Below are 72,089 nucleotides of genomic sequence, written 5' to 3'. Positions count from 1 at the left end.
CTTGCTGACATACGGTCCACTGACCCACTCATAAATCTTGACCCATTTGACCCACCGACCAACTCAATCTCTGATTTTACATTTAGTATATCATCTAAAAGACGTAACATACATCTACACAATTTTTTCTCGATTGCAAAGGCTAGCTTGATACATATACTAGTTGAGATGGTAATTTCTTCTTAAGGTGAGAAATTGATATGATTAAAGAGCCCATCTTGAGGTGGTTACAAACTACATTCCAAAGTTATTAGAAACGCTTTCGCGACCCCAGAAAACTATTACTTCGACAAATATTTAAGTAAGTTTTTACATTTTATTAATCATATCTCCAAGCCCCTCATCCTGTAAAGATGGGGATGAATTTGGATATAACGCCATTGAGTGCCTCACTACTCATCTCAACGACCGAGCAAACAATGGATAACACTCTACAATCAGTCATTTTACACTATTTTTACATGCCACTCTTTCCAACTTCAATCCCTTGAGGTATCTGAATTCCACAATATTTTTTTCCTTAGATTGAAAGTAATATGTCTCCCATGTTAGGTAAAAGTTGCTCCAGACATTCCGGAGTTTCGCTGGAATATAGACGTATACATACATCAAAACATTTAGAGCTGTGTGAGCAATGCTTTTGATGTTGCTCCTGTAAATTCAAAATCCAGGAGGCATAGTTGCTCATACCAAAACGTGGCATTAAATGACATTGTGTTTGTAACAGTGTCACGAACTCAAACTATGGATTTGACACTAATCTCAGTCACTTGAGACATTTTATTTTTCATCCTTTATCGACCGCCATAATAATGGGTTTTGAATCAATTGAATTGTTTTTGAGTTTAACGTCCCGTCAGCAGTGAGGCTATATGAGACGTAGACCTACTAATTAACGCGAATTACATGAGCTCTCGCTGGGGCCGAATCTGGGTCTCCCACACCGAAAGCGTGTACGCTATACGCTTAACCACAAAGGAGCTTTACGATGAGAGTTAAATTTGGACTTTAACGCTTTCGGAGTTGTAATTATTAATTTCTGCAACAACGAGAACTATAGATTCGGCACTAATATCGATCGCTTTTACCTTATATATATTGGCGGAGAGAAAGGGACCACATCCATTTGCAAAAGCCTTGCAGATTATTGAACTGAAATCCTTTGGAAAGAAATCCTATTCTGCCTTCTTTCTCGAGTATAAATAAGTCTCTTAGACATGACTTCGTGTTCGTAAATTTCCGGTTTACATAGTTTTGGGGATCGGGAGTTTTGTGTCTCTAACGAAGATTGGAGTTTGTATAATAATTTCTGTTTATACTCGAATAGTCTCTTTACCTTTCAGAAAACGTAAATCACTTGCTGTAATAAGAAAATTCAGAAGTAACTTCCGGTGACAAATAGCTCCAAATAAATACACTACATAATTTATTCATTGCGATGATATTATTTTCTTAATTTGTATTTAACATTCACATATATCATAGAATACCAACGTACTGTGAACACTTGTTTATTTTAAACATAATAATCACTATGTTCTGCAATGATTATATGTTATATATATACAACTGACGTATTTTAATGTAATTATTTTATATAATTTTTCATGCATTGCGGAAAATAGAATTTCATAAAAAAAACATTGACTCAGATGGGAATCGAACCTAGACGTCACGATTTGAAATCCAACGGCGTACCACTGAGCTAACACAAGCGCTCCACTAACAATACTTCTAGCGATATATAACGGGATTGAAGATAATAATTACATTCATATCCACTGCAAAAGCTGTTTTTGTTCTACTTTGACTTTTATTTTAGTACTCAGGAGAGAATAATGTTCTATGTCTTAATTTTCATCATTCTTTTACATATGGAAAGATTCGTTTACATATCTAAATATTCCATTAAGTATGGAGAGCAAAATGACAAACAAGCATGTGCTGGCATTAATACAGTTTCGAAATATTGTATCATTAAGTATTTCAATCAATGTTGCTTTTTTATATATAATTGGTAACAAGTCTTATTATATTTAAAAGAAGAAATACACATCTGCAAGATTTTTCCCGATTGCAAAGGTTGGCTTCGAGGTTCGAACCTGGTTTACTTTTTCCCGAAGATACCCGAAGTTGGACTTAGAAAATTTTTGCCTCGAAACAGCAATAAAGAATGCGCTCAGCCTTTTTGAGACAAGGTGTACATGATAACAGTCAGTAATTGTCCTTCTTCGAAAGCTGAACTTTTAACTGCTTGAAACGTAATTACATCACCATTTTTAACGTCTAAAGGAAAAGTTCCAACAAGAGTACCGTTCAAAAATATATGTAGATAGTATTTATCCCAACTTAATTCCATATGGATTATTTTTCCATTAGAAAGAAATTTATAACAATTAGATAGATTAAATATTCCAAAGATTGGGTCTTTAACATTCTTACTTCACAATGGACATAATAGATTTATTTCTTCATAATGAACATATTTGCTTCTTTCTTTGATGTTGGGAAATCATCTTTTGAACAAATTTATCTATATCATTCTTTCTAACAATGTCCTCTAGCTGCGATCATATTTCCGCTTTGTATTTATTGAATTCTGATATAGGAACCTTTACATTAAACAAAAGAACTACATTATTATTACTCTTTTTATTTCTTACATCTATTCTTTCCTCAAAGCATTAACATCATCTGTTTTTATGTATGTGTCTTGTAACGTTTTTAACACATTTTAAATTGTTTTCTGTCGTTCTCTAATTGACTATTAATACCGGCTTCTAATGATTTAAGTTGTTTTACGTTAACAGCATTATTAAAATTCTCTAATAGTTTTAATTTTTCTTCACTAATACTAATACCATTTACCCCACTTTTAACATTACCAAACATATCCATTATTTATTATATACAAAATTTATATCTATTTAACAGCGAGAAGAACAGTAATACGAGCTCTGTTATACAAGAACAGTTATCAATCAAATTACCTTTCTCGTCTCGATTTGAAACTGAAATTATTTAATTGGTTGTGATGAATTGGAAAAATATCTTTTCTCTAGGCTCATATATAATTGGTTTCCTAAATTCTGCATTTGTTCTGAACGTTGTGATTAAATCTGTTTCGTTATGTATTGTGTCATTATGTTTTAAAATCATACCTTCTGCTAAATCACAGTGAATATTTATAGTATCAAATGGATAAAATTTGGTGCCTTATCTCCATGTTCTATGTTTTGGGACAAGTTTTTGTTACTAAAACCTAATACAGTATTAAGGGTATCTAAAATTGTTTTTTTTTGTTTTTTTAAGTTTTACGTCCCACGGTTATATCTAAAATTGTGTGTCAATGTCCGTTATATATTATAACTCTATTTTTCTCTCTGTCCTCAGTAAATTTAATTTTTTAAAAACATCGGTGGCGTATGGAAAATTTGATTTAATATATGACTAGAAAAACGAATAATGGTAAATATAGAAATACAATTAAAAAAAAACTTTTTATAATTATAGTGAATCAAAAGAGTGTGAAATGCTCCCCTTGTCAAACATACATCCTCACACAGTATTTGTTAACGGACTCTTCACGTACTATATCATTATAATGTCAAATCAAATCAAACCGGAGTAAACTTTAAACGTAAACAAACTCAAACGAACATTCTTGAAACGAGATTGAACGTACTTGAACGTGATTGAACCTACCTAAACGTAGATGAACGTAGGTGAACGTAGATGAACGGGTATGCTGTGTTACGTTAGGTTACTTTATGACGTGTTATGTTACGTTTTTATTTTCTTCTTTATATAATAAATGAGTCAGTTAGATGCTGCTGAAGCTAAGACATATATAAAGAAAAACAAGATTTAAGGATATTAAACAGGTTAGTCGAGGTAAATATGAGAAATATTAAGAACAAGAATAACCTGTTGTAGATGCAATTGAAGGCTTAGGACAACCTATAACAAAAGTAGCAGAACAAAATAAAAATCTAATTCAAGAGTTAGTTCCAGTTATAAATAAAAGTGCAAGACTAGATTCTGATTTATTTCAAACACCTCCAAGAACAAGTGATGATGATTTGCCTGTGACTAAAGACATTAAACACATGAGAAAACAAATTAAAGATAAAGTAGAAGGTATAGAACCAATTGAGAAAGGAACACAATATGGTAAAGTTGTCACAAGATATTTTACAACAAAGGACAATAAGGTTCTTGGAACACAAGCATATAATAAGGATGGGAAATAATAAATATGATGGGAGCCACAGAACTTAAAATAAATGGTGATCATTTAATAAAAAAGCAATCGACATTATACAGGAACAGAAGGCTTATGGAAACTGTTAACAAGAAGCAATCCAAAAAATTATGATAAAGATGATTCACAAAAATATACATAGGTTGTTATTGATTTTAACGTCGCATTTAAAAATAGCAATCCAAGTAGAAGAAAACAAACACCTAAGAAAGGTAAAAAATCTTGAAATAATTAAATCCATTTGGGATGAATATATAAAACCAACCCTAGAACAAACACCGCCAAGAAAGAAAACACCAGTCTGGAGAAGGAATAAAACTATACAACGAATTATCTAAAGAATATATATATTTGGTCTAGGAATTAATTCGTGCGGTTGGTACGCACACATTGAAGCTGTAGTACAAACACAAAATACACAAATACCTTAAGAAAAATATTGTCCATCGCTAGCCACCACTTTCGCCCATCTGTAAGGCAATGTACGGATTCCGTGGCGAAAGAAGTCCTCATCCTTGGAAGCGATCCAGTCAGAGACCCATGTTTCGATATCTTCTGAAGAAGTAAACCGCTGTCCAATCAAATCGTTGTTCATGCAACCGAACAAGTAGTAGTCCGAAGGAGCAACGTCTGGTGAATACGGCGGGTGGGGTAAAACTTCAATCCGACATTTTCTAAATAGGTTTTCACCGGTTTTGCGACATGTGGGCGAGCGTTATCATGTTGAACAAGAAGTTTATCATGTCTGTTCTCCCATTCTGGTCGTGTTCTGGCCAGAGCTTGCTTCAAACGCATTAATTGTCGTCGATAACGTTCCCCATTCATAGTTTCACCCGGTTGCAGCAGCTCATAGTACACCACACCTTTCATATCCCACCATATGCACAGCATAACCTTTGCACAGTGAATATCTCGTTTTGGTTGTGATGGACCTGGTTCACCTGATTTCACCCAGGCCTTTTTTTCGTTTAGGGTTCTCGTAATGGATCCACTTCTCATCACCCGTAATAATTCGATGCAGAAACCCCTTTCTGCTCTGTCGTTAAAGCAGCAATTCGCAAATGGTTTTTCGTCTTTCAACGTCTCTGTCTTTCAATTCATGTGGAACCCAATGTGACATCTTTTGAATCATTCCCATGGCTTTCAAGCGTTTGGAGACTGTTGTTTGATCAACGCCTAATGCTGCTGCAAGTTGTTCCTGCGTTTGACACGAATCCTGTTCGAGCAATGCTGTCAATTCTTCGTCTTGAATTTTTTTTGGCTGTCCAGCTCGCTCTTGGTCTGCCAAGCCGAAATCACCACTTCTAAACCGTGCAAACCACTTCTGACACGTTCGCTCAGCTAGAGCATGGTCACCATACACTTCCACCAAAATACGATGACTTTCAGTCGCACTTTTCTGCATGTTAAAGTAATGCAGCAGGACACCCCGCAAAAACACTTTATCAGGCACAAATTGCGCCATGTTCACTTAACTACAAACTGGTGTTGTTGACGCTTTAATCCACTGCCCTATACTACGAACGATACGCGATGACAGGGGTTTGCAACACATGTGTGGATACACGGAACTGTGGGACGCTCCGTTCGTTGCGCCATCTCTTGTCCAACCGCACGAATTAATTCCTAGACCAAATAGCTTTAATAGGTGCTCTTCGTTTTCCTTTTGGAGGTGCAGCTGCTATTGCAGAAGCTGGAAATGATGCAAAAAAGAACAGAGATGAATTAGAAGAACAAAAGAGATATAACTTAGCAATGGAAAGGAAACAAGGTGGTGAGTTTCCAGAAAACGTAAAGCCCAAAAGGTAAAGACGAATAAATTAACTCTTTAAGTAATTTAAACCTAATACATCTTGTTAAGCAACTTAAGATAAGCAACTTTAGAGGTTTATTAGAGATGAATTTCCTAAACAACCAAAGAAATATGAGTGTGGTATTGTTAGCTTAGATGAATCTAAAAATATACGAACACATTAGATTTGTTATTGGAAAGAAGGAAATAAAGAGTATGTGTTTGATTCATTCGGAGAATATCCGGCAAAAGCACTCATAACATATCTCGACAGTAACAACATAGAATATAATAGCGTACGTATACATTTCAACGAGGAAATCTGTGGGCATTTATGTATTTTAATATTAAAAATGTTTACAGATGGATATATTTTATCAGAAATCATTAGTCAGGTGAATAGGAATAAGGATATTTGGAGAAGTTATATTTAAGTTTTATGGGATTAATTAATAAAACGATAACAATGTTTTGCTTTATAATAAATATGGATAAAATAGAGTCATATGAATTACAATCCTTTAAACCTAATCAAAAGACGTTCGAAAATTTAAACAAACCAAAATGATCTATTTAGTTTGATATAGATGTTGGGGAGGGGTTTGTTCATCCTTATTATGCTGATATTTATGTAACTTTTGAAGTTAGAGGTAGAGATGCAGATGACGAATATACTACTGGTCAAAATATTAGACTTATTAGTAACTTCTCCCACATCTGTTTTCTCAAATATAAGTTAGTAAGCATGGAAGATATTGGATATTGTATATTATCCTGGTTTAACTTTGACAGATGTAAACATATGTACGATTTAAAAACCAGAAGCAAATCATTATGATGAATGTGCATGGGAAGGAATTACATTGCGAAGAACAGATGAAGAATTAGTATTTTCACTAAGACTTTTACCTGGAATTTGTTCTGATTATAAAGATATTATGTGGAAAGTAGGATTGAAATATACATTTAAAAGCAGTAGCTATTTGGAAAACAAAAAAGAGGATGCAGCATATGAGAATGATAAACCAAATCCAGGTAAAGTTAAGATCACAAATATGGAGTTGAGAATGCTTATTGTTAATTATGAACCAAACTATGCCGTCTTGCTAAGAACTAACATGTTAAATGAGGGTAAAATTCCTAGTTCTTTCAACACATATCAATGTTACATAAATCAGTTACAGTAAAATATTTGGAATTCGATCTAACCGCACAATTTAACTCAAGTTAATTGTATATACCTAATATCGTGATTGCATTTTTGCAAAATGATAGGAATGATAATCAAGAAAGAAATTCAAGCTATTTTGATTATTGTAAAGTTCACAATATCCATTTCCGCAATTCTAGAAATGAGTCTTTTCCTTTTGAATTTTTAACTTTGATTTTGAAATGAATAAATATCTCAAAGCTTACAAAATGTATACGATATACAAGAGAGATACAATTGGAAACACTGAGATGTTTTATTATCCTAAAGAGTTTTTAGAAAATAGACCAATGTTTGTAATTAATACAAGCAAGCATAAATAAGTAATTTTAAATGATAGAACTAATTTGAAATTGACTGTTAATTTTGAAAGCGATGTACCAGACAAAACAATTTGTTATGTTGTAGTGATTGGTAAGAAAAGCTTCGAATATGATGTGCAAAAAGAAAAAAATAAATGAGAAGATATAAATCAATTATGCGTTTATTAGTTTTGTTTAGTTTCTGAATCTTTTATGGTAATATCATAAAAAATAATTAATAAAAGTGAATATTCCAGATAACATTCCACGAGAGAATCTAATTGTGTTAAATGAGGATACTATATTAACACTCCAAAACTTACTAGCGAAAAATAGGAGATAATTTAAGAGATTAAAATGTATTTATGTTACCCTTGTTGCATTTTAAACACTGCTTTCTGCTTCAACAGGGTTTATAAGTATATTTGTTCCTGTTACAGTTTATTTGATTATTACAACAGCATTTGCATCTACTTCTGCCGTTATCACTGATCTTTCAACACGATTTAATATAGCTTCGAAGAAAGAGTATTATAAACATATAGTTACTCAAATTGTTATATTTAAGGATGAGCTCAATGTTATTAAAGTAATGAATAGGAAATTAATAGAGGAATATTGACAGAATTAATAGAAAAATTGATAGAAGATATTGTTGATAGAATTAATTATATATATAACGAGAAAAGGTCATTACAAAAATCAACGTTTTTTTTTTAAATTTTTGTACAATGCACAGGAAATGTCATCACAATTAAACAAGAAAAACAATATAACCATTTTAAAACTTGTTAAATTGCAAGATGTGGAGGAAGAAAAATCATACGAAATAACCTTATGGAAATTGATACAACAGAATACACTGTTGAAAGAGTATTAGTATATTTATATGAAAATACAAAACCATAATACCCCAGAGATATAATGAAGATACTGATCAAGTTTTAAAGGAGAAGAAAACTAAGAAACTGCCTATGAGGTATGATAGAATGAAAAATCTTTCTAATTGTTATTAAATGCACCAACCGTTCTTCAAAAATGAATCTAAAAAGTAACAAAAATTATTTATTTTTTTTAAAAAAAACTAATAAATTGAATAGTTAGTATTGAACCTCAAAAGAAATTCATTCTTACTAATAATTTCAATGTAATTGTAAAAAGATGCAAAACGAAACGCAAGTTTTATTTGAAATCAATTGTCGTTTATTCAGCTTGAACTATGACCAATGTACTGAGTTTAAGGAATCATTGTTTCCCACAGAGAACGAATTTAGCAGAAGATTCCATTACCAGTATTCAAACTTGTAATTTTAAGTACGTTTTAATTGTTTCTATGGTCATAAACTCATAAAAACTGAGACTTGGACATTCTCAATGAATAACAAAGAGCAGTACTTTTTTGAATTTTAATGATCTATATATAGATAAGAGAGTTATTTGAGTTCTTGTAACAATATCCTTAGAGTTATGCAATCTATAAGACCGTCGAAAGGTAGTAAATTTATTTCTCTATAGATTTGCGTTTGAATTTTTGAAATCGATGAATATTTGGCGCAGATATAACTAATTCAAAGTTTCGGAATTTTTTTACGTGTTTGTTTTGAGTTCTCTGTAAAATGTTATTTTTTTTAAAAAAACTATTACAATTTTATATAGATTATGCTAGTATTTTTTGTTTTCCCAATATCTCAATTTTATAATGTTGCAGTGTTGCAAACTTAGGATTAAATTTCTTACTATACTTAGTGATTTTTTTAATTTTATGAGTTGGTAACACTTATTTGGTAGCCAAGGACTACTTGCCAAAATTTAAATATCAGCCCTCTATCTCTTATAGGAACCAATATATATACAATTTTCATATTTTCTGTTTTGCATTTGCCGGCTAGGCGAACTTATTTAACCAGTTACTTATTTACTCAATAGATGGTGTTACGTATGATCTTAGTTTATCATTTTGCTAATAGATGGCACTTGCTGTTGCCAAACTCTTCTAATAGTTAAACGCTTCACAACAGATGGCTCTGTCTTTATGCATCAGTTTCGATGACGTAACATATCATTTATTTTATCGCTTTGCTAATAGATGGTTCTTGCTGTTGTCAAACCCTTCAAACAGTTAAATGCTTATCTAATAGATGGCTCTGTCTTTATGCATCAGTTTCTTCCTGTGTGAATAAGAGAGTGAATTTTCTCTCCATTATACAGCGCTAGCTAGTACCTCAATTTGTTAGCGCGCGGTTCCGTAAAGCTTGTGGTTTGTAACTGACAACGTAGGTTTAAATCCTTGCCGAGGACTTGCGAATTTATATCTGCGGCCGAGGTATAAATTTGTAATCTCTCAAGGAACTCTAAAGCGAATTGAGCTATACCGCTGTTTTCCATCACATATGGCTACAGTGTCCTCACCTCTGACTCAAGTGGGGATGTGGCTGGGCGTCTCTGCTACTGGGAAAGAGCAAAAAATAAAAAGGAAAGGGAAAACCTGGTGCCAGGGGTAGGATTTGTACAATAACATGTGAGTTGTGTGGGTGAATGTTGTGACTCATATTCAGATAGGGAAAACTGAGGCTGAATGGAAAGCCACAAGTCCAATTGCAGACTTCAAAGGAAGGAAGGAAGGTACAGAGAAATTGAACAAAAAATCCTAGGATCCAGCTGGGGGGAAACAACAACAAACATCAGTGCTGACTTCTCAGATGGATCCTGGATTTCCACGATGGCAATTTTGCTGAAACAAACTCTATTTTTTTAAGATATTTATTTAATCAATTTCTTATGATCTTGTGTTAGGGTGTTCCAGCGGTGGTACTGGAATCGTTCAAATGAATCAGTGACAGATCACCTATTCTAGTAAATGCTGCATTTATTATACATTCGTTCTAATTGAATTTTTAAAGTTAATTTTTAACCGATTTTAATGATCCAAGAGTCAAACGAAAGCTTATCAACTGGGGATTAAAATGCAGTAAATATAATTTGTGTAGGATTCTATTGTGTGTAATTAGATATATTTTGTATGATTTTAAATGTCATAAAAGCCTGTGTGCAAAGCACCCTGCCCAATCTCACCCTACTCAAACTGTGCTGGTCAAAGATGTTTCAAAATGGGTTGGCCAAGAGTTTTTGCCCAAAAGTTAGGTTATTACACTACTAGTATTTACAAGTAGAATATTACCTTCCAGAACACATACTGTCTTTCCAATCGGTATGGACTGTAGTTATTAATCATATTCTCATTAAATAGTGAACATGATATCTTTTCCCAACATACTGAAACATCTAATATTGAAAACAGAATATATTAATATGGTTAATTTCCTCTTCTCTTTATGTTTTCACAGATAGCAGTATTTCGTTGATAACATTGTGTGTTTTTTAAGTTGTGTTCACTTCACAGTTAAGACAGAGATAAGACAGGCAGTTGAAAGCGAATCAGGTTATATTTCCTTTGCTCATGTCAAGTTGTGACTCACCAGCTTGCTACTTTTATTTGAATTACTTGTAAACTCAGTTTCGGATGTAAGCTTATTTTTATATTTTATTAATCCAAAAAGAACTAAAACACCATTACTTTTGATCTACCTACTTGTAGGTGAAATCATATTTTCAGACTTATAGTATCATCTTAGACAGTAATAAGAAAAAAATTAAAAAATTCAAACCACATACAAACTCGAATACTACAAGTAATGGCTGTTCCTTTGACGAAAAGAAAAAAGTAAATACTACAGGAAATGGCTGTATTTTCGACGAAAAGAAAAAAATGTGCGCGTGACGAAGATTCGAACATGGATCAATAGAATGCTAGGTTGGAACATTGCCCACTACACCACAAACCCACTTTCTTACTATACACTTTAACCCTTATCCGGGCGAGACATTTTTGTAACGTAAACGGGCAACCGGGGCCTGTGAGGCCCAGTATATATTTTAAGTGCAGAATACACAAAATCAATGCATATTGTCACTTACTGTCTAGACTAGTCTAGAATGTACCGGTATATATTTTTTGTCAAGTAGCGCTCTCTCTTTTGTAAGCCGCCAAGCAGAATAGCAAATCTGGTCCAGACATTTTTGTAACGTAAACGGGCAACCGGGGCCTGTCAGGCCCAGTATATATTATAAGTGCAGAACATTCAAAATTCAATGTTTGTTGCCGCATACTGTTCCGACTAAAGGTTACAGTAGTCACGTGTTCAATATATAATTATGTGACAATTTGATCTAATATTTGACAGGAATTTGGCTAAAGTTATACGGGCCTCCTAGGCCCCGGTTGCCCGGTTACGTCAGGAAAAGATTTTCAAATTAAAAAAAAAACATTAGCTTTACCAACTCGATATGTTCATGATTTTAACTTCTACGAAAGATAGAAGAATTCAGTATTTTATGCCTTTGAAATATGTATGGTTATTGAGAAATTTTAGAAAAATGAAGCTACTGGGTCTGGGAGGCCCCGGTTACCCGGATAATGGTTAAACATTCAGCATGCAATTTTCGTTTCTGTCGTCTCGCTATTTAACAGATTCTCTGCTTTCTCGGCTTGGTACACTATTCCTGTTATTTGCTGTGTAAATTACATTTACAAACGTAATGTTTTGCCAGGATCCAGAGCTTTAAAAGATTTAAAGGTCAACTACTTAAGCGAAATGATTTTTTCATATCTTGCAAAGCTTCAAGGGGCAAGAGACATTGTTTCCTGTTTTTCATCTACAGTCACTTACAGAATAACTACAACACCTGCTAAAATTTCAATATTTTAATTTCGCTTTGAAAATTGTTAATTAATTTTGTCTCTAAAGAGGCTAAACATATCATACAATTGCTATCCATTGCAGAGTGATATGTTTTTATTATTACCGCTCATGGATAGTGTGTCCTCTTTGCTCAAGAGGTGTCAGTGCATTAACTATGCAAATGGCTGCCTCAGGCAAGCACAAGTGAGCGGTGATCCATTGATCGCTGTTAAAGAACATTTGTTGCGTAAGTGACCCTTTGTGCTTGCGAGGTGTTGTTTATGATCTGTATATGACATTTAGTGCTTAGTGATTGTTCTTGAATAGTTAGTGTGATTACGTACTAAAACAGGCACAATACTGAACGACACATTCCCTCGTAAACAAGGGAAGATACTGGTGTTGTACCATTGTGGCATTTCGCAAGGTCATATTGTAAACTACTTGAACTGCATGACACAACGGTTGGTAGATTTATTAAAAAGCAAATAATTTATATTAAGTCCCCATTTGAGAGACAAATGTATCGGAAGGAGAAACAAAAGCTCTCGGATAGACGCCCTAGCTCTGACAAGCAGAGCATCGTCTTCACGACAAATTCGTCAAACTGTGTTCTATGATACTGTTATTAGTGTGAGCTACGCTATGGTTGTTAGACGGCTAATGGGAGAAGGAAGTCGGAAGAAAACACCTAGAAAGAAGCCGATACTTAACGCAAACCACACAAGATAAAGGAAACACTTTCTTAGCATGTACGAAGCATGAGGTATTGAAGAATGGGAACATGTGATTTTCTCCAATGAAAAATAATATAGTGCTTGGGAATGATAGTGGCTTCCGATTATTGATGAGAAGTGGGAAATAACTTAATAGCGACTGTATGTCACCGACAAAAATGTTTGGTGAGAATGTAATGGTATGGGGCTGTTTCACGTCTAAAAGTGTAGGAAAACTAGAAATTTGGAACAAGCCAGTTTATGCACAGTATTACATGGATATTTAAGGCTTACACTACTATCAACAGCAAAGTGATCATTTCACACACACACACAAAAAAACTAAATTACTGCATATTTCAAGATGATAATGTGCCATGTTACAGAGCCGCTGTGGTTAAGATGTGGTTATCAGACATGCATATACAAAGGGTGTGATGGCCAAATAACGCTCCAAACATGAATATTTATGGCATTTCATGTGAAAGAAGCTTTGAGGAAAGTGTTTCCAAACAAAGAAGGAGATTATTGAAGCTGTGGTGCAAGTTTGGTTCCATGAGTTACACGTATCCTTGTGCCAGTCGTTCGTACACAGCATGCCAAGTAGTTTGGTAGCACTGAAAGCGGCGCATGGGAAACATACAAAGTACTGAATCTGGTATATACACAGTTATGACTTTTATACACTTAACAACACTGTTCAAAAAAAAGCACGCATTAATTTCTTATTCATTAATGAGATGTTAACATGCGTTCTTACAAATTGCATGAAAATAAATATGTTCATAATTTTTATAATAATGAATATTTATAGCTTATTGTTATGTAATATATCGTATTTAAATCTTTCGACTATATATGTAGTAGATAAAACACTATAAGATGTACGAGAAATAACTTGAAAATATTGCGATTAATATCCTTAGTAATATATATAACATTTTGCAAAATATATCGATTTTTCTTAGGTGGTACAGTTATTTTGTAACAGGCTGTACATTTATTTCGAGCATTCCACAAACTCTGTTGAAACTTATATGTCAATTTGATACCATATCTTACAACGTTAATCCCACTCATTCTCCTACGTCAGATTATAATGAAATTTTGCTCAGCGGCGACAGTTGTGTGGTAACACAATACTCCAATTTTACTGTAATATGTTTAAATATTGTGCGGAATGGTAGCTAAGAAGAAAAATACTTTGGTCTCTCGTTCGATAGTCACATACCCCTGGAAGAATTTCATACAAATTTACCATACGTATATATTACCAACGGAAAACAAATACTGTAGTGGTAAGACACTAAAAGCATCTTTGGAAGCAGGGGATAGCCAAGGGAATTGTTCAGGGCGTGTGGGTCTCAAACTTTGTAAAAATATTTATAAAAATAGAGGCACGGGTTTATTGCACTCTCTGTCCTGGGAATAGTTCCGAGACAAGTGGATTAAACATAAACAAATTCCGACAGGCACGTTTATAACAAATACCCCAAAGAGTCAAATTATTATTGAATTAATATAATAACCTATAAAAATGGTCCGTGAAAAAACAACTCATGAAGAGGTTGTGCCTACCTACGGAATCCACAGTCTGGATTTGTAAAACAATCTCGCTTCTTCCAAATACGTATCAAAATACATTATACGAGGGCCAGTCCAAAATTATGTTTTTCTTATATTGCACACTTTGTCTTCTGTCCTCGAAAATTTTATTGTATACTGTTGTAGTAATGCTGTGAAAGTGTGATCTTAATTCCTCCATTTTCTTCCTTCTGTTGGAGATATATCATGGCTGCTCCATTAAAAGTTTACACCAAAGAGAAACAACGAGCAGTGATCTGATTCCTCTGGTCGAAGGGTATCAAAAAGTTAGACATCCATCGCAGACTATCATCGCAATATGGGAAAAGTGCACTAACACGTAAAACTGTGTTTTTGCCGCTCGAAAAGTTTAGAAATGTTCGAACAAGTGTAAGGCATAAAGAGGGAGCAGGACGACTATTAACCTCCATTACAGATTACAACATTCAGCAAGCTCGAAAAATGGTTCTGGCGAATAGGCATACCACTATCGATGATGTAAGAGCTGCCTTGAACATCAGTTAAGGACGCTTTCCGTGGTCGCTGATTTGCCTCAGATTTAGATGTGCAGAATGCGGTGCAAATGTGGCTTCACGACCGAATGAAAACCGTTTATTTGGAAGCAATATGTAAAATCGATTACCGTTGTGCCAAGTGCATTGATAAAGAGGGAGATTACGTAGAAAAGTGCTGTGCACAGAAAAACCAAGCATCATGTAAATAAACTGTAGAATGAAAAGTTTAGATAATTTTTGACTTGCCTAGTATTTACTTACGCACTATAGTATTTAACGAATTTACTATAGTTATTCAATGTTCATAATAACTGTTTTATATTAGGTACTGCGGACCCTCTGTGGCTCAAGGAGAGAGCGATCACCATGTGTAAGTTGGGTCCCTAATGCGATCCCATTTCGATCCCAAGTGGACTCTGTAGAAGACAAACACCGTATGGTGGGTTTCCTAGAGGTTCTCCCGTTTACTCTCAGACTTTGGTTTCACCATTTGATTATTTTCATCATCACGGTCTTCTTTAGAATAATTGGCATAATCGTGGGTTAAACCTCAAGGATTTCATTTTATATTAAATATTATGTGATTCAAGGTGTGTGTATTCGCGACATAGCTTATGTGTAGGTCTTTTATCCCATCTTTGGAAATCGCGTCTGAACTTGTATTATATTTCGACTCCCCTTGGTAACACTCCTGCGATCGCTCCTGAGTTGGTCTAATGGAAAATGAAATGTGAACAGTGTTTAGAAAATAATTAAATTAAATTTCATTTCCTTAGCATACTATGTTTGTAGCATAATTAAACACGACAGTTCCTTGACGTAGCAACATTGAGCCCTTATCTACCCCATTCTTAAAGAACAACAGATTACGTCTCACAATATAGAATACATTTTCATCTGAATAATATTCATCCATATTTCTTTTGTTATTCCTACAAATCTCCTACCATCAGTCTTACATAGAAAAGTACGTAAACGCTTTCCTAGACTGTACGCCTAAATATATGCTCATTAACCCTTTATTTGGCACTGTTACATTCAAAGAACATCGCGTTCTGTTTCATTATCCCCAAGAATTGAAACTTCAGTGTTAATATAATTGGCATTATTGTTTTCATACAATATTCATATACATAATTTACTGATGGCTTGTTTAGATATTTCTATTGTTCGTCAAAAGGGGCAGTCAAATTCAGTATTGTAGAAGCTCTTTCTCCTACGTTCCGCGAAAGTTTTTTTTTTAATTTTTATATTTGTAATTTCTTGCTCGGTAGGAGAGTATGCTTGGTAATCAAAGGGTTAATTATTCTAACAATAACAAGACTAGAATAGATTTTATACAAGTCTTGTTTTTAAAATCAACTCAACTCAACAATCTCTTCATCTCGCTTCCCTAATAATCCTTACAAGGGTTTTTCCAATACGCCATTACAAAACGCTGCCACACATTTGATTTATATTCATCACAAGTTGATACATTTAACGTATTATATGCCTACAAACATAATCACATGACTCTTGCCTCTAAATTGCAATTCACGCGGAATCGTGTAATATTTTTCTCTCGTATGAACATGAACAGCGTCAAAAACCTCTAACTAAAAGTAAATTAAAAAGTCCAGCCTTAGAATAAAACCAAGCGTCGCCATATCTTGAAACCAGCACTGTAAACGCATGGCCACAAACAACTATTTCAAAATGTTCTCGTTCAATTATTTACATTGAGCTGAACATTTTGTTTGACCAGCATATTCACTATTTATAAGCTTCTTCTCGATCCCAACTTTTCTTTTTACATGCAGTGAATTTCCACACTATTATATAGCATGCAAAAATAAAAACAGGGGGAATAATTTTATGTGTATTGGACACTATTACGCATAACGTGTTATGCATTGACCTTGTTACCCACTTTATGGAAACAGAGCAGTCTATCCTACCACATACGCGTTGAGGTAAGACACTTGAAATTTTCCGTCTACAAATGATGCGGATACACCAAGCACAAGAAAACTAATAATATGATGAAAAAGTTTCATGATTTCAGGGGAAACAACGACCTTCTCTTATCATACACTCATGTCCAAAATGATTGTCGCATATCTATAACTATATTCGTGTAAGAATATAATATGAAAATGATTTTGCAGGGTACTTTTAATACTGATACTATGAGTATAATCGGGAAACACATATTTGTCGTAAATTTCATAGGAAAATAATTATAAATACGAAAATTAGAATGAGTGAAACAAAATGTTGCTAAATGGACAAGAAAGTTTTATTTTCGTTTTGTTGTTCTTATTTACTGCTCTTTTGACATGAAATTTGCTACATACATGTCTTTGCCGATTATACACATACTAACATTATTAGACATACTAGGCGAATTCATTATCAAACTATATTCCTACAGTAACATACTTATATACATGGGACAATAATTTTGGACATGACTGTACCTCTTGATTCTGCATGTTTTTGCCAAGGTGGGAATAGCGTAGTGGTCAATAAATATGGATTCTTTTCGGTAGATCGGGGTTCAAATCTGAAGATTTGTGTTCATATTTTTTTCCAAACTAGGAAGTAATCACATTTGAAAAAAAAATTTGCTTTCCAATGTAGACATTACAACAAGAGTCCATAGCTACCCCATTCCACAATGTAGAACATAATGCAATTGCCTTCCCCTCTTCTCTCACATACGCGTTACTTTGTGGAATTTGCAATGCGTATATTAGAAACCATCCATGTGACATATGCAAAACAGCCCCTAGAATTATGAAACTAAGAATTAAGCTTTCATCACAAAGCAGTGCGAAATGGCCGCAGTAATTGTGATTACTCGTGACCGCATCGTAAAGCAGTGGGAAGGGGAAAATCAACAAGACAAATTGCAAGTCAACTTTGTTTCAATTTGAAAACAGTAGTCTTGTGGATTCGGAAATTTCAAGAAGAAGGAGGGGATGGATTGAAATCGCTACGGGAAATTACAAGGACAAAAGCTGCAAGCCAAGATCACGACGGACAAATATTTGAAGAGAACAGGATGAATCCTTTCTCGACCAGGCACTGGAATCCAATGAGATCTGGAGTTGGGATGTAGAGCTATGACGGTTAGAAGAAGATTACAGGCTGCTGGCATATGTCATCGTAGAGCTGCTCAAAATATAAATTCTATCCCGAAAAAGTTGTATTTTTGGTGTTTGTTGACCAATTATGTGCTGGGTATAACGGTACGCTATTATTGCATTTATATGTACATAATTGATAGAGTTACTGGCAGCTAAGTCTTTAAGCCTGTAACGACTGATGATGACGTCCCACGGCAAGCACATAATCCGGACAAAGGACAGGAAGAAAGGAATGGGGAAGGGAGAAAGCGTCCTGGGGTATGTGTGTTAAATACCATCCCGGCATTTGCATCATGTGAGTGAGGAAAACCTCAGTCACAAAGGTTGGCCTAAAAGGCTGTTACATCTTTTCGACCTAATGACCATACTGGGAATCGAAAGCTGAATCTCTCGAACAAAAAGCGAGATCGTACACCCCGCGGGGCCACCTGAATACATTTTACAATGCTTGAGAAAAGATTCTACACAGGGAAACATGGATAATGTTTATCTTTCATTTTTACTACCGAATCAGCCGCGCAGCTGCACATCTTTGGAAACGTGGTAAAGTTAACTTTGCTTACCTAAAATCTATGAGTCGTAGAACTGACACGACATTAAGTCTTAGAGGAAGTAATTTGTGGGGTAGCATATTTTCGCTCCCACCCCATCCCAAAATAAAAAGAATTGATCCTAGTGGAAGTAAGGATGAAATTTTACATGTTGAAATATTATTTGTCGTAAAACTTTGCGCCCTACGCATTGCGGGGATTGTAGAAGTTGCTACTACGCCACGGAAAACAATAATGCTCTATCGAAATATAAAATTCCAAATAAGGAAATCGCCACGTTAAGCGGGTTTACATATCCAGACTCCTAAATATGAAAACATTTACGCTCACTCCAACCTCAATTATTTCAACAGGTTTTGCATATGCTATTACGAAGTGAAATCAAATGTGATTTATTCTGAAAACACTTTTATACATTGCAATTGCAGTAAGGTCCATATATTCACTGTGAACTCAAGAGTCACATCAGAATAAAGAAAAGCTAGTATGGAACAGTAAACTACTTTCAGAAATGTCAAATAAGCTTTGAACAGGCATATGAAATGGTTGAGTGGTTGACCTCTCCGCTGGTCTAATGGCTTGCACGTTCACCTTTCCTGTACGGGGTCCCGGGTTCGATTCCCGGAATGAGACCCATTGTGATTTTGACTTCCTCGATGTTTCTGTGTTTGTGTCCTATCGTTCTAGGACATTGGAGAAGACCTTAAACGTGTAAAACAACACTGTTAAAAATGATTTATTCAAAAATGAATACATTTTACTACTCAAAAAAAAATGAGTAAATTAGTCTCAATTTTCAGGAGAAAATAACTCAAAAAATGAGAATGAGGAAATTTAGTTGCATATTTGAGTCAGAGACTGGTTCTCAAAAACGAGTAATAATGTAGTCTTAAAAAATATTGTTTTATGATATAGATATATCATGGAATATCGTGAGATATAAAAGACAGCTTGCAAATGCAAGATTATGGAAAACAAGTACGAACAAGCTAACATAAGTGCACAAAAGTCCTTTATAATCCTGAACTATATGTTCTCATTTTGGCTGATGGAGGAACTACTTAGCGGATGGATAAAGAGAAAGTTAAGAAGGAAATATGGACGAAAAGTGTTGTTTACTAACAGCACATAGGATTTCGCAGGTAAGTACTGCTAGCAACATGAATTTAGTTTTAAGTGTGAATGCAACATTGCTTGTGTGCGGTCATTGTAATCGATTGACGGTTAATCACGACAATCCATTATTTTCCTTCGAAAATCATGAGTAATGCTTCTAGGTACTGGTTCCCAGATAGAATGCCCGGAAGCCTCACTCTATGCTTCTGGGCATTCTATATCTTAGACAAAGTTGTTGTGTTAATGATATGCGACTTTCCAATATATTCAGTAAATGGTTTACTTCTTTTTTTTTTTTTTTGGGTGAATTGGGGCGTGCAGGTTTACTTTTGGCGCTGCACTCTAAATAACTGTTGTTAAAATACAATTCTTTTAATAATTTCCTTCTTATTGTCCCCTAAAATATTTGTGGCGGGTGACATGAAAAAACTCCCTTGCGGGAAGGTTCTAGATTACTGGTCCCCCATGTAGGTTAGTAGCTGGGTTGGTTTCTTTCTCTACTAAAGTTTATACATTTAATCTACACAGTATTCCCGAGCGAGCGTTAGCGAGTGAAGGCGGTTTAGAGCCCCGCAGGGCACGTTGTTTTCTGTCTTTATTATTGCTCAATGGGAAGGGGGACCAGTAATCTAGAACCTTGCCATCACTTGCAGGCCCGTATACACGCGGGGGGTCTAGGGGGTCGGGCTCCTAAATTTTTACTGCCTGCCTAAAATGTTCACGGTAGGCTTGCAAATGAACTATAATATGGTTGGATTCCCCCCCCCCTACATTTTTGGGCTGGCTACCGGCCTGCTCACTTGCACAGATAAAATTTCAAGGGACCACCAGAAGTATTAGTTGAAAAATTGCAATTCCTTTACGATTGCCATATAAATACGGATTCCGTATCTGTTGCATAAAAGCTACAATGTAAAAACAAACAAACAAAAAAAAAACAAACAAAAATAAAAGCAGGCATTACTCGAGCAGACTGTTTTATCAAGTTTTGACACATTTCTTACATTCTCAGGTTAGGTTAAAGTTTTTTTTTTTTTTTTAGCAGCACTAAATAACAACCTCCAGTACTACATACAGATTAACTTAAGAAGGGCTCGATGTAAATACAGTGTGGACGTATGGCATAAACACGAACAAACTTGTGCTAGGTGGCAATAAAAGCATGAATACTATCTAACCGTGTCAGTGCAGGACGAACCTGGTGGCACTGTTCGTAGGTTTCTTTAAGAAAATTTCCCTCGACTGACACAAACTTTTCACTTTATCAAATTGTCCGTTGTTTGTTGAGTGTCCAATACTTATGACAGAAGTTATGTAATAATTTTAATTTAGCTATATTAAGGGAACTACCACCAGTGGCGTCATTTAGGGGGCAGGGAGGGGTAATTGCACCCCCTGAGATTGAGGTTTATATAGATTTTTTGAGTAGAATAGTAGTCAGTGAAAAACGCAAAATTTTCTTATATCAAGGGCTCTTGCCCTCCCACAAGCAAAATCTGAAATGACGCTTCTGCTACCAACCACATTTGTTTATTCATTTAATTTTTCCTTCTATTTTTACGTTTACGTTTTTTTTTTTTTTTTTTTTTTTTTGCAAAAGTATACACACAGCCAACAAAATGAAATATAGTGAAATCTTTCAGTTTAACATCCCATGATTATGGCTTTAGGTTTAAGGGAGACGATGATTAAAGCAAGTGAATGATGATGGAAGAATGAGAAAGTGGGAGGAAACGGGAGTACCTCGACAAAATCCACGAACACAATGTTGTTTATTACAAGCTTGCTTGGGTGAAAATCGTACCAAGGAAACCATGCACCTGAGGTAAGCGCTCCCCACTGAGCCACCGTGCACCCCACTAGCTAACAATGGGTGCAAATTATGCTACTTGCAGCACACACAAACTATTGCAATTGTATTGGTTTATTTCTGAATAACAAAGAACAATTTAAGTAGTGATGTTCGTTAACAAGAGTCTAATTGCTACTTCACATTATTCATGTATGCGCATTTCTAACATTGCAGTAAAACATTATGACAATGAACTACTTTTGAACTTCATGACTAGAAAAAGGTAAAATATATTATTTAATAGATTATATTTGTATAACAATTAAATCTTTATATTTCAGATGGATGCTGAATTTAAAAATTTGTTCGGCGCGACAGAGTCTGTTTTCAATGTCATCTGTTTGGCAGTGATAATTTTATTTAAGGTTTCGCTAGAGAAAGTTCTTGGTGAGTAAGATCAAGTTTTCGTGTATATTTATCATATTTCAGGTTGCATGTATAAATATGTACACAAGAGTCTATTTGTCATCAACACAACCCTACTTCTGGCAAAGCACCCATTTGTTTTTTTTTTTCTTTACATTATCTTTTTATAGTGTCTATTCACAAACATTATTTTATTGTTATAATTCAATCGCAGCAAATAGTAGCTTTTATATGCTTTACTTTGAAAAGTAAAAATAAGTCAGTATTTTGAAACACGTAATACCTTTTAAATAAACGTACATGAACTCAAAATTGCACATCTTTGGCTTATTATCTTCACGTCTTAAGACAGTGATGGGCAAAGCATGGCCCGCGGATTAGATGTAGCTCCTTAAACGTTTCCACCCAGCCCACGACGTGATTCATTACCTGACGAATATAACTTCACTTCTGAGAATCAGTGGATTATACTTCCAGCCAAATTATGAGAAATGTTTAAAAATGCATTCACAATACCATTTATCACATTCCCCTTCATGGACTTTCGAGTATTAATAGAGCTTGGTTTTACAAGTGATACAATCACTGTTTTTTTTTTTAATTATATTGGCCCACCTATATTTTTTTTCCGTTTTTCTTTAGCCTGCGGCCCAAAATGTTTTCCCATCATTGTGCTAAGGAATATAACAATTGTCTAGGGCTTTAGAAAGCAGTACACTTTAAGTAAAACCTTATTTCAACTCATGGGAGTAGTTTTTGAATAATTTAGTGTGATTTACGTTGTACTTAAAAAATATTTTGGCAGACAATAGCAATATCTACTAATTCCAAACATTATTATATACTGACTTAGTCATATTTTCTCTCTATAGATCAATTGCGCACTACATTTGCTTCCATTTCTACTACCACAAGGTGTAATCATACGTAAGAAAGGAGCTAAAATAGTAAGGAGAAGGCCGGCACCTTACAGGAGCCACGAATATGTCATTGCAGAGCTACCGGTAAGTCCTGTCAGGCGTTTCATTGGACACATAACTTTTGTATACCTTCCTGATTAGGAATATGTCAATTATCGTTCAATTGTAGTCATAGTTTCATAATTACAGAGTTAATACATTTACTTTCCAGGTTATACGTTTTGGAAATATCTTAATAGAAGGATGGTTTTATAAATAATTTAATTTGCATACTAATGGATGGTTCTAACGTCATCTGTATATGTAGCAGGGTTGGCAAAAACCATGGCTTTTATTGAAAAAACAAAAAAAAACGGTTTTTTTTGGTTTAAACCAGTTTTATTTGGTTTAAATAATTTGCTCTATATATTCATATCATATATGGACAGAAATAAGTTTGTTTCGCCGTGATGTTATTATGCAACAGCCGGGTTATGCTGGAAGGGGTCACATAAGCTTAAAGCGGAGTAAAAACTGCTTCTCGAGTTACATCCGAGAAAAATTGTCCTCCATTTGAACTCGGAACCAGGACTAATTGGCCACAAATGCGATACGTCTGCCGACTCACTCACGAAGGAATCCTGATAAAAATACGTTGTACTGATCTTTGCATGCTTCTTAATATAGCTCTCAAGAGTCATTTCAGAAGGACAAAAAGATAAACAGTGCACAAGTGAAACCATTATACTGAATTACATATGGACAATTTCAAACTACTACGGAGTACAGAAGAACTAATTTAATTCAAGTTAGTTAACAACGACTTTTATTGGTCCAAATTAAAGAAATACAACGACTTAATTTGCATATCACAAAGATACGAATTATTTGAGTCCACTTTGGCTCAGACTCATTTATACATAAATAGATATCGAAGATACTTCTCATTTCACTAAATGCCTCTCGTAAGGTCTGTATGACCCTCCTTCCCCCCCCCCACACACAAAGTACGGCATTTCGATGTATTTTATCAATAGTAAACAAAACAATTTTTAGAATGTTTCTTTGATTGCAATTACATAACAATAATAACTACAAAAAAAATCACAAAACAAACATTTATAAACTTACATAAAAAAAGTTGCTTTTGTAGTATAATCTGTTTGAGTAATGAATGGGGAATTTAGGTCTGAATATAATACGAATAATATACGGGAGTGAAACGTGATAACCCACAAATGTGTGTTCATCAAGATTTTACAAACACTTACACTTTTACGAACATTTTCGTTATTTGGTTTAAACCAGTTGTTTTTTTTTTTTTAAAAAAAACAGCTGCTTTAAACATTGGTTTAAACCAGCCAACCCTGATATGTAGTCATTAAGTTTCCTTTCTATGAATAAAGAATCTGTATTCTCAAGCAGTGGCGTAACTAACAGGCTCCCGGTATTTAAGTTTCGGAGTATAACTTTATAATGTTTGGATGTTAAAAGCCCTTTACAGAGTTCCTCCGTGGCTAAGCGGTTAGCGTACGCGCTCTTGGCGCGGGAGACCCGGGTTCGATTCCCGGCGGGAGCTAATGTGGTTCGGATTCCACGTTAATCAGTAGGTCCACGTCTCACATAGCCTCGCTGCTGAAAGGGACGCTAAACTGAAATTCAACTCCATTCAAAAGCACTTTGCAGGTTTCATATTACTGCAAGAGTACTCTACTTAGAGGAAAAAGAAATCACGGAACCAGCTATAATAGATTTAGTGAATTCTACTCGGAAAATGTATCGCCTTTTGTTGGAACAACTAACAAGCTTCAGATGAGTAGTGAAGAAACAATTTAGTGAAATTTTAACTTGGAATTAATTAGCCAATTATTTAGTCGTAGATAACTTCCTATGTTAGTAGTGTTCTGGATGTGTGTACTTCTTTGCAACTGTATCTCACTGTGCCTCTGACGAAGCCAATCCTGAGCGATCATTCAGTATACTAAAAGCCATCAAACTTTATATTCGTAGAACAAGGTCGAAGATGAAATTGAGCTCAGCCCCGTAACTTGGGCTTTTTCTTGGAAGACCAAACATTAATTAGACCTCCTAAAATATGTCAAGTTGAGGCCCCCTAGAATAATGATGGCATTTGAAGTGAAATCCTTACTAAACGTGTTCGATACTTCTTGGGGCGCCAGTTGATGGTTTACTAAAGTAAGATCCAGATTACATATATGCTACATCTTAAAGGAATGTATTTCGTTCAGATAGTGGGGCAGCAGCAACATCTTAAATTATTTGCAATGCTTTTGAAAATAGTACGGTGCTTCACAAGTTACCTAAATGAGACAATATGTTGAAAGTCTTACTAAATATATATTTTGTCTGGGGCTCTAATAGGACACATTTTACTGAATGAGGCTCTTAACACATTTTCGTTTCATTTTTTTTTCTGTTATGTGGTAAACCTTTTCCAAGCTTTATTTATAAGTTCCTGTTCATATCACATCATACAAAGCAACAAAGTTTTAACTCAAATGAATCCTATCAAACAACTGGAAGCTTAATTGGGGGGGGGCAGTTTCCCCATTGAAAGCGGAGAATGGCACCACGTTGATATTGAGAAAGTAGTCAGCGAATTACTCTCCGGAAAAAAAAATACGTTCATTCATACCATTCAAATGCCGGGATGGAGGTACCTAATATAATTGTCCCAGGCTGCTTCCTTCCTTTCTCAATCCTTTCTTCCTTCCCTTTCATCGTACAGTGGGCTCGCTGAGGGACGTCATCCTTTATACGGGATGGGCTAACGTGGCCTTAGATGCCGACAGCCCAGAAATCTAATTCCTAATCCCTAGAAATTATTTCTTTTAAGAAACTTTTTAGTCCCATGTAATTGCTTAATAATAATAATAATAATAATAATAATAATAATAATAATGTGCAATTTTTGTATATTAGCAAGTAGTGTCTGACTAGATGGAAAAATAACTCTACTACTGTATAAATTGTACGTGTGCCATGAACGTAGAAACAGGAAGAGCCCTTTTGACCTTTTCGCGGATGGAGGGGGGCATGCATTCTTAGTTACGCTACTATTCTCAAAACATTCTAGTAATTTGTTTAACAATTGCTAAAAAAAAGTAGAAATCGAATAACGGCGAAATTTTATATAACTTAGAATTTGTGGTGTGATTCATCGTTTCTTTCTTTCTTTTTTTTTTTTTCGTCACACATAAGCAGAAATGACTAATTTTCAGGTTTATTGTTTCCTTGTCTTGCATAGATGAAACAGATCGAAATGTTTTTGGTTACCTTTCAATTTCCTTATTTTTATAATCTTATTTCAATTGATATTAATCCTTCCAGAACGTGACAACCCTACTATTATTGAGCTGAGCGAAGCGAAGCTCTTTTACTCGGGTTAGCCGTTTGGTTGTCCGCGAACTCCTCCTAGACCGTTTGGCCGATCTCAACCAAACTTAGCACGCTGATAGAGTATGTCGTGCTGAGTGAGAACATAGGTCGAAATAAAAAATCCGATGTATCACCGAGGAATAATGACCGAAAAACGCTTCCTCCTAGACCGTTTGTCTGATCTCAACCAAACTTAGCACGCTGATAGAGTATGTCGTGCTGAGTGAGAACATAGGTCGAAATAAAAAAATCCGATGTACCATCGAGGAATAATGACCGAAAAACGGTTCCTCCTAGACCGTTTGGCCGATCTCAACCAAACTTAGCACGCTGATAGAGTATGTCGTGCTGAGTGACAACATAGGTCGAAATAAAAAATCCGATGTACCATCGAGGAATAATGACCGAAAAACGCTTGCATAGACTTAACATGGGGAAAAAGTTTTCACGCGATTTTTTTGTCAACAATTAAAATTGATATTTATTATTGCATAATGGCCAGGAATGATTACGTAGTTTAAGCTCGCTCAGCTCATTTCATTGCAATCGGGTACATCCATTGCATTCCTAGTTATAAAGATCGCCATAGACGAGTCAGGTCTTAAGTCTTTCATTTGATGTTTATTAGGATCACGCAAGTGGGATATATATAATATTGTAATGTTAGTACCATAGGTGTTCATTTTACTCCGACCTCACTCACCTTCATTCTCACAGTGAATTTTCCCTCGCCCTCACCTTCGAAGAGAGTTGACCATCGCTCTCGCCTTCGTGTTGGGAATTTGTCCTCGCTCTAGCCCTGACAGTGACAGTTGGCCCTCGCCCTCGCTGTCCAAGCTTGTCATCGCCCTCGCGTCATTATGGTTGAGAGAGAATTTGAGGGTGAGGATGCCCTCGAGAGGGCCATCCTCGCAAGGGTAAACACCTCTGGCTTAGTACGTCCGTTACACCGCTCAATAACTCTTCAACAAAAGATGATTTTAAAATTGTTTTCTGCAATCAACAGCTAGATAATTATCTCGGAGGAGTTCGTTAATGGATGTGATCCACCCACTTGTAGTGATAGAAATAAACCATTTCCGGTTAGCGTTGATCACTATAGAGTATAGACAGTAATCTCACATTGTATATTTTTTAATCGATTAAGTGTCCCTAGAATATATTCCATTTCTACTCTAATCACTCTGCTAAAACACTAAATGGTAGATCTACTACAACTTCTGGTTTCAATATTAATTGAAGAAATATTGCGTAATTCTCTTTACTGTCTTTACCAGAGTCTATATTATCGTATTTCAATTGATACTAATTCAAATTAGAACGTAGCAACACTAATATTATTCGAGATATCGCCATACACGAATAAGATTTATAAGTATTTCATTTTATTTTTATTTCTATTGTCACTAATTACACAATCTCTTTGTTTCCAGGGAGATGAAGGCATAGACACATTTATAGCAAATGAAAAACTTCTGGGAGGATCTCGTGTCCATTGGCAGTCGACACAGACTGTTTTCCAACGAATGCATACATCTGTCATAGTACTTTGTAGGCCTATTCAGAGGGTTCATGTATCCTCATTGTCTTGTGTAAGTTGTTATAAAAATTGTGCTCATGTATAGACTTAGTTTATTATTTGACAAATAAAAAATACAATGTACAAACATATTTTCCTTTAATCAAAATGAAACAAATATATATACATTTAAGTTGGTTTGTTTGTTTGTTTGTTTGTTTGTTTGTTTGTGTGTGTGTGTGTGTGTGTGTGTGTGTGTGTGTGTGTGTGTGTGTGTGTGTAACGTCGCATGATTATGTTTCAAGACTAAAGGAGAAGAAAATGATAATGAAGTGATGCAATGAAGAAAGTAGGAGGAAACGAGAATACATCGAGAAAACCAGTGCACATAAAATTTGTCCACCATATCAGGTTTACTTGTTTCAAACTACGCAAACCGACATAATAAGTTACAAGGAGCTTGTGTGTTGATTAAATTAAAATTCTCATCTATGCTATTTATGGAAACAACAGGTCTCAGCATAAAAATGTAACTTGCAGATTCAAAATTGAGTAAAAACGTACTTTAACAATTAGATTATATTAGTATTCAAAAATAGGAATGGGAGTATATATTCTGCTGCGTTGCAGGCACAGGGAAAATTCCCCAAAATTACAAAGGTAGATGAATTTCACACTGCACTAAAAAATTTATAGTAAGTACGCCTTCTACACATTAATATTGATTTTGGACATTTTCATCTTCAAAGCTGGGAAATAGAAGTAATTTTTGAAGTACTCGTATTTTTTCAAAAACTGATTTCTATTTTCCAACTTTTAAGAGGAAAATGTTTTAACTTCAATATTAATGTGTAGAAGGCGTACTTACTATAAATTGTCCAGTGCAGTGTGAGAGTAATCTTCCTTTCTAGTTCCAGGAAACCTTCCCTGTGTCAGCAAGGCAGCAGAATAAGTACTTTTTTCTCATTTTTGAATACTAATAAAATCTCATTTTTGAGTACTTTTTTACTCATTTTTTTTTAAAAAAAAAAACTCATTTTTGAGAATAGTTTTTCCTAAATTTGAGAGGAAATATTCTCAATTTTTGAGAACGTGTGTTTCTCAGTTTTGCGGCTATCTGAGTATTTCGAATACTTTTCTACTCACTTTTGAGTATACATGTTCTCAATTGTGAGGAGAGCATTACTAGTTTTTGAACAAAGAATTTCTCAATGTTGATTACATTCATCTCATTTTACGGTTAACTTCCTCATTTTTGAGAAAATACGTTCTCGTTATTTTTGAGAAATAGCAGTTTCTCATTTTATTTAAGAATATTTTATCTCGCTTTTAAGAGAACTTTTACTCAAAAGTGAGTAAAATTTACTCAAATTTGAGTACATATTGTTCTTATATTTTGAACACCCACACATTTTCACTTTTGAGAACAATGTATTCGGAGCTATTCTGAGAACACAATGTTCTCAAATTTTAGTCAATTTTACTCGTTTTTGAGTAAGTATTTTTAACAGTGAAGTAAAATTAGTAATAAGTAGTTCAAGTAAGCTACTGAAACACATTCGTTGAGACAGTTACATATATATAAATATGGTTTGGGGTGACAGTTACATATATATATATATATATATATATATATATATATATATATATATAAGTGGTTTGGGGTGATATTCTATCAATCAATATGTGTGTTCAAACCCAGTAGAGAGTGGTTTCTTTTCTTAAGTGTCTTAATAATTTCACGTGAAGGCTGAAAACATTTCTTTGAGTAAATCATTGTAAACTTCTTTTCTTTTTAAATTCGATTAAAACTGAACATTGTATCAATTGTAAGTCTAACATCCATAGTTCAAAAAAATATTAAGTATGTTCACTATTCCATTATTATCATGTGATTTGAAAGAAAGAAAAAAAAACTATTTATAAACAGTGGTGATTACAGAAAATTATCTTCGGGGGATCTTCAATATGTAGGTGAAGGTCATAACAAACTAGTAGTTCGCATTGAGTACATTCGAAGATATGGTCCCGAAGGCTGAAATTTCTTAGCCCGCGAAGGATCTCAAATTCTCCATTAGATCACACCCTGAAATCATCACTGCCATAAAAGCTTTTCGCAACAAATAAAATGTTACACTTGTTTCTCGTTCTACATTTTGAAATGGTAAAATCATAGCTTATAGATAATTATAATATAAGTATAAAAAATTATAATAGTAATCACGTAAAAATTATCCTCTAAGTTACCGACATTTGACTGCACTATTATATTTTTTTTCGGATTGCACTTAAAAGTATCTCTTCTCTATATAATCCTGGCCGGAAAGAATGTTCAACTCCAATTAATTAATCAATATTTGTACGAATATATTTTTATTTTACTATATTTACTATTCAATATTACTAGCATATACACTTCATTTCCAAAATCAAAATCTCAAAAATATATATTGGATGAGTGCAGACTCGGAAATAAATTATCATTTATCATATCTATTGGCCTCTATTCGAAATTCTATTTAATCGAATCCAGCAGCAACACAGACAGAAATGTCGAGAACAAGTTTAAGGATAGAGAAAAATAACATTATACTCCGCTGGAACTCGAACTAAGCTCGAATGTTTCTTTATAAATCGAACGCCTTACACCACTCAGCTATGATAAGAACTAGCAATTATAGCAAAGGCTTCTAGTAGCAATTCTTCATGTAGACTAACGTAATTTATATCCTCTAAGATTTAAGTCTAATTTACTTTGATGTAATATATCTATTAACTTGTTTTAAGAATACGTATTTTGTTACTTTGACGAATGATGTATACTGTTGATATAGAATCTATTACACGTTCTTTCATAAATATTACAGAAATATGAGGATTATTTATAGTATTTCTTTGGAATTTAATATTGCATGCGCAGTACACAGAAAGTTCAGTTCGAAGGCGAGGCAAGAAACGCTAACAGAGTTTTAGAATGTTTCGCTCGCAACTAGTAGTGGGTCGCTTCCTTTTTCCTCCGGGGGGCGTGCTCCCTACTTCTCGGTAGGTGCAAAGAACCTACGACGTTCGTGAATGATTATACACAATACCTTTCGTTATATTTCCTGAATGGTTATACACAATATCCAGCCATATCTCCTACACATTTGGAAGTGATAAATCGTAGTATAATGTAGCGGTACTCCACACACAATGATTGTTGCTTTTCCGAAATTAAAAACTGGAATACTTGTTTTATTTCAATAGAATTTATTACAGAAAATATTTAATGGGAGGGTTTACAAACCCCTCAACCCTGCCTAAACTGTAGCTTCTAAGTTAAAATCGAAAAATTGAGACATGCGACCCACTAAATATACTTTTGGTTCATTATACATTTTCAGAAATAAAATATCCACAATAGCAATAACAGTAAATACTAAGTATTTTACTGTAAATCTTTGCATTTTCATTTTCCCTCTTTCTAATCAACTAAGCCGGAGAAATATAATAATAGGACGTTAAGAATTCGAAATATTACATATATTTTAGAAGTGTTTTGCCTCACTTTATTTTGTGTTTTGTATGGAACGAAAGATCTTCTTAGGAAACTCCTCGTTGCTTTATTTTTCAACCAATAGAAATATTTCTTTCATCGCTGTGAAGTGTAAAGAACAGCTAAGATGTATTTTATGATTCTCATTGCGTAAAGAATCAAAGGCTTAATGTTTGTCCAAGTTCTCACTAATCAACTGGAGTCTTGAAAAATAATAATTAATATTGGTATTGCTATACTATATGAAGAATGAAGATCTGAAATTGCACCGCATTGTTCACGAATTCGAACTCACCTAAAGTAGTGACAATAAACAAAATGTACTTTATTCATCCGAATTGGATAATACTTGAAACTAGAAATTAAATAACTAAAAGGAAAAATAAACTTCGTTAGAAAGACAATAATATTTTTATCAGATATGTTAGATAAAGCCATTAATGAACTGAAATGAAAGTAATATTGGGCATGATATACGAGTAAGAAAAATAAACAAATCTCTTCTTGGAAAAGTTCAAAGTAAATTCGCAAATACCTTTTTAAGATGTACTACTCATCTTTTACGTTTTAAGGGATTAACAAGTAAACTAACAAAAGAAAGTAATGAAGAACGAATGTTTTGCTCTTGAGAAAATATAATAAATAAATGAAACTTAAACAAATATTGACACAAGAAATAACACACTAGTACTTCGTATAGTCAGATTCAGAGTCAATAACTTCTTGAAGTCTGGAGGGAATACTAGATACAAGTCCCGAGAAAGATGACGGTGTGTGATGAAAGTGTTGCCACAGTTCCATAACATGATTTTGAAGAAACGCTTGATCTTTGTCTTCACATCTCGCTTGCCATTCTTGCACCATGTAGCAGAGATGGGAACCCTCACTCACCCTCATTTCGGTAGATGAGGGTGAGGGTGAAAGTGTTTATTGAGGGTGAGGGTGTCTGAGGGTGAAGGTGAGGGATTCGATTGACGGTGAGGGTGTCTGAGAGCGAGTACGAGGGAATGAACTGGGGTGAGGGTGAAGGTGTCGATTGAGGATGAGGATGAGGGTGAAGGTGTCGACTGAAGGTGAGGGTGGCTGAGGGCGAGTATCAGAGAGTCAACTGAGGGTGGGGGTGAGGGAGTCAACTGAGGGTGGGGGTGAGGAAGTGGATAGAGTGAAACAGGGTAAGGGTGAGGCAATTAATTGAGGGTGAGGGTGAGTGAGGGTTAGCAAAAATCCCCATCACCTGAATGAATTCCTGAAGGATGTTTGCTTGAAACTTATTAGTTTGGGAAATGGTTCAAATAGCACTTTCCTGCCAACTCCAAAGAGAGTAGCAATCTAGTTGGCACAGAGTGACTTAATTAGGTAATAAAACATCAGTTGGTCCAGTGTACGAATTAATAGGGATGGTGAAAGGGATATTCCGCGTGACAAAAATTTAATTCCCTCCCTGGAGAACATTTTCATTTTTCTTCTCAGTAGTATTTTTTTTCGAATGGACATATAGACAGAAACGATAACGTATTTTATGTAACGAAACAAAAACCAGGCATTTATATCTGACTTCAAACATATTAAAAACATTTTTGCAGCCGTTAGAATCACATATTTTGTTTCTTGGAATAGTTTCTTACTTATGCGGAAAGCTTCCTTTTTGTCAGAACCAAACTATAGAGCCTCGATAGGGGTGAAAAGGTAACGAAAATTCTGGAATTCTTAGAAAACCATACATTGTACGACGTGTCAATCTCAAAAGTCCTCATAACATTCGTTGTAACACAAGATTTATAATTTAATACAATGACGTATTATCATCTATATGCCTGCTTAGCAGTATATATATATATATATATATATATATATATATATATATATATATATATATATATGAACTTCAAGTATTTTAAATCCAATTGATAATTTTGAGATCTGGTTGCCTCCTTAAATGTACAGTACACATCATGTTTTTCCACTCCAATATAGAAAAATATTCAGTGGTTAGTTCAACTTTAAATAATACACATTTAAACTACTCTTACTTATTTTCTAACCCTCCTCATCGCTGGTCTATTGGTTAGCCTGTGCACCAGTCGTGCACAGGGTCACGAGTTCAATTCTCGGTGAGCGAAAACAATGACTTAATTTTACTATTATTCGTTTGGATTAGTCGCCCGTCTGCCTTAAAATAAAAGACAAAGCCGTGGAAAGTTAAACTAACCATTCTAATTTCGTACTTAAGGAGCTTGGCTTACCAATACTTGTGGAGGGTGAGAGAGGGTGTATGAGCGTGGCTGAGAGTGAGGGAGTCGGTTGAGTCTGGAGTCGGGCGAGCAGTCTGGTTTTGGAGATAGAAATGTTTTTCCATAGATTTTCATGAGTGGTTTTGATTCTTGCATTTGTATTTCTTGTTTTATTTGCAAATTCCATGGCATCTTTTTCTTTTAACATAAACATCATAGAGTAAGGAAACCTCTTGAATTTACAAGCTAGGACATTTATATAAAGTCTTCTTTTGAAAGCTACTCTGAAACAACGGTGTGTCCTTTCCCAAAACTCGATTTTGATGTTGTTTGTCACAATATTTTTATTGACGACATATCAGTTCCTATTCCACTAAAGATTAGCACATATCTGACGAAACAGCTAAATGTTGCGGAAACTTTATTTGTATTGATCCCTTGCAAAAATGTGGTGATTGTTCTCGCCTTCAGGACAAGGTAAGTCTCATGCAATCTCGAAGTGAAAAAACGTTTAGCTCCAAATGAACACGAAACATCCTAAATTTCACGATAGCTTTGTAAATTGACAGTTGCATTTCTATTTTAACGGAGTCCTATATTTTAACTCATTTTATATAATGTACTACTTTTCCGTTATTACCTGACCAGCGAACGAGTGCAGGCGGCCGTTTTTGGAACTAAAATGCTAGCAACAATGTTTCTAACCGGATTATCTGTAATTAACCTATCACAGTTCTTTTTGCCCTGTTTGTAATAAACCACTTTACGCATGTGCTCAAGTAAAGATAAACAGCTTCAAAAGTTATTCAAGTTATTTCCAGAATATTTTAAGTAACACGGAAAGAAAAAGGAAAAATACATACAAATCTCCATACTAACTTGCAAATAAACTGAACTCAGTATTGTATAAAGAATCAGATGCTCTCTGTGCAAAGAAAATGAATAAAAATTGTTCATTCGACTCGTTCTAAAGTTCTTGACGAGAGGATATGTAGGATGTGTACTCATTATTTTCTGGTGACTGTCTCTAGTGTTTCTAAGTCTATAAAATATGCAAAGGGACAAATTCAAGGAAAGTTCGGGACAAAAATTCATCGGCGGAAACAAATTGTAGAGTACTGACAAGAAACACTACAACTTTCGGTAGACATAGGATTTCCCGTTATCAAAAATATAGGGTATGCTTATCCATGTATATGCTCCTTCTTTCGTTAATATAAAGTGAAAAGTGATTCGAGAAGAGTCTGAAAATTGTCGAGTCTTTTAGGTATAACTAGTTCACCCAAATGTTACATCTCAATTTCAAAAACTGTTTTGTGTTAAATGATTAATAATTCAATAATAAATATAATTTAAATGTTGTTATATCAATCTTTCGTCGACTCGTCGTAACCTGGAGGAATTCTGACAAATTTTACATGGAACTAAGACGGAAATTAGGACACATTCTTTTACAAAAAAATACAAAAAGAGAGGAGAAAATTTTGATTCGAGACTAGACTTTTAAAAACATTTACGACATGAGACGAGAAAACCTGAATTCTCATCTCGTCTCGAGGGCAACGATATGAGCAAGAGAGTAAAAAATCAAATATATACGATTGTGTTCCTTTAAAATGCACTAAGCTGCAGATGTTCCGAATGTTGCATTGGGGCGGAGGGTGAGCGATTAAAGTGGGGTGCCTGATAATTGAAGTTTCCTTATAACTCCAGTGAAATTCAGAAAAAGTCTCTGAGATACGTAAAAAAAGAAAATATGCAAAACACATTTTCAAGGTAACTCGTGCAGTCATTGTGTTATAATAAGATTAATGCTAATTCTGAAACTGATTAGAATGAATATGTATTTGAATAACAAAACCCCACTCATAAGTTTTTTTTTAAAGTATCAAGTTTGAGAAGAACGAAGTTTCTTCCATTGTTGTTATATCATTGCTCATGATACCAGTGATGAAACAATAGGCCGGAAATTACGCGGCTGCTTCTTACATCAACTCATTAACAACATGAGTCCCAATATTAGGTACGTAAGTTCAGTATTAACAAAAAAACAGCCAACCTCTTGCAACACTGTGTAGCACATGCTAATACTTACAGTTAAAAATAAAACTGGATAAAAACGATTGCCTTTGTCTTTGGATTTCATATGTGAATAACAATATAGGGCTTTGCAGATAGAAGAGGAGGGGCAGGTTTTATTGAACAAGACCGTACATCTGACATGTTTAACTATAAGCAACTTGTGCTTATAGGCTAAACTCATTCCTCTGAGGTCAGTACACAAATGTCATTAAAATGTTAAAGAAAATAACGTATCAGTATTATTATATACTACAGACACAAAGATACTACTAGGCTCCCAATTTTTAAATTTGTATTGCGTGTGAAAGCAGATGGTAGATTTAATTCTTTGTCTCATGACAACTAGAACCTGAGAGAACTTCAGAGGGATTTCAGGGAAAATTTCTTTCCTCATAAATAAAAGTTATGAATTTATTATGTACTGAAGCAACTATACTTAAGCTTACACTACTCATACGCTGATATTTTATCAATACTTTTATTCAAACTCTACCAAGGGCTGGATTTATATAATGATCCTAAATTAAGGATGTACAGAATCAAATTTTACAAATCAATCCCGAAAGGCAAGCTATCCAATCCCATAAATCTTTAAAAAAATGATGGAAAATCTTCTTCACCTCATTTTCCCTCAAATGATTAATCATTTCTGTAAAGAAAATGAAACTTCTTTATTTTAACGCGCATGATTATGTTGTTTGTGCTAGAGGACACAGGTGATTAATGAAAGTGAAGGATTGTAAAATTAAATTTTGGTCTCTCGCTAGGAATCAAACCCACAACCACTTACTAGTTCTTGAGTTGAAACATATCGGAATTCTTCCCTGGCCAAAACTCGAGAAAATAATTTATTTGTCAACCGATAAAATACACTTTAAAAAACACAAGCGCCATGAGCCTTTAGCTTATTTTGATTTAAACTTACAGTTACAAGGTATTTCGCAACACACTAAACTATCAACCTTAAATTAACCATTTAGTCATTGACATCGTCATTCCTGCGTTTTACAGGTTGATCCTGTTTTATAATGAAATCAAATAAAACGTAATTAATTTTTATACATTCTGCTTAATACAAGGCAGAAGCTCACTGAATTGTCAATTGTGCTATGTAGTTCTCAAATTGGTAATTTCCATTCATATATTACTATTCACCAATGGCGGTTTCTCCTAATGTTTGCATGTTTGTACAAACCTCCTTCCAATATTTTATTTTTTATTTGTGCTAAATCACTTTTCATTTTATTGTCAACATCATCTTTTCTTAAACAAGTGCATTTGAAACGGGGCTGGCTAGTTGCTTTCTGCTTGATAGTTTGGCAAACTCCCCATCTTTAACAGCTTCTGAGCCATTACGGGAGTTGCGTAGTAAGAGGGGAGTTATCACGCCATGCACTGCCTCATAAGAATCCGTATGGTTGCACATCTTTTGCAAACAAATCTACCAGACAGAAACGGCCTTTCCAAAACATAACCCTTTGGAACTGGAATTTCACCACCGTCCCTCTCCCTGCAGTATTGGTTGACACCGTTCTCGCCTGAAAGGGAATAGTCTGTTCCTTTGTGACAATGTTGCGTACCGCAACCAAGTAGCTACAGAGAGAGAGAGAGAGAGAGAGAGAGCGAGAGGGAGGGAGGGAGAGAGAAACAAACTTGCTCCTTGCCTGAAATCGAGATTGCCAAGTGGTCATAACTATTGATTCTGTCAACCAAGTAACGTCAAGGCAGCTATGAAGACAGTAAAGGCGACCCCGTGAAGAGTGAAGACAAATTGAGGGTGTCGATATTTAATAGACACTTGTCTCAATAAGTAGAAATTTGGCAGCATAAATACAATGTTTTCCTTTTCATGTGTGCATGGGTGAATGAGATAATTGGAGGGCAGTTTTTAGAAAAAAGGCGTTAATAGGGAAGGGGTGAAATTTTAAAGCGGGTAGCGGACTTTGTTGTGTTGTATGCTTATGTGTGTGTGTGTGTGTGTGTGCTGGTCTTTGTTGTTCATTTGAATATTGTTGCTGTAATTGCATAATTACGTGTCTGTCCCTGACATACGTGAACTAGCAATGCACTAGCGATGAATTCTGTAGCGTTTCTGTTGAACTAGCCGTTTTCGAAAAGAACTTCAGAAGCAAACCTACTTGTGAAAGACATCGGAAGACCGATTCTGACTCTCAATATAACGCAGGTAATTAGAAGTCAGAAACGAACATTTACAAGGAAGTTTAATCTCAACTTGTACGAACAGCATAAGCGGTTATGTGAATGTAAAATTAAAAGTGCTTTGTTTTGTTTTCCCTGTTTGTTGTTCGGGGCGGAGGAAGATACATGGAGTTAAAAAAAAAAGGTGCGGATATCCAGCAACTCTACGTCAAAAAAAAGTCAGGTATACCGGGTGCACCATTTATAATGTCCCAACTTTATAACAGAGGAACCAAGAGAGAGAGAGAAGCGAAACTTTGCACAAAGCAACTACAGGAAGGGGGACATCTATCGATGTATTGGGTAACATCACCAGGTGAACAGTGTTGCCAGCCCAATATAAAGTTATGATTTTTTAAATGGAATGACCTAAATTTAATTTCATAATTCGAATCAGCAATGAAAACAAAGACGAAAGAGATGGCACTCGTAGATCAGTGTTGCATACTTTTTGAGAAATATTGTAAAACATATGTCGAATTTAAACGCCTTTAACACATACAAGGAATGAAGTAGTAACTATGTGTGCACATTAAAGGAAATACTGGGAAGAACTCTTCAAAATGACTTCAAGTTTAGAAGGATTAGTTAAACAGTGTTGCCACAACAGAAGAGAGAAAAGTTGAATTTGGAAATAATGCAATAACTTGAAAAAGGTCCCTAGTACAGTATGGTTTAAAATTCATAGAACAAACCAGTATGTCATAAGGAGCATTGTCACGTTTATTTGAGATCGATAAGTCAAGTACTTACCAAGATATTCGGTACTCTGTAAAAGCTGAGAATTTTGTGCTGTACAAGATGGTAACGCTGTTTCAAAATTCCCTTTTTTCCCTCAGCGTTAGAGAAATCGTGAAGAAATGTTTAAAACGAAATAAAACATTGATCAATGGACATACAATGAAATGAAGCCCATTTGAGTTTTTGAAGGGACTAATTAAACTTAATGTGGATATAAATTGTTCTTGTGTTATTAATACGAATTCACATTTCAACAAGATGGTAGAAATACGTTTACGAGAGTTACCTAATAGCTATTTCGTGCGATGAATATACTTATTCTCGTGCAACTTTAGGGGAGTAATATCGAAACAATTCAATATTATCTGTAAATATTACCGACTTGTTACTATTTCTTTTTTAAACACGAATGAATGAAATAAGTAACAGTTTGTTCCAATAGAAGCAATACAAAGGATGATTTGCAAGCACAATTTCTTTGGCTGTTTTGTAGCTGGTGGGTGTAGCCAAGCGGTGTAACCATGATAATTACTCACTTTCTTAGTTTGCACGTCTAAGGAGATCATTCGGAAGCAATGTTCAAGAAATTGTACGTACAAGAAATGCAAGAAGTCATTATAACTGCTATGCCGATGATCACTAACAAAATGTTAAATATTGCTTTGCGTTGACGCAATCCATATCGGAATAGTTCCCCAAGTCTCTGACATTACCAATCAGGTCACAAAACAAATTTCTTTGTGTGGTATTATTTGTACAGATGTACTCTCACTTAGGAACTTAAAATTTTAAAGTCATTGGCCCTAACTCAGTATTTTTTTTTTATTTTTTTATTATTTTGCTATAAGCTTAAATCTCTACAAAGGTTAGCTGTATGAGTTGTAGCCTATATTCACCAATGTAATAGGCAGTTTTTCTGGAAATGCCTAATTATATGTACCATAAAATTCGTGTATTTTTTTAAATTTCTACTTTGCCGCCAACTTGTCAAACTGTACGTTATCTTCTGTATTTATCAGCTCATTTATTGAATGTATAGTTACAAATCATCGAATAAGTTTGAAACGCGCTACTGCCTTTCATGTGAAGCTCGACATAATATTTTAAGTACATTTTTAGGAATATTTCTCGTGCAGCTTTACTTTTGCCGCACAACTCGAAATAATTGTTCAAAAATTACAAGTATTTCACAAATTAATTCTTATTGTTTACTAAATGATTTGCGCTGGCCGACATGGAAACTTGTCAAATGGAATAGTTAAATTTCAAGGGGACCATCATAATCAATTGTTGAATAATTAAAATTCTTCTAAGATTTGCGCGTAAATACGGCGTCCGGGTGTATGCATAAAAACTGCAATGCAAAAAACAAGAAACAATTTGTGCTAGTAGGCCACTTAAAAAGCACGAATGTTATCTCACCGAGTCACAGCAGGGCGAAGCTGAAGGACGCGAGCTCTAGAGAGGGGGTGCGTCAGCGAAGATTGGTATATGCAAAAATAAAGATAGTGAAATGAGTGGGTTTTGGTAATGATGTGAGTTTCAATAATACTTGTCACGGTTTCATACTTGTAGCATTCCACTTGTAAACATAAAATACAACTTCTGTACACTGTGCACAAATACAGCACCGGTGGAAAATAGTTTCTATTACAACCATCATTTATATGCACTCACTTATTTTATCCGTAGTAAAGTACTCGGAAGGCTTTTACACTATACTCTGAGTCACCCGAATTGGCGTGTGGCATCAACCAATAAACTCACAGTGCGCTGTTACTAAACCTTCAGGGAGGAATAAAATTATTCATAATTAATTTTGTTCGTATTTGTGGATAATTATGAATGATTAGGTTCCTCCCTGAAGGTATAGTAAATCCAATTGAGGGACGCGGACTATGGTAACCTACACATGTAAACATAAAATACAGGTGTATTACTTTGTATTTAACTTTATCGCTTGCAGAATTTTTTTTATGTCTTTTCATGCGAAGTACGGAATTTTACATTAAATCATTCAAAATTTGGTGCGCCAAAAGTAAAAAAGCACCATATTTACTATAAATTCAAAGGTAAATAAGTTGACCAAAATGCAAGTAGTAAGAATGACGTAATGTACTATACGTTGGCTCACGCACAACAATGCATGATATGTTTGACTTTTGTAATATAGTGCTGATGGGGTTCATTAAAATTTTACTTAGGTGTTTTTTTTTTTTTGTTCCTTGTACATAAAATATGAGTCAGGATACGTAGGTTGGCTTTGGTTAGCTTAGTTTAGTATACATTTGGTAAACTCCTTCTATAATACTGCAGCAAACGTAAAAATTTGTGAATTGTGCATTAATATCACAAAAATCATAAGTGCAAGTTTTCTCTTACATACACAACTGCTAGGTCGTAATTAATGAATGTCTTAAAATGTTTCATACGGCTTCATTCTGCAGTGGATTGTGTTAACGAAATGTAAAGTATGACTTTTTTTTTTTTTTTTTTACGATTCTCGGTATGCAATTATAATTATTTATTACATTGTTTATGTTCGTTTGCGATCCGCAAATTTTGCGAACATTATTACGAAATTAGACACATATACTGTTATTTAGCGTGGCACATAGACTGTTATTTGGTACCAATAGCTTCTAATGTTTGCATTAAGTGTTTAGATGTACCGTTACGTACAATATTATGTCCAATATTATGTTCGGAATATTTTCTGCAATATATTGTACGGCAATCATTTCAAAAGTTCTACACACTGAAAGATGTTATGCAAGCTAATAATTTATTGTACAAAATACCTTTACAGGCCGTCATACAATCTCCATACTTGTTTATGACAGCTTCCCAACATTTGGCAAATTCTGTATTCTGGATATTGCACCTTCATTGTTGAGATCACTCGGGTCACCTCACTGAAAGCTTCGTCAATCTAATCTAAACGTTTTCCACAGAGTAGTTCTTTTAATTTGGGAAACAAATCAAAGTCTGGTGGGGTCAAATCAGGACTATATTGGGAAGGGAAGTATTTCCCATCCATACTTGTTAATTGTCACCCTTGCTTGTAGAGCAGTATGCGGCCTTGCATTAGCGTTCTGAATGAGGACACCAGATGCAAGCATGTCGGGATTTCTTTCAATAATTTTCGGGCACAAAACATTTTGCAGAAACAGTTTGTAGTATATGCCTGGTGTAGACGTCCCCTGTGACTCTATTGTAGCTATCTGTCCATTCGTATCATACGCGAAGATAATCGTGAGTTAAACGTTTGATTGTTGCTAGCGGAATTTCTTCGAGCGTGAAGAGAATGAACTGTTTTATTGTGACGACTGAAACTTCAATTCTGGTCAGGGGCGTCATTTAGGGGGGGCAGGAGGGGGCAATTGCCCCCCCCCCAAGAGTTTGAGGAATGCATATACTTTAATCGATTGTCTACTAATATACTAGTACAAAACGTGAAAATCTTATGTCAGAAGTGCTCTTGCCCCCCCCCCCAAGCGAAGTCTGAAATGACGCCCCTGATTCTGGTTCAAACTCTCGTATCCAGGTTTCATCAATTGCAACAGTCGTTTGGAAAAACTGATCTCCTTCTGTTTGATAACGTTGAAGCAATATTTCTGCGATTCTTTTGCAACATGCTTTCTGCTCTTTACTCAGATCATGCGGAACCCATCTCATCTTCATCTTCAGCTTCTCAGTAATAATTCTGTAAAGTGAAGTGACAGATATTTTGGCCTCATATGCAATTTTCTTACATGTTTTCGTCGACCCTCTCTCAAAATGTCATTCACAATAATCTCAGGAGTGTAGTCTGTTGCAGTTGATGGTCTTTCACTTCTTGGGGTGTCCACAGTGCTTACACGACCTTCACGGAAACAAGCTGATCACCGAAATACAGTGCTATGATCCACTACACTATTTCGACAAAACTCCCGCAAAGTATTGCAAATTTCAGGTGGATTCTTTCCATATAGAGTTTCGATGTTGATATAGGAACGCTTATCATCATGTGTAACCCAATTTCAAGCAGGTTCACCACTGGATTTCTCACAACACAGCTAAGCAAACCAGAAAACATAGAAACAATCATCAAGCCCAAACTCTGACCCACAACTGACCTAAAAGTGAACTTGATCAAACCACTCAAACGGTCGTGCATAGCCTGTGTGCAAGACTTTTGAAATGACCCTCGTATTTATACCTGGACCCTCTCATTTTGTAACGGTTTGCAATACAAAGCGAAAATAAGCATTTTGATTTTACTTTTGGTGACGTGTTTGTTTTCTACGGACACAGTCCCACGTAGCATGAGGATGGTGCTTGTCTCTCTCCCATGTCTTCCTTTACGCACATATACACTGTCGCTGACATGCCTCCTCTATACGAACAAAAACCCGTGTGAGTTTCCAACTTCGTTCTGTTCAAATAGATGAAATGATAGTTTCTAGTGACCACCATGCAGAGGTTTGTACGTATTTTTCCGAGAATAATCGCTTTTCAGACATATCATTTTGCAGTATATACCCCTATCATAAATCTATGTTCAATTATTGTGAACCATTGTACGAAAAACAAAAGATTTTGATTGAATTATAATAGGAAAATTGGGTGGTTATGCCTTGGGCACGGTTGCTCAGTGGTACAGCACTTACCTCTGGTGCGTGTGGTCCCTGATACGATCTCCGATCCAGTAAGTTTGTGGTGGATAACATCGTGTCCATGGGGTTGTCGGGTACTCTCATTTTCTCTCACATTCTCATCCCATCAATTCTTCTATCATCAGTCACTTGCCTTAATCATTGTCGCCCTTAGCCTAAATGGCATAAACGTGGGACGTTATACAGAAAGTTAACCTGCGCTAAAGAATACGATCTCGTATATAATTTGCAGAAGAACTATGGAATATTCTTTACACAGTATGTTTACACTATTTTGTTTACAACTTATCCACCTTTGCTAACGCGCCTGGTCCCTATAGACACCTTGAGTTTCCATTACTTTGGCCCTGTCCTGATTTGGTTAAATACTTCCTTGCTTTTTGTGGCCATCCAGCACAGATTAGATTTTATTTGAACCTACTGTACTCGTTTACTCGTCAACTCAGTACGGATCCAACCTTTCATGGTCCCACCAGGTTCTCCGTTCTTAACCGATCACATACATTTCTTGTTATTAATGGCCACTTAACAGGGGTTGTTTGGTGTTTGTTCCACTATAGCTTTTATGGCATATTTCTACGTGCTGTACTTTTACTCATCACGTTTGAGTCCTCATAAGGGAATCGGCACCTATGAATCCATAAATACAACTCACTTCTTAAAAAGCAATATTTATACATTATTTGTAGTTAATTTCGTGGTGAATGAAATACAAAATAAGTTGTGTGTATGGTCCCCTAAAATTGGATAGTACGTATAAATATTGGATGATTTGAAAATTTTTGCTACCATTTAAGAGAACTTAGCCTATGTATTTTCAATTCAAAATTTACAACTATTAATATCTACGTTTTATTGTCTTTTCTAACTTATATTCAGGAGAAAGAAATTAAATTAAAGACATATATGTTTATGATGATCAAGAAACAATTATTCGTAACATACATTACAAAATTCATGAAACAGAAAACATATTCTGTTTAATTATTTTAAATAGTTTACTTTAATTCGGCATGTCACAGAATATAACTTGTGTCACAGATTAGTACTTTATTTCTCCCACGCAGAGGGAAAAAAGGGAATTTTAAAACAGCGTTACCATCTTGTACAGCACAAAATTCTCAGCTTTTACAGAGTACCGAATATCTTGGTAAGTACTTGACTTATCGATCTCAAATAAACGTGACAATGCTCCTTATGACATACTGATTTGCTCTATACATTTTAAATTATACTGTACTAGGGACCTTTTTCAAGTTATTGCATTATTTCCAAATTCAACTTTTCTCTCTTCTGTTGTGGCAACACTGTTTAACTGATCCTTCTAAACTTGAAGTCATTTTGAAGAGTTCTTCCCAGTATTTCCTTTAATGTGCACAAATAGTTACTACTTCATTCCTTGTATGTGTTAAAGGCGTTTAAATTTGACATATGTTTTACAATATTTCTCAAAAAGTATGCAACACTGATCTACGAGTGCCATCTCTTTCGTCTTTGTTTTCATTGCTGATTCGAATTATGAAATTAAATTTAGGTCATTCCATTTAAAAAATCATAACTTTATATTGGGCTGGCAACACTGTTCACCTGGTGATGTTACCCAATACATCGATAGATGTCCCCCTTCCTGTAGTTGCTTTGTGCAAAGTTTCGCTTCTCTCTCTCTCTTGGTTCCTCTGTTATAAAGTTGGGACATTATAAATGGTGCACCCGGTATAAGACACGTTCTGATCTCACTGTGTTGGGAAAAGTGAATGTTGCTGCTCAACTAAATGCTGGTTATAGGCGGTCCGTTGAGAATCACAATCAAACAGTGACGCAAAAGAGGTACGTGCTCAATATAATCATCAATTGCATTTGGTTTCGTGGCACCTTCGAATTGGCTTTAAGAGGATATGATGAAAAACAGACTCGTCTTCAAATCAAGGCGTTTTTCGTAGATTAATTAATTTCAGTGCAGAACTTGACAGTGCTCTCAAGAGTCATTTAGAAAGCTCAATAATTTTCAAGAGTACGTCAAAAATCATACAAAATGAGCTTCTCCATTGCATGCATTGCGTATACTTACTATAGTAAAGTATATGAAATGTGTTGCAGAATTTTCACATTTTCAGGCAAACCCCCCCTGAGAGTTAGCAAAGCCCCCCGAAACAAAATCGTGAATACGCCACTGCTATTATTATTATTATTATTAATATTAATAATAATATAATTATTATTATATTATTATTAAACTATTATTATTTATAATAATAATAATAATGAAAAAGGAGAGGTCTTCTATTGTGCACCACCTAAAATTCAAAGCACCAGCCGCCACTGCTATTCACAATACATCTGTATTTCTGCAGGAATGGCTCACTACAACTACATAACTTATGGCTTTCTTTATTAAGCGTAAACAGATTCGACTACGCATAACATCTAAACTGTAACTTTTAAAAACCGTTGAATACACTGCAGGGTGAAACTCTCCGTTCCCCTGTCCCACCGCGCTTGCATATTTACGAAATGCAGTCAGCCCTAGCCAGAAGGCATTAGGTTTGGGAAAATCGCACGGAAACAAATGAATGCTGAATTCCATTCTAACCCGTTCCTTCTACTATTATTATTACTACTACTACTACTACTACTACTACTACTACTATTATTATTATTATTATTATTATTATTATTATTATTATTATTATTATTATTATTATTATTATTATTATTATTATTATTATTATTACTTTTGCTATGAATCTGTATAAGTACAAGGACAATCTTATTTTAATGAAAGAAGTTTAGTGAAAATGTAAAAAAATAATCGTTAAATCACTTTTTGAATATTATTTTCATCTTATTTTAACGAAAGAAGTATTATAAAAATTTTTAAAAATAATATGAAAAATTTTCCTTATGCAGGATTTAAACCCACGCCAACAAGGATTTTCTTTACTATCATGTTCCGCTAGCTCACTCGGCTACTAAGGCCGACAACATCGGGCCTTTACTTTGTACTATATGTAGGTCATGACTCGAGATCGCGTTATAAATGCCATTCCTTTTTCCTACCTTGTTGCCAAGCGTAGCCCCGTCCACAATGATTTATGGCTAGAGTTCAGCGTATTTCGAAAATACGCCCCGCGCTTGCCCTGGAACTGATGTAAACACAACATCAGCGCCATCCATTAAAAACCGCACTGCCATCCCGTCCATTTAATATATTATGCAACTTAAGAACCGGCTTTTATATAGCTACTTAAACTAATGTATAGATGAATCGAAAAGTAGAACCACATTAAGCTTACCATTCTCAAATGTACTACACATAAATTCTAGACTCAATGTGGTGTTGTTGAGCTCCTCCGTGGCTAAGCGGTTAGCGTACGCGCCTTTGGCGTGGGAGACCCGGGTTCGATTCCCGGTGGGAGCTCATTGGTTCGGATTCCCCGTTAATCAGTAGGTCCACGTCTCATATAGCCTTGCTGCTGAACGGGACGTTAAATTCAACTTCAACTCAACTCAATGTGGTGTTATGAGATAAATTTCAAACTCACAAACATCTTACTTGAGCTTTCATTAACATTAATTTTTGTTCCCTTAGCAAAATACAGGCTATACTCAACTCATGCTTTCAAATTTTCTATTCTTATATTCGGACTTAATAAAGAATTGTTTATATTTAACATATTCTAGCAGGACAATAGGCTACTCTTGAGGGAAGTCACTCCGTTAAAGAATCAAAGTTTTCTTGCCTCAAAATAAGAGAAAGAAGATAATCTGATGCAGTTAGAAGGTGCGGAGCACAATTGCGGAGTCTTAGTTTTCCAAATCACTTCCATATATACATATATATATATATATATATATATATATATATATATATATATATATATATATATATATATATATATATATATATATATATATATATATATATATAGGCAAGTGATTTGGAAAACTAAGACTCCAAAAATATATATATATGGAAAGCTTAGTGCAATATAGTGCGAAGGCACGTATTGTTCCCAGAAGAAAAGTGATTGTGATTGAGTTGATTGAGGGTAAGGGTGAGTGAGGGTTAGCAAAAATGCCCATCTCTAGTATGAACCATGATCCTGCGATAAATAGTCTCGACGAAATAGCTGCTTGACTGAAAGTCTAAAATTTACCTAAAAAGTAAGTCTGAAACGGGTTAATAGAAAATATGTATTATGCAGTACTTCGACAAAGCTGCTGCAATTGAGTATTTTAATATATTTAATAGAAATTATGTATTTTGTACTGTGTACAATACAAAATAATGTATAATCATATTGTGGAGTGTGTACTCTCTATCATTTCATAGTAAAATAATAATAACCATATATATATCTTGGAACTAGGGGGAAGTCCCCCAATAATTCGATTTGAAATGTGTATTTTAGAAAAAAAAATGTGATGATTTGTGTCGATTTCCACGAAGGGAAGTGAGATGAAATTGATGTCCCCCCATAATAAGCCTTAAATCTGCCCGCCTCCCAATGTTGAAGATGAAGACAACTCTGCTCGCTTATCCTACTAAGGATTGTTTTTCAATGCAGCCGGAACAGCCGACGAGAATTCCGGCATTATCACCGAAACCGGCTTTGTCGGAAGCAATGCTTCCTTCTGAGTGGTTGAACACACGGCCGGCAATGTCGTCTGGCTACCTGATACATTTCTACAATTTAGGTAAAGTGAGTGAATGACGAGGCCCTGCGTATTCTGTTTCGTTTCTTGTGTTTTGGAGTTTTGTTGTTTCCATTTCTTTTATTACAATTGTACATTATTATTACTATTGTCTCAACCTACAAACCACTTCAGATTTTCTTATAGATTTTGTTGGAGTAGATAATTTCCTTTCTTAAATAAAATATAACACCTGGAAAACGTGGAGTGTGCCGATTTTTTAAAATCCATTTTCGTCGAAGAAAATATGCTATATCTGGAAGATATCGATTTGCCCCTAAATAGCTATCATCAAATACAATATACGAAATTCGGATATCCAATTTTCGTTGATTATTTTCGACTGTTTTTTATTTCTGTTCTCTCTCTCTCTTTGATTATATCTTATTCTAACGCACTAATGCATTTAAATTTTATTATATTGCAGCATTGTGCGTTTCTACAGTCTTTGAATGAATGTTATGGGAATTGGAAGTTCAGACCAATAACGTAGGTTGTTGTGTATTCCATCCTTGGATAAAGTTTTTAGAAAGAAAGAATAATAACTTTAAAGTAATTGCTGTCTATATGCAGTAATATATCTACAAACTGCGTTATGAACCCCTGTTTACTGCCATAAATATGTAGAGTAGATATTACTTGTCCCACTCAACCTGATGCGGCTCTTAACCTATGTGCAGAATATATATTTTAACCTACTTTTACGCTCTCTTCATAGTGAAGTAACCACCGAGACGTTTGAGCTTGCCATCCGCTTTCGCGTGAGGAATTACTAATAAGACAAATAAATAACCCCTTATTTAGTTTGGACTTCTTCTTTGTGTTGGTTTCCTATGTAGAGCAGATTTTTGTGGGAAATTCTTTCTGTCGTATGTTTTTCACTACTTGGACGAATGTCATTTAATGAGTTTTTTAAAAATTAATATCTCGGAAAATGATATATTCTTTACGTGGGCTTGGCTGTACAAACATGTGTGATTTCGTAAAATCTTAAACTCCGAAAACAACATTGCAAGTTAGTGTGCTGAGTTTGACTGCTCGGGTGTATGTATTTAATGTCTTCTTGTACTGTAGCAAGTGCAGCAGTCATAATAGAGGAACAAAAAGTACAGGCATTATGCACCACAGTTTTCCAAAGGACTCTCTTCTTGTAAAACATTGGATCCACGCATGTAAAAGAAAAATTAATATAAACTTTAAAAATGGGACTGTTTTTAGTAGTCTATGCAATTCACAGAAGAACGTTGTTTGCGAGACCTGAAATCTGAATTTACTTCTAGACTTTGTGACAAAGATAATTCTCAAATCAAACACGGTTCAATCAATTCAGTTAGGTATTCACATTCCACTTCCTATACAACATAAAACAAGTTATATGTTGAAGCTTATCTTTTATCTCCAATTCTTGTCTTGTCTCGTCTTATCTGCAAGTCGCGGCGAGAAGTACCTTTTTAAATTCGAGTCTACAAATATGATAGTCTTCGTCTCGTTTTCAAGGCAAGAAAAGAAATTCCGCGAGTCTCGTTGGCAACACAAGTTCACCCAAGTATTACATAAACTTGATAAAGTGATTGTACTAACACAATGAAGAACATTCATTTATCAACGATTAAAGATCCACAAGTCATTACACAATACACTCCAATAATAAATATGGTTTAAATGTTTTATCACATCCTTCGTGAATCTCTCGAGACTCTAGAATCACTTCTGGTTGAAATTAAGAAAAAAATACATAAATTTTGTACATACATTTATTAAAGATACTAGATGAAACGACAATTTTTTTTTTTTTTTTTGGAAAATCGAGTTAAGACGAGACTTCTACAAAAAGTACGAGATGAGACAAAACGTTTTCTCGACTCGACTCGTGAGTAGCAAATAGATAATATACAAAGTATTTAGATATGGAGAAAATACATCTTTAGGATCTTATATTATTAATGTCTTGAAGTGCAATCATAGTGTCAGCAGGAGTAGAATCTGATCGAATGCAAAATAAATAAATAAATAAATAAATAAATAAATAAACAAATAAATATTCATTCACTTGAATTCATCCCTCTTCATTCAAATCCTTTTCGATTGCAGAGTTAGTTTTAATGTTAATGGCTGCTCTCGACACAATTTCCTAAAACAACACTCACAAAAGTAACATATGTTCGCAATTTAAAATTGATTTTAGCTCTGGGGACTTCGCCCCAAACCCACCTGCAAAGTATATATGGAAGAAACACTGACGTAGGTAGCATTAGGAGCTTAGGAAATATAAAGGAAGAACTAACAAATTTATTCCGCTCTGATACGTCACCATGTAGATAAAGAGGCTGGGATTGGAAAGGAAAATAAAAAATTCATAGTTTTGAGTGCGCTGCCGATTTCTAAATTAAAAACTGATGAGTAAAAATTCGTAGTCATCCCCCACGCCCACTACTATCTACTGAAATCATTGGCTAATCCACGCTTAATATTACCATAAAGATGTTCAGGTAAAATTTGAATAGAGATTCCCTTACATCTTTGGATTTCGTTTCATATATGTTCTAGAAGTCTCGTCCTGTCTCGTCAAGACTCTCAAGGACTCACCTCCCGTCTCGATCTGTAAATTTATGTACAAAATATATTCCCACATTTAGAAGTTCTCAGATTCCTTCTACGTCACGGGAAATACAAGACGGGTACAATCTAACAACATTTAAACCATATTTCTTATTGTAGTATATTGTGTAATGATTTGAATATCTTTAAACTTTCATAAGTGCTCTTCATTGTACTCGTATAATTACTGCAATTTTATAATTCACGGATCATTTAGCACTGAAATGATGTTTGAAATCTAAGACTTGGCTGAACTAGAGTTGTTTGTCTTTAAAGAGATATGTGCAAAGAATACACTATGTGCATACATCAAATTGTATGAATTCTTGTCTATCAACAAGAGTTTGTAATGTTATGTAATAAATTTGTTAACATCCACACTTTTCTTCAGACAATGAGGACATCAAGAAAATGACATTGTTTCGTGTCATCATGATTGAATTAAGGTTATTAGAATTTGGTTGAATAAGATCTTTTTAAATCTGGGACGCACGTGGATGAAAATTGGCCAGAGTGCTGAAACCGTATTACTAGAACGTCAGCAGTTTGAGTTGTACAAAAACCTTTTATTTTATTCAATAGCTTCATTATTAGAGGATCACTATCAGAGGATCGATACGATTATTCAGTGCTTGGTTCGAATAATCAGCAACAACAGGTATGTGTCACAATCAAATTCTGTGCTAATGCAATTCATTATTCATGATTTACACAATTGGCCACACTTTCTTAAGTCTTCATTACACAAACAACACTTCACACACAAATGATTATTAAGTTTGTTAAATACACATGTTTCAAGTAGACATTCTTGTTATCATCTAAATAGGGCTCTTGTTGACCCTTAGTTAATGCAACCAGTGGTGGAGTATCCCCAAAATTACCTCTCAGATAAATGTGAGTAAATTATAGAATTGCTTAAAACAAATTAGATCAATCTGGGGAGCTTAGAGTGCTCTACTTAAACAAATTCTATTCAATTTTCATCAAGAGCAACCCAGGTTGCCATGGTGGAGAATGCTTTGGGTTCGATTCCAGCAAGAATTATAGGTAGAACTAGTTTAGTATAACCACCAAGACATGGTCAAGATGCTTTGGAATTCGATTCTAGTTTAAATTAGCCATTGGCATGGTTGTTTGCATCCCGCACTTTTATTTGATTGTTGCTAAACCCACCCTCCCACCCTCGCGAAATGTTTGAAACAGCGATGAAATTAAAACATAATAATAATGACTAATTTTTCCATTTGGTAACAATAATTATGAATTATTAAGAAATTGTTGTGTTATAAAAGTATATTTGCTTATTACGTGATTAATACAAAATGTGTTTCTGTACAAGCTTATACGAAGGGTTTAGAATTATATAATGTCTGTATACATATTTTAGAATAAGTAAGTTTAATGACGGAAAGACGAATTATAACTAGAGCACAGACGTAGGAGTTGACAAGTTAGTACTGTTATTAACACCACCGCGGGAACGTAAAAAAACAAAACGAGAACTGTGTAGTTGATCAGGCAATAGAAACGCCAAGTTTTAGACCAGGTCCAGTTTCAAATTTTCCAGGAAGTCCTGTATCGGTAAAAACGTTTGATTTCCCACGTGAATTTGAAGAAATAAATCCAGATATAAAAGAAGAAAAACAAGTAAAAATAAATAAGGAACAGGAAGAACCTAAAATAAAATTAGATAATAGGGCTATGGCGGCATCAGATAGACGAATAACGGTGTTTACGGATATGCGTAGATTACCAAAGTTTGACTTAATAAAGGATCAGGACATAGTTGCGTTCTTTGATGTGTTTGACGACGGTTGCGAAATATCAGGGTATGATGAAGACAAAAGGAAACACTGCTTACTACAGTTTTTAAAGGTGTAGGTAGACAATGGGTAAAGCTATTTCTGAAAAGAAAAAATGTAGCAGACATTTCGTATAAAGATCTACAAAAGGATCTGATAGAAGAATTTACAAATTCGAATTTTAACCTAGATTTAGAAGACAGTATTAGAGATAGGTTGCAGAGAGAAGATGAACCTGTGATAAATTTCGCGTATGATATTCTTACATTAGCGGATAGAATAGACGAGAAAATTGACGATACAAAGAAAATAGGAGTAATAGCAGCAGGACTTTTGCCATATTTTATGGAGAAAGTAGGAACAAAAACTTTCGTATCATTAGAAGAATTTTTAGAAGAGTTACAAAAAATAGAGTAAAATAAGTCTAAAATGGAAAGGGGACAGAAGAGAGATAATATAGATAGGAAAGCAACGGTGAAAGATTTACTAAAGAAAATGAAAGAACAAGTAGAAAGTGACGATAGTGATAAAGAAATACATAAACTATTAATCAGAAGGAAAGAAGACAAAGAAATTAAGAAAGAGTCAGTTAGTGTTGCGCAAATTTCAAAATTGCAAAAGAAAATTGAGGATTTACAAGTAGCATTAATAAATGCATCACAGTTCAATCATAATAAGGATCAAGGTCAGGAGTCAAACGGTAGTCAGGATCAAGGACAAAATAGAGAACATAGGTCGGATAGAGGAAAAGGATTTAGAAGAAAAAAAATTTGGAAATCGGAAATTTCGAGGAAACAATAGAAACTATGACAACAATCAGTCGTGGAATGGCAAATATAATAACACAATAATGGAGGTCGCGGAAACAATTACAGATCCGGAAACGGAAAAGGACAAAGAAATTTCAGGAGAAATTGGCGCGGAAGAGGTTTCCAAAATAATTTCCCGAATAACTATCAGTATAATCCGCAATTTCAGCCTAATTTCCCGCCGCAATATTATCAACAGATACCAATGGTATCTCAACAACCTCCACAGTCTCAGCCTGCGGTACCAACAATGGTTCCACAACAACTAAACAGAGTGACATATTATAATCCAACTACTCAGTCTTTAAACTGAAACAAACTGTAAATGAACGAGGCACATTTACAGGTAATAGAGTTAGGAAGATTAGAGAAATAGTATCCTCAATAGAATGTGACAATGAAATGGTATTTTTACCAGTTTACCTAGCAAAGCGAAGAATAAAATCTACAATTGATACGGGATCACAATCGTCAATTATAAGTGATAAATTACTACCAACAAATGCGATAGTTATTCTGGAGAAAACCCAAATTAGAGGCATCACGCAAAATTCGTTGACAATTCATAAAGTAGCAATTGTTCAATTTACAATAAATGGTAGCTATTTTCATCATAGATTTAGAGTTATTAAGGATTTCCCTAATCAAATTTTAATTGGTAATGACTTTTTACACCCGCACAATTGTCAAATTCATTACGGCAAGAGACATATTATTTTGCAAAGATTTGGTCGACCTTCCAAATAAAAATAGGATAATAATAATAATCCACTAAATATTTCTGAGAAAATATCGCATATTTTAAGAGTATGCATGGTTCCGAAATTTGTCGTAGCTAAGAAAACATTTTTAGATCCTAGATGTAGAGTAATTGTTCCACTAAAATTGGTGAATTCGTGGACAAATCAAGAATATTTATTGGAACCTAATAAGGAAACGGAACAGGGAAAAATATTTTTATTCCTAGGGCTCTGTTAGCACCAAATCAGACTTTGTTGGAAATAGTAAATCCTACTCAGAAACTGGTATGGTTAACTCGTAATACAGAGATTGGAAAACAGAAGATTATGTTGAAGATCAGGAGTTTATAGATCAGCGTTTGACACAGCAAGAGATTGACGAAGTGATACAATCTAGAAAAGAGTTTGATAAAAAAAATTAAACATAGGTGAAAAAACGGAAGATAGTATAAGACAAAAATTGGAAACTTTATGCAGAGCATATTCAGATGTATTTGCATGGAGAAAAGAAAGTATAGGGAAAATTAAAAACTACAGCCATCACATAGAGTTAAAGACAAAAGTTCCGTTTAGGCGCGCGCAATATCCAGGGCCAGTAGCATTAAAGGGTAAGGTCAGAGAGCACATAAACGTTCTTCTAAAACAGGATATTATAGAAGAGGCTTCATGTCCTTATAACAGCCCTATGCTATTCATTAAGAAGCCAGACGGGAGTCTGAGAAGCGTTCTGGATGCTTGACAATTAAATAAACACGCATAATTTTTCACGGTGTCTGTACCGCCTATACATTCGATTTTATCATGTATGCGAGGTCATAAATGGTACTCGGTGTTAGATATAAAATCTGATTTTTTCAAGGGCCAATCACGGAAGAGTCATGTGATTGCATCGGATTCAATATTCCTGGTCTAGGAAGTTATATATTTACAAGACTAATTCAAGGATACTTGAGCGCACCTGCTGTATACTCTAGGATAATGACTATGGCGTTGGCGAAGATATCGGTAGAGTCTGTATCTTATTATATGGATGATATTTTCCTATTTACGAATGAACAGGGGAAAATGCTAGAAGTTTTAGAGGATGTCTTCAAAAGATTAAGAAAATTTGGAATGAAACTCTCAGTGGAGAAATGCCAGTTTATGAAGGAAAAGGTTTTAGCGTTAGGTCATCTAGTAAGCGAGAGTGGATACGAGATTAGTGAGAAAATAATGAAGGCAATAAAAGTGTTTAAACCACCCAAATCACCAAAGGAATTAAAATCAGTCCTAGGATTGACAAATTATGTAAGATTTTGTAAGGATTATGCAAATCTAACCGCAGACGTACAGAAACCTTTGAAAAAGGGACCAAAGTTCGCGTTGAATGAGAATCACAAACAAGCATTTGAAGAGTTAAAGGCTGCTCTATTATCTGCTCCATTATTATTCCCATATGTCCAGGGAAGACTTTTACGGTTATGTACGGATGCATGTTCAAAATCTCTAGGCGCAGTGTTGCTACAGCAACAATAGAATGGTAACTGGACACCATTAGGATACTATACTAGGCTATTAAGACCGAATGAACAATCTAGACATATTGTGGAACAGGAACTGCTTAGTATCTTAGCAGCATGATAAGCATTCAACTTTTATTTATATGCGAATGAATTTGAATTGCACACGGATTGTCGTGCCCTTACACATTTAAATATATGTCCTAAATTATCACCAAAACCTTTACGTTGGTCCCTCGAACTCGAAGAATACAATTACATCCCGGTTCATTGTGAAGGAAGTAAAAATCCGTCTGACGTATTGAGCAGAAACACAACAATAACTCCCGATAAAAATGATTTCGATTTAGATACACTTGATACGTGTCTAACGTTAGAAGAAAACATAGATTTGGCCGAATTACAGAGAAGAGACAAAATATTCGGACCCTTGATTAATGCAATAGAACATCCTGATGAATGTACACCGCAACTCGAAAAACAAGCTCGAATGTATGAAATACGAGAAGGAAGACTGTATAGGATACATAGGTTTGCGAATGCAAAGAAATATCTACTGTGTATTCCATTTTCGTTGCGTGAACACGTATTTAGACAATTACATGTTGAACAATACGGAGGAGGACATTTCTCGTATAGCAAGTGTTATGCACAAGCAGTTAGGAAAAATTATTTTCCTAATATGAAGAAATTTTTTACGATAAATGCGCATCCTGTATAAGTTGTCAAGTAAACAAGAGGAAGACTGGACGTATTCCGTTACATCCACAGACGTACCCACAGTACCAACCGTGGGATAGCGTAATAATAGACGAGGTTGGACCATTCCCGATATCAAGCACTCATAGGCATAAATATATCTTAGTTATAGCAGACCAAGCTACTAGATATTTAATAGCGAAATCCATTCCAAATGTGTCTGCAGAAACGATATGTCAAACCATATATGAATAACTAATATTAAAATATGGTATACCAAAGCAGATTCTGCAAGATCGGTTGTCCTCACATCGGGGAAAACTAATGGAAGAAATGGCCGAGCGGTTTGGAATTCATCTAAACTTCGCCAACACGAGCGCCCATTATAAAATCGGTCAAGCAGAAAGAATGAACTTAACCCTACAAACAGTAATGGGACACTACTGTGATAAGAAACTGAATTCATGGGATGTCGTATTACCAAGTATTGTATTTACTATAAATACACAAATACATGACGGAATGAAATATAGTCCTTATTATTTGCTATTCGGTAAAGAGGCTAGAACCACTCTTAAAAATTCTTTAGACATTCCATGTGAACACGAAGACAATGAGCCGCATTAAAAGAAGCTAGAAATTTGGCATATAAAAACTTGCAAAAACGTTTTAAATCTCAAAAGAAATATGTGGAAAAGAAATTTGATCAACCAACTTCTGAAATTGGCCAAAAGGTTCTAGTGCGTCAGATGCCAACACCAGGGACACCAGCATGTTTCGCAGAAAAATACAGTATTAAAGAGGAAATAATTGAAAAGTTAAATAATAATTCCTATAAGGTAAATTATTATAATAATAAAGGACAGGCGAAATATGATTCAGTCGAAATTCGTAGATTAAAACCATATATTGAGGAGGAATTAGAATAAGAAGAAACGCTAAGTGACTCAAGAAGAAAAACTGAACTTTATTTTACTTATAAGTATGAGCACGGACCTAGGTCGAGTCAGCCCGACCTAGTTGGGTAGTGAACTTAGTGTTCACATAATATCCCAAAGAACCAAAGGGTATCATATTGACGGACAGGAAATGGTATCGTCTCTTACAGTGTCATATGCTTATAAGGAAAATTAAGATAAATAAATAAGTAAAGTAAAATAATATGTAATATTATATTATAGCTAATTAATTGTAAATGTTTGAAATAATCATAAACACGGCAAATTAATTAATACATAAATAAGTAAGAGGTAACTTTTACATAAATTACAGATTGTGGAAAAAAACATCACATCATGTTTTGAATATTAATATTAGTCAGCATCGCAGTTGTAACAATATCAGCAGCAGAACATCAGCAATACACTTTGGAGAAATTAGGAATTGCAGTTTCCGAAGATTCGTTCGCAGTACATACGGTGAATGAGGTATACACTACTGTTAAATTACACCTAAACTTTCATGAATCAGTTCCAATTCATGAAGTTTGTTCGGAAGTGCCAGATATTTCTGAAGAATTTCAAAAACAAGAATTAGAATTTCGTACAAATATATTAAACTGCATCCCATGTGCATTTTTATACAAGGATGTTGTAGCACAATCCATGAATAAAAATAGAACAAGAAGATCTATTTTCTCATGGATTCTAGGATTTTTTCCATTGGGCTATCAGCTTACAACTTTGTGCATGAACAACAAATGTCAGCGTCAATAAATAAATTAACCGAACACGAAAATGTATTAACAAGTAAGGTCAGAAGATTAAAACAATCTGTGAATGGTCAAATTAGTATAGTTCGTGGCGTAATTGTTAAGCACATATTAGATGATTTTCGGTCTAAATTACAAGAACTTTACTCTTATATGCACCAAAATCATCGGAATATTCTAACAAATTTATTTTTGCACATGGCAAAACAACGTGTGTCCGAAATTTTGAAAAATATTTTATCTAACGAATTAACTTAGAATATCATATATTTTGAGTAATCAAGAAGTTTTGGATTTCATAAATTCTCATGATGTACTGAAACATACAATATATTCTCAGGACATCGGATTATTTTATAGAATATCGAGTGTTCATTTGCTAAAATTCTATTACAATGAAAATAATGTTGATCTATTATTACGCACACCAGTTGTCTATGAAACTAGCATATCGAAAATGTATGAGGTAACATTAATGGGATTCCTCATTGACAATCGACGATATTATTATAAATTACGGGAAATGGTATATTTTACTGGAGGAAAATTCTATAGCCTAGAAAAAGATGAATGTACATTTAAAAGATTCTTATATTTTTGTAACAATGTATATTTAAATACGGAATCCAAATGTTTGAATAATTTAATATTCAAAAATTTGGTAGAACACTGTCAATTAAAATCAGAAAAAAATCATTCAAACATATCATATTGTTACACTCATGCTGGAATATTATATTCAGCGTTAGAACCAGGCTATATAACAAAATTAGGCGAGCAAAACGAAGTATATTCGAAGAAAATTCAATTTGGAAGTAATAGATCATACTTCATTCCACATGAAAAATTCGATAATCTCATTTTTGGAGACATCGTAATTCTGACGAAGAAAATTTTACAAGTCTCAAACAAAATGATTAATTTAGTAGGGAATTTGTCAGAACAACACTTAAATGCTACAGCTAATATGCAAGAACTAGATTTCTTGACTGAAAAATTGTTAAAATTAAAATTAAATTCTGTGATTCCAAATCTTCAACTAAAAATAACTATATGATGTATGCAATTATTGGAATTTTAGGAGTGTTATCCATTATTATTATATTATCAATTTTAATTTGCGTTAAGGTATCTAAACTCATTTCAAAATATGAAATAAAGCATGATAAACCGTAAGTAGGGAAACATGTATCCAAATTTTTGTATATAGATTTAAAATTAAAATAATAAGTATAAATAGAGCCTGAATATGTTGATAATTTAATTAATATGGTAATTATTTATTAGAAATATTTATTTGAAATTGAACTTAAACTGCATGGGCAAAATCTGTTTTGCACTAATGAGTACAAGTGTAGATTATTTGCTTGTTCTAGCACTAAGTGGGAAATTCAGTTTAAATTGAAATATTTTAATTATGATATTTTGAAATGAGTAGAGAAAAATAAAAAAAAATAATAAATAAAAGTTGAAAATTTGGAAATATTAAAGTGTTCTGCAAATATAGTAAATAAGGAAAACAAACATTAAATTAACAGTTATAAAATAATATGGTAAAATTGCAAACAAGAAAACATGCATGGTACGTTACCGAACGGCTATATAAAACTGAAAGAAATCGCGAACCGCGGAAAACGGAAAAGAAAAAGAAAGTAAATATAGGTTAAGTTATTCATAAATAAGCTATAATGAATAGAGTACAGATATGTTTTTCGTCAAGCTAATATAAGCAATAGAGTTTTAACGTAAGAACGTGTTATTTGGTAATGGATTGTAAAAAAACGATTTCCAATCAGTAAGTAATCAATCAATCAATACCTAATCAATCAATCAATGTTCAATCAATCAATCAATAATTATTGATAATTAGTATCAACTACCAATCGATTGATGATTTATTATTTATTAGTATAGGCCTGATATTTATGAATGTAATATTATAGGTGATAGAAACAAAAATTTATTTATATGAATTACATGTTTAAGATACCACATTTTGTACTAATAATGGGAATTACTGTTTATTTACCATTATATTATATTAGTATTGAATGATAAGTATTGACTATTATGTATAATATAAAGAATAAATGTCAAATATGAAAAAAAGAAGAAAATATTACGTAGACAATAGATGAGGTATTAGCCTATCAGAAGTAACTACGTTAAAGTCTGAAATCAAAATAGATATTATTTTAATAAATCAATTTTAAGGTAGATTCAGTATATAACATTGAAACAGAACCTATATATAAATTAGCTCAATGCATGATCTCGTGAGACGCGATATTCAGTCGCTAATGAAAGCCAGATTTAAATGCATGAATATGTAAATAAAGATATTAATTTTTAAAGTATTAAGTATTTAAAATTTAGCAATATATAATATATAGGGATATAACAAGATTGACGAAAACATATTTGGTCTAGGAATAATTTCGTGCGGTTGGTACGCACACATTGAAGCTGTAGTACAAACACAAAATACATAAATACCTTAAGAAAAATATTGTCCATCGCTAGCCACCACTTTCACCCATCTGTCAGGCAATGTACGGATTCCGTGGCGAAAGAAGTCCTCATCCTTGGAAGCGATCCAGTCAGAGACCCATGTTTCGATATCTTCTGAAGAAGTAAACCGCTGTCCAATCAAATCGTTGTTCATGCAATCGAACAAGTAGTAGTCCGAAGGAGCAACGTCTGGTGAATACGGCGGGTGGGGTAAAACTTCCCATCCGACATTTTCTAAAAAGGTTTTCACCGGTTTTGCGACATGTGGGCGAGCGTTATCATGTTGAACAATAAGTTTATCATGTCTGTTCTCCCATTCTGGTCGTGTTCTGGCCAGAGCTTGCTTCAAACGCATTAATTGTCGTCGATAACGTTCTCCATTCATAGTTTCACCCGGTTGCAGCAGCTCATAGTACACCACACCTTTCATATCTCACCATATGCACAGCATAACCTTTGCACAGTGAATATCTCGTTTTGGTTGCGATGGACCTGGTTCACCTGGTTTCACCCAGGCCTTTTTTCGTTTATGGTTCTCGTAATGGATCCACTTCTCATCACCCGTAATAATTCGATGCAGAAACCCCTTTCTGCTCTGTCGTTGAAGCAGCAATTCGCAAATGGTTTTTCGTCTTTCAACGTCTCTGTCTTTCAATTCATGTGGAACCCAATGTGACATCTTTTGAATCATTCCCATGGCTTTCAAGCGTTTGGAGACTGTTGTTTGATCAACGCCTAATGCTGCTGCAAGTTGTTCCTGCGTTTGACACGAATCCTGCTCGAGCAATGCTGTCAATTCTTCGTCTTGAAATTTTTTTGGCTGTCCAGCTCGCTTTTGGTCTGCCAAGCCGAAATCACCACTTCCAAACCGTGCAAACCACATCTGACACGTTCGCTCAGCTAGAGCATGATCACCATACACTTCCACCAAAATACGATGACTTTCAGTCGCACTTTTCTGCATGTTAAAGTAATGCAGCAGGACACCCCGCAAAAACACTTTATCAGGCACAAATTGCGCCATGTTCACTTAACTACAAACTGGTGTTGTTGACGTTTTCATCCACTGCCCTATACTACGAACGATACGCGATGACAGGGGTTTGCAACACATGTGTGGATACACGGAACTGTGGGACGCTCCGTTCGTTGCGCCATCTCTTGTCCACCCGCACGAATTAATTCCTAGACCAAATATTTTGTCTTTATTGCAGAAAAGGAAAATGGAAAAATTAGTAATTATGTTATTGGCAGTAATAGCAGTAACCTCCCTCCTAGGCATTACGTTAATAGCAATAGGAATGTATCTTTTTAAGAAAGCAACTAGAAAAGCGTAGAAGGTAATTTCTTGTGAGACGTCTATCCCTCATATTTTCATAGTGGATTCAGCACAAAGCAAAGAGCAAAATAGCATAAGCTCTACAACACGCAAGAATGATGACGACATTATTTCATTCAATAATCTTTTTAACATTGACACTGAACACTGCGACATTGAAAAGGGATCTACTTCATTCACGAACAAAACTAAGGGGGAACATTCAAACACTCATACAACTATGCACAATGAGCAGTCACTAATGCACAATACAGCCATCTTGAAAGAACAGAACAATATCTCAAATTCCTTTCCACCCCTCTTACTCAAGCAAAATTGGACCCACTACACTTCTTGCACACACTTAATTTTGAAAACACAAATTCCACAAAAAGCACAGAAGTGACACACGACGAAAGTACTATTAGTACAGCACAAGCGAAGAAAACAATCCAGAACACCGTTCCCGAACAAGTTTTCACGCCCGAACTGGACTTAGTGGAGAAGTATGTTCCCGAAAACAGTCAAAAATATGTGAAATTCAATAAAAAGGTCCTACAACGGGAACTCCTCCAGTTATAACATGATATTGGCATTGTCTCGTGTACAATTCGCTTGATTTAGTCCAGTTTTCTACATAAAACGCTAAAAATCAGATTTCGAGTATCATGGAGTCTTTAACGGAAGAACTTCCATGACGAAGTGAAGCTTCCGAAGTATTTCATAATCCAGAGTGACCGGATGTGAACTAGTGTTGCTAAAAATGATAAGAGTTAATGTTATTACAGAGGAACAATGAGTGAAAATAAGATAGTGTTTTTAGCCACCCTGTATAGCTTATTACATTCATTATGGTGCAGAACTATATGTACTGTTTAATATATTTTGTTTATGTGTAGTGTACCTAGTTTCCTTAAAATTAGAAGAAGAGGGAAAAGTAAAATTTTATTTCCCACTGTGTTCATTGGTGTCTAAACGTAGTGAAAAATAAATGAGCTTTCTATTCTTGATGGAGATATAGCATGAGATCCCTTAGTCAGCAGCAACTGAGTCAGACCACATCGGTACAAAGTACGAACCACACCTATGTTATCAGCGACTTTGTCGGATCTCTCTTTCTACATTGCACTTGTCTTCTTTTCATGAGCAAGCAGAAGAATAACTGAGATATATATACACCTCTTTGTCTTTCTTGCATCAAACTGCATTTCTCTTTCCTTAAAAAGAGGAAGAATTAACAGCAACAAGTGTGATATGTGTGAGTTATTATTCAACGAACATAATAGGAGCAAAAACCAACAGATGGCTCAAGCTTATTCTTTAAAAGACTTGGTTTTAAATTAAATGAGAGCCTTTGACAGAAAGATCTTTCAATACATTTAATAAACTGTTTATTTTCAATATATTATATGTGTTATATATATATTAAATGTTATGTATTGGTTATTGGTTTACAACTTTTTCACGCAGATACTCAGCAGTACTGCAAAGTTTCTGTAAATATAGTACCAATAATATTTTCTTTAGAAATCAAGTGATTTAATCATTGATAATTTCATTGTGCATTGTAAATTTTATACAGTAAAATCTCAATATTCATACACTTTGATAAATTTTGACTTAATTTCGAGGTTATGTTTTTTTATCTTACACAATATTGTTTTTTTTAGTAAATTATTATCAATTTTATATTTATTAATAATGTTTTACATATATTTTAAAGATTTTGATGTTTCACATACATCTCTTGGAGTCCACTTGCGGCGGCAAGCGGGAGTCTTGTCGGCGGGGGTGTCAAGACGATAGATAATTATTAATTATTGGTTTAATTTGTTTAGTTTAATTATAGTATGGTCTTGAGTTTTAGGAGACCTAATTTACTCTTGTTTGTCTTTAAAGAGATATATGCAAAGAATACACTATGTGTATACTTCAAATTGTATGAATTCTAGTCTATCAACAAGAGCTTGTAATGTTATGTAATAAATTTGTTAACATCCACACTTTTCTTCGGACAATGAGGACATCAAGAAAGTGACATTGTTTCGTGTCATCATGATTGAACTGAGGTTATGAGAATTTGGTTGAATAAGATCTTTTTAGATCTGGGACGCACGTGGATGAAAATCGGCCCAAGTGCTGAAACCGTATTACTAGAACGTCAGCAGTTTGAGTTGTATAAAAACCTTTTATTTTATTCAAAGGCTTCATTATTAGAGGATCACTATCAGAGGATCAATATTAGAGAAGTAGCATTCAAAGTTCTACGATTCATCTAGTTAAGCATTATTAACTTCATTACTATGAGAATTGTATAAGTAGTTCCAACGTTGAAATACAACCGACTGCTGTTACTGGTATACGATCATTCAGTGCTTGGTTCGAATAATCAGCAACAACAGGTATGTGTCACAATCAAATTCTGTGCTAATCCAATTCGTTATTCATGATTTACACACTTGGCCACACTTTCTTAAGTCTTCATTACAGAAACAACACTTCATACTCAAATGATTATTAAGTTTGGTAAAAACACATGTTTCAAGTAGACATTCTTGTTATCATCTAAATAGGGCTCTGGTTGACCCTTAGTTAATGCAACCAGTGGTGGAGTATCCCCAAAATTACCTTTCACATAAATGTGAGTAAATTATAGAATTGCTTAAAGCAAATTAGATCAATCTGGGGAGCTTAGAGTGCCCTACGTAGACAAATTCTATTCAAATTTCATCAAGAGCAACCCAGGTTGGCATATATATATATATATATATATATATATATATATATATAAGAGATTGAGCTAGTTACTTGCACGAAATTATTTTAGTGAATTTCGTTAATAATTCCAGCAAATATACCCTTTGTAATAGGTCTATGTAATATATATTTCCTATGTGGGAATATCTTTGACTACCCTTTTAAAGTTTGAATACAAATTTCACTTTTATGTTTAGAAATTATATTTTTTAGGCATCACAAAAGCCACGTGGGTTGAATTCAAAGACATTTATGCGTCATTACAGGACGAAGAGTTATTCGCCCCTCCCCACTGGCGGCATTTTGCGGCCGCTTCAGATAACACTGTTCAACAACGAAAATGTAAATTGAACAAAATCAGCAAATTCTTATTGATTTTGTGGTGCTTATAGCGAATTTGAAAGTTATTTTCGAATATTAGCTCTACTTTTGGTTTTACAGGCATGTCTAATAATAACGCTTTAAAAATAAATATATTCGCTTCTTTTGGGGTAAAATGTTACACTGATCCGGCAACACTGGAGAGACTATATGAACGCTTGTTTTCATTGAGTTTTTATCTCAGTAGTGTTTTGCTATTTTTAGAAAAGACATGTTTAGTGCAGTTATCAGCGTTTTGGGTGTGACGTTTGTGTAGTACAGGACATAAAAATAAAACTACAAGTACACAAAAATACTGGTATTTCGAATGTATATTTTTAAATAGTTGTCGGAAGTATTTCAAGTGACATTTTGAGGATTTCAATAATCAAAAGTGCCACGAAACTGTGTAAACAGTGTGGATAGCTTCTGCTACGTGTGTGGGGAAGTCACAAAAGCAGCCTATAACACCACTAATAAGAAAAGCCTATCAATATTAGTTTCGTTGTAACATTAAAGACCAAGATAAATCTTGGGCACCCCACATTGTGTGAAACACTTGTGCCCGCAGTCTAAGAAATTGGATTAATGTGAAGGGGCGCTCAATGCCTGTTGCAGTGCCCATGATTTGGAGGGAGCCAAGCGACCACATCAGAGACTGCTATTTTTGTATGGTTCCTTCCGTCAAAAAGGGAATTTCCACCAAGAAGAAGCCGGCCTGGATCTATCCTAACATTCTTTCTGCAATGCGTCCTGTTCCACATGGAGAAGGAATACCTGTTCCTGACCCACCTAAAGAATACAGTCTTTTCTCTGATGATGATCAAGAAGTTGAAGCTCCTGAATCAAGTACTTCGAAGGACCCTACGTTTGTTGTAGAAGAACCTCCATGTGAACCACATAGACTTACTCAAGAGGAACTAAGTGATCTAATCAGAGACTTGGACCTCTCGAAAAGCAAAGCCGAAATTTTAGCGTCACGCTTAAAGCAATGGAATTTATTGCAGGAAAAAGTAAATATTTCAGTGTATCGGAATAGGGAGAGGTTCACTTTATTTTTTACTATGGAAAACACACTTGTGGCATGTACAGATGTAAATGGTCTCATGAGGGCACTTAAAATTAATTACGAACCTACGGAGTGGAGGCTTTTTATAGATTCGTGAAAGGTGAGTTTAAAGGCAGTGCTTTTACATATTGGAAATGAGCTTCCTTCAATTCCTGTAGGTTACGCAGTTCATATGAAGGAATCTTATGAAAACTTGAAACGTTTACTTCAAGCCATTAAATATTACGATTTTCAGTGGCTCATTTGTGGTGACCTTAAAGTAATAGCACTGTTGCTAGGTATGCAGTTAGGGTATACAAAGTATTGTTGCTTTATATGTGAATGGGACAGTAGACATTGTGGATCTCATTACCGCAAAAGTGATTGGAGTACCAGAGAAACTCTTCAGCCGGGAGTGAAAAATGTGCAGCATGAACCACTGGTAGATCGTAACCGAATTTTGCTTCCCCTCTACATATTAAATTAGGTCTTATGAAAAGTTTTGTTAAGAGCATGAACCAAGAGGATGAGGCCTACAAGTCCCTAAGAGGACAATTCCCTCGATTATGTGATGCCGAAGTTAAAGAGGGTGTTTTCATAGGGCCACAGATTAGGCAACTATTCAAAGATCACAAGTTAAACAAAATTCTCCAAGGTGAGGAGAAAGCTGCATGGGAAAGCTTGAAGAGTGTTTGTTACAGTTCTTGGGAAGACACCGAGCAACAAATTACAAACAATTGGTAGCAAAGTTGTTATTGTGCTACGAAAATCTTGGTTGCAATATGTCTCTGAAACTCCACTTTCTTCATTCACATCTAGACTTCTTTCCCGAAGATTGTGAAGCAGTAAGTGACGAACATGGTGAGCGTTTCCATCAAGTTATTGCATCCATGGAGAATAGGCATTTGGGAAAGTGGAGTTCTAACATTTTGGCCGACTACTGTTGGGCTATTGCAAGGGATGCTCCAGATGTAACCTACAAAAGGCAAGCCAAGCGAAGACGCTCAAAATAAAATAAACACAATCCTGTACAAGGGATCACTTGAAACTTTTGTCTACATTGCAGTGTGGTTCTTGCACAAAAAGGTATCTGTACATATTTTCCATGTTTTGATGTTAATACTGATTTTTATTACGGGATTGTTAATGTTTAACTTGACCACGGTTACTTTATTTTCTGTATCCCTGTGAAACTGGTATTTGTGCAATTTGGAAAAGGAAGTACAAGGGTATAGAAAGCTATAGGTTAGGGTACTTCTTAACTCCCCAGCTTATCACATCACAGTGAAATAGATAAAAAAAGTGAAATTAGGTTTTTACAAGGATTTTGCTTAAATGTTCTATAAATATTAATACACTTGTATATATAAAGCTACTGTTGTACAAGGGCGTTTTTTTCACAACCTGAGCTAAGAAAATTATTCCATTATCATTTCCTTTCATATTATGCTTACGTGAATGTAAAAATCGCAATTTCAAAGAATTTACATATTTTCGATCAAAATTTGTTGAACAGTGTAATCAGAGAAATGTTTCACTGCCGCCCTCCTAGAAGCCCGTCCTGAGTTCCAGTCATATATTACCGGTACCGTGGTAATATATATATATATATATAAGGTTTTCTTCGGGTACCGTGAAGTGAATGTTCATTCAAACGGCTTTCCCAAGAAATGCTTACTGCTTCGTGAGTGGGTGATATTGTTTAAAATAATGATGATCCAGTACCGCAACACTTGGTTATTCTGCACCAGATGCAAGGAATTTTAAAGGAAATCACATGTAACTTATAAACGTAATGATTAAAACATTGTATTTTAAACATATAATAGGTATATAAGGAAAACATTCATGCAAGTGCATTAGTAAACATTCAGTATGAGCGTGATTATTGGAATATAAACTTTGGTGCAAAGTAACCCTATAGGTGAGGATACTTTGCGCTACATACAAAAAATTAAATAAATAAACATAGAAACATAACACTGGTATACAAATTTTGATCAAGGTCGTGCTTTTGTTGGTTGTTCGTCGGTTTCTTAATTATTTGCACCTTCTGAACACGAGTATGGCACTTATTTTCCTGTAATGTCAACATTTGTGATGATATAAGCATATCAGATTTTATTGAAACAGTAACATATTATACAATTGTATCTTATAGGAACATTGAACTACAAACACAACACACGCATTTTGGACATCAACTTTCTTGGTAACAAAAATCTACATAAGAATACATAAATACCAAAATATATGAATATTACATTTCTTAAAAAAATATACAAAATTACTTGAGATTGGAGGAAAGTGTTCATCAAGTACTGGAATTCCGTAATCAAAAGTGAAGGTTAGTGGTTCTTCTTTTGTGGGAAACGTTCACTTCGTCACGGACTAACTCCCAAATATAATCACCCACCATTGTGCAGTCCCATCTTCCTTGGTATCTGCTTCGAACTCCGTCATTTTTTGCTTAAGTGTAGCACTATTAAGCATGATACGAGCCCCTTTGAAAATGCCAGCCAGAACTTTTGCCTCTGATAAAGCTGGAAACATTTGTTTCATACATTGTAAGGCAGGTGAATTGCGATCGAGAGCTTTCACAAATTGTTTTGCCAATCCCAGCTTAATATATAATGTTGGCATAAGAATCCTCTCCCTGGGCACTAATGCTTCATTTATCGCATTATGTGTTCCTGGAATAAGCTGCGTTCTTTCAGACCACACGATTTGATCATAATGCTGGTTAGTCGCCCGATTGTCCCGCACACATAGAAAGCAGGAATGTTTAGTATAACCATTTTACAACCCAAGAAGAAAACCAATAATTTTCAAATCCCCACACACGTCCCATTGATGTTCCTCTTATTTAATTTTCTCCAACATCAGCTTCACACTTGAATAACTTTATTCATATGAACAGAATATTCAACAGGGATTGAAGGATATTGGTTTCCATTGTGCAGAAAAATAACAGCCTTTAGACTAGTGCTCGAACTGTCCATGAACAGTCGCCATTTCTTTGGTTCATATTGAAGCCAATTGCCCTAAAAAGACCATCGATATCTACACACTAGCACAATGAATCCTCAATAGCAAAATGATCGGAAAGAGGTTGGTGTCTGCTTCTGTACTTAGACAGTTTGCAGGAAGGAAGTAGAAAGTTCCACTCTTTAAGTCGTGATGCTAGCAATTCGGACTTATTTTTAGTAATTGTAAATCTCTAATCAGATCATCTATCTAGGTAGTACATTTTGGTTCAGTAAATGAGGTTTCTCACTATCTTTCAAAACGAACAAACTATCAAAGCTGTCGGAATGAGCAGCTTCTTCACTGAAAACCGTTTGGGGCGGAGAAGAGGAAATAGGGAGTTCTTCACTATGCGGAACAGGTGCTGGGAAGGATTGTATGTTTAGGTATTATAGCTGACGTCTGTTCTTGCCTTTCTTGTAGTGCGTTAAGTCGATCATGCAAAAATATCAATCATCATGATGGTTGGTAGGTTCTCTCCATACTCGCGGAATGGCAAATGGCATGCTTTTCCTATTCCCACGCAACCAATGTTCCAACGTCGACCTACAATTACAAGACACATGTGGGGCCCATGGGTTCTCAAGATCCCCAACAGCCATTCCGAATTAAGCTTTAGAGGCTGCACAAAATTTTGTTCTAGGTACAATTTTATGTTTCACCTGCTTCGGACCAATATAGTATCCACACACATAACAAAAGGAGTCCCACGTAAGTTGCACTTCCGACTGGACGACATGTTGCTCAAATATATTAACTACACACTGACATTTAGCTACACTCACGTATATTCATATATAAAATAACTGTGGAAAATGTGGAAGAAGCAGTTTGCGACCATTTCATTACTACCAGAATTGGCTACAGCTTAATTATTGCTTAGACTATACTTAATCAATTCACAATTCTGCTATGAATCTTTATAATCTATATTCTCTGTTTGCTACTCCGAACAATTATCTTTAATAACAAATGCTCTACCACCTAACGAGTATCGAAATAAATGCACGCAAACTGCCCATAAACCAGTATAGGCAGACAAATAAAACATGCTTATATCACTGATAATATTGACACTACAAAAAATAAGTGCCGGATTCGTGTTCAGAGGGTCCAAATACATAAAAATTCATAAAGAAATAATAATAAGCAAAATTTTGTATATCAGTGTAATGTTACTTTGCAATGTTTTCCCTTCAATATTTATACATTTCACTCCCTACACAAAACTGAACGCAATCTACAAATATTGATATTAGAATTTGGCACTGGTATCAGTATATTGTTTGAATTATCGATATTTATAAAGAAAATTATGTATTTTCTGGTACCGGCACAGGAACAACATTCTGATATTGTACCATATATCCTACAAAAATGTCAACTGAGGAACAAAAAAGAAATGCCCGTGAACTTATTTCTCTTGGTTGATCTTTGTGTCCAAAAATATAATCTCAACCGTAATCACCGGAAGATTTACGGGGTTTGGGGCTTTCAGGCTTAAGCCCACCCAAATTGAAGGATTTTTTGTTTAAAAAATAATGTTAGTAATTCCTTTGCGCATAAGCTTCAAGCCCCCCAAAAGTCCAGCGATTTCTTAAAAAAAAAAAAAAAAAAAACGAATCCTTTCTAATTGAAACTCATCTCAAACTATTTTTTTCTGGATCTGTCAACGTATTTTCCATCAAAAATCCATTTCAGCATCTACCTAAATAGGAAATTTACCCAACATTAAACGGCAGGGGTGAAACTATTAATAATTTTCTAGGAATACAAACTTTGGTGTACAATAACTCCATAGGTGATCATTCTTTGCACCACATACAAAAAATGCGTTAAACATAACAACATAATGTTTCTGTGCAATGTTTTCTCTTCAGTATTTATAACCTACATTTCACTTCCTACACAAAACTGCACACAATCTACAAATGTTGATATTAGAATTTGGTACTGGTATAAGTACTTTGTATGAATTATCGATATTTATAAAGAAAATTATGTATTGTGTGGTACCGGCATAGGAACCACATTCTGAGAGTTTACCATATATCTCACAATAATGTCAATTGAGGAACGAAACTAAATCCCCGTGAACTTATTTTCCTTGGTTGCTCTTTGTATTCAAGAATATAATCTCAACCGTAAACATTGGAAGATTTACGGGGTTTGGGGCTTTCAGGCTGAAACCCACCCAAATAGCAGGATTTCTTTTATCTTTTTGTTTTTTTCTTCCTTTTTTATTTACCTAAAATTAGGAGGCAAGAGATGACAGTAATAATAATTTCCTATCAAAGGGGTTATTTTGGGCCGGTGCAAAGTAACCCCGAAGACAGACTAAAACCGCCCACTCTCAGCTTTACTTTTTTCTATGTAAACTTCAACTATTTCTTGTGAAGATTGTCCGGCAAAATACATCTCCAGGAGGAAAATACGGAATAGTGGACATTTACAAGTATAAAAATTTCATATGTTACTTAGTCTTGTTGCATTGTATATTCTGAATAAAAGTAAATGGCATCTTCGAATTTTATACTGTGTATTGTGTAGGGTAGGGTACAGAAGACGGCGATGATAATAATGAACAAAGTGGTAGAATGAAAAAAAAATAGGAGGAAATGGGGCATTCCGAGAAAACTCACGCATACGGTGTTTGTCAGCCACAAAACCCATTTGGCAAGAGTTGGGGTCGAACCAGAGACCACACTCACAAGGGATGAACCCTCCACTACTGAGTCACCGCGATTTAAATAAAGTTTTGATGTGGGTGTCGGACATAAGCTCACTGTCAGTCTTATATTACAGGGGCGGACAAAACCTCGCCGATAGCAAACATAAGCTCCCTTGAGAGACTTGTAATAAAATTTACCAAATACTGAAATTTAGGCTTTGGCTACTTCCTAAGCGGAAAATGGAGCTACTATCTTATATCACTTATCAGGTATAAAAAAAAAACAATAAGGACATTGGGGAGTTGCGTTGTATTAAACGTGGACAGACCTTGAGGAACTTGAAACAAAATACCCTGGATATTAAATTCTAGACATTGACTACAATTACAAATAGGGCTAATAACTCAGTAGAAAGCAGAGCTACTAATGTTCTATT

The 72,089-nt window shown here is 34.8% G+C and overlaps 1 long non-coding RNA gene across 1 annotated transcript; it reads left to right on the top strand.

Annotated features, from left to right (window-relative positions):
- The first annotated feature begins 21,726 nt into the window (after positions 1–21,726).
- Positions 21,727–28,066, top strand: LOC145673872 (uncharacterized). The gene is made up of 2 exons (XR_014128837.1): positions 21,727–22,162; positions 27,873–28,066. It is a non-coding gene; the product is annotated as an uncharacterized LOC145673872 (long non-coding RNA).
- Positions 28,067–72,089: the final 44,023 nt, after the last annotated feature.

The sequence above is a fragment of the Thermobia domestica genome, chromosome 17 (genome assembly GCF_964235325.1).
Source record: "Thermobia domestica chromosome 17, izTheDome1.hap1.1, whole genome shotgun sequence".
In the NCBI taxonomy this organism is placed as follows: Eukaryota; Metazoa; Arthropoda; class Insecta; order Zygentoma; family Lepismatidae; genus Thermobia; species Thermobia domestica.
This window is presented reverse-complemented; position numbering and strand designations above follow the sequence as displayed.